This window comes from Styela clava, chromosome 2 (assembly GCF_964204865.1).
Source record: "Styela clava chromosome 2, kaStyClav1.hap1.2, whole genome shotgun sequence".
In the NCBI taxonomy this organism is placed as follows: Eukaryota; Metazoa; Chordata; class Ascidiacea; order Stolidobranchia; family Styelidae; genus Styela; species Styela clava.
In genome coordinates this window covers 9,958,976-10,031,064 of record NC_135251.1, presented here as the reverse complement: position 1 = coordinate 10,031,064, position 72,089 = coordinate 9,958,976, and the positions used below count along the sequence as shown (strand labels likewise).

The window sequence follows — 72,089 nt, the reverse complement described above, 5'->3', positions numbered from 1 at the left end:
ATATAATAAAATACTCCACATCAGTAATCGTTGATGGCTTTGTACGGTTTGCATTCTGGTCATGCTAGAGGTTTCAGGCAAACTTGAAACAGCAATATCATTTTTATACAACCAAATGATCTTGTGTATTGTCTAATAACTTTCAATCATCTAACTATATACCACGAACGCGTCGTTTGCAGTTTATTTAAATACAACTTCAGAATATTCAGAGATTCATGTAGCACTTAATATATCCGACCCAAAATAATTGTGACTTTGAAACCGATTGATGACACTGGTATTTTTTAACGACTCTGGCTCTCAATCATTTTGCTTGAAACAAGCCCCTAACCAAGCACTAACGCATGCAGACTACATTTTACATATTTGTTCCAGACAATGCTATAAAAAGCAATTACTTTACTTCATTTTTTTAAACTAAACAAACAGAATAGATTTTGTTTACGATTACGATAACCAATCCCAATCACCGCCGAGAATGGTTGCATATCCCTTCTCCCAATCAGAAATTATCGATAATAATTTTAGAGTTATATGAAAATGATTTACCAACAGTTATTTAATCTGCGCTAATGATTTGAGTTCTGCCAAACTAACTAATTATTATTCTTCTATGCTTTTGCAAGGATGCTGTAGCAAGAGTAAAGATAACAATCCTAATTAATTCAAGAGTCTTTCTGCAAACAAACATGAATATATTTGTGTCACGTTTCGTCTGACCACGGTTAGATTTCATAATTGAACTATGTATGTCTGAAGAAATCTGACCTTGGTCAGACGAAATGTTTCAGAAATACATTTGTGTTAATGTGCAGCAAGACTCATGAATCGCTAATGATAGTTATTTTATTAGCTGGGTTTAATAAAAAAAGATAGCAAACAAAAGCAACGAAATTCCTGCATTGCAAACAAGGCATTGAATAAAACTGAGTATATTTATCCTAAATTAATTCTTTGTCCGTTAATAATATCTAGTAAAGGTCCTTAGGGTTCGAATGCATTGTTTGCTAGCGCAAGTTGATAATCTCTGTGTTAGGTTATCGTCTGCACCTTCTTAGTATATCCCAACTTGCGTACATCTTTTAAAGTAATCTGAAGCAAAATAACATGCAATGTTATTCAAGCTTTTGGTTAGGTGTTTTCACACTGACACTGCTGATGAGTCTATGTGGACGATTAAAAACATTTAATTATAAAGCATATGATTGATATTGCTACAGTTACCATCGAACCCAAGACTTCGGGGAAATTTCGAGCCTATTGACAATTCTCTATAAATCATTACATTTTCAAAAATTGTTTGTGGGATAATTGGACAAAAAAGCTGGTTGCTCATATGACCTTGATCAGGAGACAAAAGATAAATTGCGATTTTTACAAATGAATAACTGAAAACAATATTTTGAAAATTGTTGGGGGTTTTTGCGATAAACTGGTCATGAGCATAGATTTTAGACAAAAACTAGATTTCTTTTTAGTTCATAGCAACCGAAATAAACTTATTCTGGGTTCCTAAAAGTCATAACTTGTACGACGAGCTATAACTCAAATCTTTATACAACCTGAATGTAGCATCTAATAATTCTGTGAAAACACATGCCTCTAATAAGTTCTGATAAATTTGCAATAATTCGAAAATTACATTTTTATAAATTATGAGTAATTTGTATTAAAAATCTTTACTTTATTGCACTTTATACGGGTTACAGCACCAACAAAATATTATCTTGAAAAACAACATAGAATCGCGATGGATGTCTGCGTGAATTTCGATGAAAAAATTATTTATATTTCAATACTAAATTAATGCATGACTTTACGTCAAAAGAATATTTTATTATCTGTTTGTTTGATCCTATACAAAAAAATATTTTTGATTTGGTTGTATACTATAAAGTCATTATTTCGAATTCTTGATTTTATTGACAGCTTTATTAGCAACAGCATTCGAATCATTATAGTGGTAACTAAATAAAATTACAATCCTCTACTTTTTTTTGCACAGATATATGTTACCATATTCAAGACGTTTCACACTTCACTGTGTTTATATGATCTTTTGAATAAATTGAGATATTATATGATTATCTCGACAATAAACGATTTGTAACTGCTGACTCGACTGTAAACACAGTATTCGGTAAAAAATTCAAAAATACCAAACAAAGAAATTCATTTAGTGCTATTTTATTAATCCATTCTTAAAGTCTAATATTTCATTTATCAGCATCAAACTCCGATAAATGAGGTTAATTATGTCTTAATTAGCCATTATGAAACCATAGTTTTGAAATTAAAAGTATAAAATTCAACCAACGTATTATAGGTAATTAAATCTGAACATAGATTTTGAGAATAAATTCGATTTTACACCACTATTCATGCAAAACTCGAAATAAATGAAATTAAAATGTTTTTGCAAAAAAACTATTCTTTGTTTTATTTGACGTTAACATTCGAGTTTAACTTTGGCGCGGAATGAATATTTTGGAATATTTTTATCGTCAAACAAATAAACATTTTGGCACAAATTAATTTTTTACACGAAAAGAATAGATTGTATAAACTCCTGAATAAACTATTATACATCTTAAATCAATATTAAATTGAAGTATCTAACACCGGAAAGTATCTATTTTTCTCCAACAAAGGCACGCATGTAACCGTGAAGGCAAGTTTGGACTGTCATTTTACTGTCATTATTTTTTACACAGAATGTGAATGTCTCTGTCAAGGCTGTATGCAGATTCGACAATACAATGGAACATTGTGAATGATGTAAAAACTATAGCTGTCCACACATTCCTATGTTTGTGAATTTAATATTAATGAGGACATGTAAATGTACATTATTTTCCTATTTGCGTCATATACTTCAGGAAATGATATATAGGAAACTTATGGTAATTCACGTCAGCAATGCGCGTTAGGGATGTAGAATAAATAAACAACGTAACCACGAGTCGACTCACATTGTGCTAGCTTTGGTTTCGACATGTTGATATATGTATTTGTTTATTGTATAATTCAAGGATGTTTTGGCAAACAGATCACTGTTGAAAAAGGAGGTTTGTTATATTGTTCTTGGGGAAATAACAAAAAACATATAAAGAAGTAGTGTGTACATTTTTTCAAAGTAGTATTTGTACAATTATCTATGAAGAAATAATATATATATATGGCGGCGGCAATTCCAATTTCAAAATATTGTTGAAAAAGTCGCGAGGAAATTTATTACTCGTAATAATTCCCAAACTGATACTATAATTTGCTTAGATAATGAAGATGCTCTTGAAGCTGCAGAAATGGAACTTCTGCTTTTTCTCGTTGTTCCAGGTAAATGTATAAACTATTTGTAAATGAAATATTGATGCTGAGTGATGTATAAACGGACAAACATCGTATGTCAGCCTGTTAAAAGGAAATAAAGTACAGTTGTTATCAATTCTTATTCGTCAATTTGATTTTGTATATTTCAGTAGTAGCTTGCAAGAATATCGAATTTCATTATTTTTATTCAAGTTGATGCAAACTTAAATAAACATTTATTAAACTTTGCGTTAATATTCCCTTCAATATATTAATTTCAGAAACAAAGGAGACGTTTGCTGAAAGAGTATCTATTCTGTTCAAAGGTAAGCACTAATCTAAACTACGTTAACTTACGTCAGATGACGTTAATTATTACACGCAATGATCAAATGAATGTTTCAATTGAAATGAGCACCAATGTATTCTATTAGTGATGTGTGAACTTTTAAATGTAAATAAAAATACCAAGTTTGTTACTATTTGTAAATATATTGTTTACATTTCAGTTCTTCAACGAAACCGTATGAAGCATAGATTTCCTCAAGTGAGACACAAAAATCGGAGTAAATTTAAGAAGAAAAGGAAGCGGAAACCTCTGCGAAAAAGAATTAATCGACGGATATAGATTCCAAATAAATTATTCACAGTTATTGTTTCTTTGGATACAGATTGTTCACAAAACATCCTCACTGTCCTAATGTGTATCATTATTATTCAGAGTATCAGAAAATGTATTCTTTTATGATTTTCAATTTCGTTGGTTTGAATCTAGCATGAAAACAATTAATTGTGAATGAAAATAAAGTATAATAGATAAATATGATCATTCTGAAATAATGTATTGTTAAATCATATAATTCGTGTTGATTTTGAATTAAAGTGAAGGATGTGTTTGAATTATTGTAGATCGATCGGTTTTTATTAACATCGAACTTAAATAAATAAATATATATGTTGTAATATTGAAGTATGATGAGACGAAATTGAGACAGGCAACGATGCCCTGGCACTGTGACCGTCTACGAATATCAAAACTCATAGTTGCTCTGTTAGAAAAAGATTGACGAAGGTACATTTTATTATCAGACAAATTGAACACGCAGACGAATTGAACATGCGAACAACAGGTCAAATCGTCGGTGGATATGAGCATTTGATATCTGCAATATTGTATACAATTTTAAAGTTAAGAGTGCCTTTTGCAAGTATTCATTCACAATTATACAAACGCCATAACTGGTCTAGTGATAAACATTTGAATATCATGAGACGGTTGTTCCATTATAAGTTATCAACAGTGTGCGTTTCTATATGAAATATATTCAACACTAAGGAAACAATACGCCTAATCTTCGGTGAAGATTTGTTTAAAATTCTGGTACTTTTGAATACGAGTCCATATCCATTATTTCAAAAACTGATATTTCCCTAAATTAACATGTCTATGCGTAATATAGTTTATTGGTCACCTTTACGTAACTAGTATTTGATATTATCTCCAAATAACAAAATTGTTAAAACTATGAGACAGAATTAATTACGTTCCATCTCTATATCAAATATTGCAACTGTAAAAAATTCTAGCTCAAAGACCACATATTTAGATTTATTGTAGAACGAAATATTACATGAAGACGAACAGAAAATACCGTAAAATTGGTGTATGTTTTGGTAACAACCACTGAGAAAACCTAACCGTGTGATAATTTTCAAATAGGATGTTAATACAAGTCCAGCAATGAATTATAAAAATATTTAAAATATTGCAGATTGTTCAGAACTTATAATTATTAGAGACTATGTTGTACATCCAGTCTGAAAATAGCTTCAAACTTTAGCTCGTCGTTCATGTTTCCACTTTACACGGCTTGTAACCTTACTTCGATATCTAAAAACATTGAGCAGTAATTGACGTGCCACACGTTTTGTACAATGAATCATGCAAATACATACAATTTACTGCTGAACCCTAAATAATTAATTAAGTTAAATATTTAAATGCTAATTAAAGTAGTAACAATTTCGGTATTGACTTTTTTAAATATCATTTTTGCGAAACAGATGAATTATGATGTTATTTTGAAGCTTCTATTGATCGTTGAAGAATATATATTGACTATGTATTACCGTATTTTACAAGGAACCGTGAAATACAATCTTCAAACTACTGGTCGTTATTTCATCCAATGTGGAATATTTTACTTTAGTCATTTAATGTTTACAATGAAATCTTCGCAATTTGATTTATTTGTTTGCAACTCTTTTTCAAGTTTAACCTAATGCTCTAATAGTGCAAATACGCCTTAGCTCTTCACTACGTTGGTTGTGGTTTATGAGTTTGTTTGGTCCTCTCTTGTATTTATTTTACTTCCGGTGCGGTTGTGACTAGGAGGTAAAACAATGATTTTCTGATAGCTACTTCACCTACAGAGTTTTCAGATGATAAGATATTCTGAAATTCAGGATTTTTCAAACATTCACTTTTACTTAAATTAAGTTGATGACGTAGATGCAGTTAAGGATTGATATTTGTACAAGTTCTGAGTGTGCCAGACTCTAGCGACTAAACAAACAATTTGAGACATTCCTTTAGTTTAAAAAGAGTTATTTTTTATTCGATCTCCACTGTGGTAAGAATTTTATAGATTTCCAAACAAATTCCAAACAAAAGACATTTTTTGAGAATAGTGCCCGCAACGAATGTATAGTTTTAATAGATGTTGAAACGGACAATAAATTCCACAAATGATATATTGAATAATTTCGAGAGGCAAAGGGGCATCAATGCTTTGTCGTGTAGGCCACATTAAACTTAAGTCATGCTCAAGTCATTTCTGTAATTCAACCTACATGGCTAAAAAAGAGTAGAATATTTATGATTTCTACCCTTTCATGATTTAAAGTAGTAGAAAATAGGCCGAGTTAACCTTGTTATGTAAGTTTATGCATATTTATACGCATTCTTTATATTTTCTGAACCTCTACGTTCCTTCGCCTACCTTCATCCTGAAGTACCATTTTTTTGTATCGTTTATTCACAATGTGTACTTTGGTATGATTGAAATAAATTACTGTATATGTAGTGTAGCACTAACTCAACCGAAAATCAGCTGATTCTTCAAATAGCGCAATTTCGACTCGATAGTTCGTAATTGAAAGTGACTTTTATACAAATTTCAAAATAATTCTTTTGTGGTATATCTAAATTTGTTTTAAAAAATAATATTTAAAAGTATTTAAATCATTGATTTAGTGAAAATGACATTGATTTCCACTCAAACATAGAATATGAAAATCAAAATCGTCAATGTTCACAGGAATTGAAATGTGTTGAGCCCTGTTTAGGGCTGTCAACCTTCATATCTATATTTTGCTTCTATTGACCTTGATAAAACTTGCTAGTAAGAGATTAAAACTTGTTGCCCCGGTTTTATTATTTTGACAAATCTCATCTTACATTGCAATGAATCCAATAATACTTGTTCAAAACCAGAATATGATGAGTCAATGAAAATTTCTACTATTTAAAAAAGAAAAAAATATAGATCAGTTTTATTAGTTTCAGATAAATAAATGAAGCGCAATAACCGCATAATATGAGTTTTCGTAGCATAATAATTTTCAACCACAATTCATTTATGGATGTATCATTTAGCGTTCACAGTATTTACATTTGGCAGAAACCTAGAAAAATCAAAGCGGAGTTGTGGAATCTCCAACAACAAAAGAAGAATGTTCCTCTAGGACCCATTGTTCCTGGGAGTTTTATTTCCCAACTGATTTACGCCATACCATGTTTTGAATGACTTTCACAACCAATTTCGTTCAATCAGAGACGGGTCTTTCACGGATGGGTGCCGACTGTAAGTACTAGTTATTATAGAATTGATGATTTAAAATTTAGAATTGATGAAGTAATATATACGTAACTACTCTGATTGATGATATACGTTTAAATACATTACGTCATTGTTGTGTGCCGTAATTAAAAGGTGTATATCTTCAGCTACCACGCTCTAATAATAAAAACCTGTGAACATGCCAGGCAGTAAACGCCGTGATCTGATGGGTTTTAATTCAATCTTAAATATTTGTGATAGATCTGTAATATTTGTACGTGGTTTTCATCGTATTAAGGTTGTTGGAGAGATTCCATCAATTTTAAATCTATCGACGACGAAATATGTGGGGTAACGTACAACTCTGATATTTGCTTGGACAGAATCAAGCAATCAAGATGCGAGACCAGAGATTGGGGGTTCAGCGTCACAGAAACGTCAGTTTTGTACAAATGCGAACCATCAAAAGCATAATTTAATTTGAGTTACGAATATATCGATTGTATAACAGGTATATTTTTTAATGAAATTATTTATATCTCGTTATTTAATTTGACATCTGTGATATAAAATATTTATCGATATATTAAACGGTTTATTTTTGTGTTTTTGTTGGTGTATTAATTTTGCAGCAAGTTATACAAATAACCTCGAAATATCTTGTTGGTAAAAATAGAAGTATCTTCCTGAACGTTTTCTCTCACTTTATTTCATACATTTAATAAATTCGCCGACATGACAGAGATCGTTTATTCATCACAAATTCAATAAACTATTACATCCTTATATATCATACATGGGCAAAGTACGGCTTGGGGCCAAATCCGGCCCGTTGGGTAATTCAATCTGGCGCGTCTGATGCTACCACAACCAAACTGAAATAAAAATTTTATGCGTCATCTAAAAATAGCTCAAAAACTTTTTTTAGATTTCTGTCAAACTTAGTTTTGGCACGAGGCATATTGTTTCCACCTTTGCTTTGTAACACTATAAATATTGTTCATAAAATGTAACATTTTACGTCACACTTACATGGCCCCCCAGTTTAGGTGGTCCAAATATTTGACCCCTGGTTCAAAAACCTTGCCCACCCTTGTTATACATTATGGATTTTAATCAATATAGAAAAGATCTACTTGGTGGTGTTTGGATTTATATAATATGTATGTATTAACTAATTTAAATCAAGCTTTAATTAAATAAAGATAATAATAAAAGTGGTGGCCTGTAAGGATATATTCCAATGCGTATAAAAGTGACGCTTATTCAGTATCGGGTTAAATCTATTTTTTAATTCAAAATGTTTTGCTTTCGATCAAGAAAATCCATGACGTTTCATTGAAACTCGTTGTAAATCATCTTTTAGTATTGAAAAGATATTGCATAATGAAATGATATAATGAAATTTGAGAAAATGTGTCAGCCGGGTTTTGCACCCACCAACAACAACAATTGCGAGAAAACTTATAACACCATTCAGTCAATACAGCAGAACAATCACAATCACCGAGCTTGAAATATTTTCACAAGCAATAGATGATTCGATTCCCAAGACGATCCCATGATGATTTTTCCTCAAACAAATGGATTAATCGGCAGCATGGTTGTTCTGGCATTCATTCTACAAATTATAGCATACAAAGCGTATTTCTATAGGAAAAATAGAGTCCAACATTAAAAAACATATTTCTTCCCATCTTCTGATGTTGCCATAAATAATTGTTTACCTTTTTTTATCCTGGTGCTCAATTTATTCATCTAATTTGTTATTGGACACGAAGTGGACATAACGATAGTCTCAATATTATGTTGGTCTTGTTGTTGTTGTTGTTGTTCTTTGACACTTTTTGAAAACCTAGTGGAAATATTAAAAACCGCTTTTCTCTTTGATCACTGGACCAATTGCTTTGAAATTTGTAGTGGTTGAAGATGAAATTTTTTTCCAGAAGGCTATTACTTTTATTTATTTCAAATATTCCTGTTAACTTTGTGAGATTTGTTCTTGTTTGCTATGACGTCACTGAACGTTCTTCGGACGCATATGCAGGCACTCCTCTTTTTGATTTTGATCACGTGACATCGAACGTTGGCGTGACGGTGGATTATGAAAGTCGTTACTCAAAAATCGCAAGTTTTTCGAGGTTACCGTACCGGTACTGTACTGCTTCGCTTGGTGTCAATATATTTATAGACTGTGGTCGAAATGCTTCGCTTGGTGTGAATATATTTGTAGACTTGGTATCCCCTGTTATAACACTATGATAAAATCGAATAAGTTGGTTTTGCAAAGAAGAAGCGTCCGGCATTACAGGTAGGAGGGGGAATAAGGGGGTGCGCATTTCCAATACGTCGATATTATCTTTGTCAACCAATTTGCGACCATCGTGTTTTTGTCTGTTTGATTGCTGTGATGTGGTGCTAACCATTTTGCGACCATCGTGTTTTTGTCTGCTCGTAGCTGCTTGCTTTATTTATACAGGTACTTAAAAGTCACCGCATTTGATTTTTGAAGAATTGTTCTGCGTGTTCATATATTTGAGCATTGCTCTCTTGTTGGACACGTTTAGTGGCCATAACGATTGTTTCAAAATTTTGTTGTTATTGTTATTGTTATTTGTCTCCGTCTCCATTTTTAAAAAGATTTGTTGTCTCTTGTTTTAAATAGATTTGTTTTAAAACCAGGATTAAACGTTTCTGATATTTAATGAGATGTATGAGCAAAAAGAAGAGTCGTTCTAAGCAGACGTACAAATTGTTAAATATATTTCAATCTTTAGATTCAAATTGAAAAAAAAAATAACTTGTTTATTTCAGGTGAACACACTCAAATGCATTTTGTTAGCACAAGAAGGACAACGTCAAATCAGTCCTCGCGATCAGGACTTGTACTCAGATCACTACTCACAACCCTTTATTTCCGCTGGTGCGAAGCGACTTTTCATACCCTTTTTTAATATATATGTAATAACTAGTTAACCAAAAGTGTCACAAACTTTTCCTATGCACCAATGGAAGGCTAGCTTTCGCGGCATTTCGTTGCCCGTTGTAAGAGAGAATTTTCAAAATTTTTTGAGAGAAAGTTTTCTTACTCTCCCCGCTGTGGTAAACACATGATAGATAGAAGAGATAGAAAATACTCTAGTGAACGAGCAACACGTCATCTTCCAGACTTGTATTCCTACGCAAAACCAAACTAGATATAATAAAAATTATATGAGAGCTTGTCAATAGCGCAGCTGACCTATCATTGCGTATATTGTCTGAAAATCTTACGCTTGCTTTGCTTTACAAAGATCGATCGCTTGCTCGTTCAAAGTTATTTCCTTGTCAAGTAAACACAAATTCCTTGTATATTTGAAAACCTTATCACACACACATATAAAACACAACGACTAAAAACGAACAAAATGATTTACCGCTGGCGCCAATACACTACTTTCATATGATAATCTTCGAAACATGTTCATTCATGACCCATACACAAATGGACTTTGCATTCAATGCACATTGTTGTTGTTCTCCGGGGGCGCACTTTACATTCGCTTGGGGCCACTTAGTTACGCTTGCTACAGACGGCACAATCCATTGGTGAACCAACATATCTAGGCAAATGATGCCCGACCTGCAACCATGTGGTCGCCGCGGATCGATCTGACCTACGGGAAGGTCTTTTACTTCCCCGGAAACTGCCAACCAGCTCATCCACAAGTTGTTCACAAGTCTAAATTTCACCCCGTTCCATCTTCCACTCAGACTCGGATCGAGCATGGATCATGTCTGGGCATTCAAAATGATAATATGTTAGTGCCGACAAAATTGAATTACTTTAGACATAGCATAAGCCTGAAAAAAAAACAATTAATATTGAATAAATTTTTTCAGAAATTGTCAAGCACCAGAGGAAAAGAATCAGATCAACAATCCTGCTGCAAATCGCCCGTTACCAGTTCCACCTTCAATTCACTTGTACGAAAAAGTGAATAACCAACTAATGAAGTTGAAGCAACATCGCCAATAATGATACCAACGGATAACGCGGGATATACGGCGACCATTAAAATGTTAATACGTCACGTACAAAGAATAACTAGGCATCGCCCAACCTGCCATGACATCATCGAGTCAGGGTGCATATGAAGTCGCGTACGTGAATGCTCCCGAACCTGATTACATTGCAATGAAAAAAATGACTCAAAATAAGATTCTATTCTCTTGCTTAACCAGTACGACAGAAAATATTTGAATCAGAAATATGATAAGTTGACGTTTTATACCTTATACTGTCCATACTGACATGGGGCATCGGACTTTAACGATATTAAGTCAAAGGTTAAATAACAAATGTCAGCTTACGCTATTTAATATTGACTTTTTTGGACATTCAAACGTGATAACTTATAGTGTCTACCTATCAAAATCAACTACGATATTAAATTTCACTTATTGTTTTCTCTTTATAATGTACGTATTTGTTTTGGTTCCATTACATATGAACCCACGTAAATTTGAACCCACGACAACTGCTCCTGCATACTAACTGCACCTATAAAATTTTTTTTTTCACGGATATTAGAACCCATACTAACCCTAACCCATGGGTTTTAGCACCCGCATATAGATTGAACCCGCGGATATACACATGGGTTCAAATGTACGTGTCAACATTTGTTCAAATTTTCGGTTTCCATTCTATTTTCTTTCATGCCCCTCGAAGTAGTCACTAAAGCATGGGGACACCCAAGACCTTTCTTCTAATTATCTGATACGAGTGCGCATTTACACCGCTTTAAAAAGGCATGAGATGAGATTTGCGACTTTTAATATTATTTTATCATTTATGTTTATTTCATTTATTTAGTTTTGTTATTATTAATATTTCAAATCTTGCTATTCCATGTATATATCGCTTTCAATTGCTTATACCTATTATAATTTAGTAAGATAGGGTGGCGGCAATTTTTATGTGATCAAGTTATCAGTTGAGTTTTCTAAAATGTAAATAAGATGTGTAAAGTTGGAACGTGAATTCTAATCCACTCAACGTTGTTGTAGTGGAGTCCTATTTGCACCCGCACCCGCCTTAAAGAATAATGCGCAATCCCCCTGGTTCTAGTAAGTGCACAACCTAAGTAAAGAGGCAACGAGATCCTTAGAAAACGAACTGTATGCATCAATCTCCACATATGAGTAAAATGTTGCTACAGCACAGAACCTTGAAGACCAACGATAAAACTAATTTATAACGACACTGATGCACTATAAACAAGCAATAAAAAGAATGACAAAATAACATTCACAATTACAAGCAATAATAACCTAACCAATACTAAATAGGTCTTAACTGCGCTAAATTAATATAACAGATTTCACGAAACACGCACTCCTAATGTAAACTAAGTCCAAGACAAATCTCAATACTAAACGACACTTTTGCAATCCCACAGTGCCGTATAGAACAAAGAATCAGAAAGCGTTATCTCAAAACTCGGGGAAACGTTTCACCCCCTATTTTTTCACTATGTCGCAATAATGAGTCACCGTCAACAGGAAATCAAGATAATAAAGATAGAACATAATTCGTCTGGGATTGTTAATATAATAGAAAAATATAAATGGACAAAAGTGTGAGGCGGGCGAGGTCAAATCTAACAAGATGCATACAAGAGTAAGGAGGTTATTAAATTTCAAATTTTTCATCGGCATAACAATTCGACTAGCAATGCGACCGTGCTCGCATACTTTGTAAATACAAATGTAAAATCCAACTAGTTTTTATTCAACTCTGCTAATACCATAAAGTAAGATTGATGGATAAGATATTGTACTGGTTACGGTCTGTCGTTAAAATTTTGTGAAAATGTTAGTAACAGCATGTATAAATTTATACTACGACAATCGGCAAAGTTATTTATTCACATGCAAGATACGGGAAAGATATGGAAAAAAGAACAAACATTTGTGCAACCTTCAAATACCCATTCGGAAGCTCCATTTAGAAGGCTTTTAACAATGTTTCATTCGAATTTTATAAAGAGTTGAACTCTAGTTAAACAACGAGGCAACAACAACAAGGGATGCGTATTAAATATTTTTGATATTTTATCAAATTTTAAATCTCAACTTACTTGCTAGTTAAAATAATTCTTTTACTATTATGCATACGTCATACCGTCTAGGGCTCTAGGCTGTGGAGTTATGGTGATAAAGTAAGTTCCACGTTTGAATCTCATGATACGTTTGCTCCATTAAATAAGTTATTAACATTAATATATTGTCGAAAATTTTGAAACAGTTAGCGAACAACAAGTCTCATCTTCAGAAAAGATTTGTTTTGAATTGATGGAGCGATAGAGACACCATTGAGAAGCTTGTGCAGTTCTTCGTCGTTCCTAATAGCCAATCGCAGATGGCGGGTAATAATCCTGCTTTCCTTGTTGTGACTGGCAGCATTGCCTACCAACTCGTCAGAAATCAAATATTTCAAAACCGCTGCGAGGTACGTGGGTGCCCATCGTGGGTGCCCATGCTCCAACACAATGCGCGAGTTTTTCTCTCCAGCGAAGTCGGCGTACTCTGTCGACTGGAAATTGCAGCCCCGTGCGAACAAGAACAATTTGTGCCGGAACTTATATAGTATATAAATATGAATTCCAAAAAGTAAAAAGCTTCAATAAAATAAATTTTGACAAATTCAATTTTCAATCTGCGATACATTTAGCGGTAAGCGAACAACAAGCTTATTCTTCGGTGCGAATATAACAAAGTTAAGTTTGAATGTGTTTGAAGGTTATAAAAATTCACCACTAATGTCCTACTGACCAGTCAACGGACTTTCACTTTAAATTAGAACAATGGGACTGCGAAATAGACGTTCAATGTCTTTACCACACGAGCGTAAATCGTGTCATTTGCAAAATGAATATTTCCCAACTTTAATATTAGATGGTAATACCCATTGTCTTAATCATTCGGAAATATTGATATGTCTTGTCAGTTAACTTTTCATTTTTGTATTCATATTATTTATTGTCTTTTTTTATCTAGTACACACACTACTTTTCTGGAAACTAATTTAAATTTGCAATCTTTTATTTTAAAGTTTGAAAATTTTGTTTGATCTTCTGTAACCATTTTTCATTTTTATCAATTGTTGTTGTAATGGTCATTGATTTACAAAAGTACATTATTTCTACACGTACCCGTGGGTTTATTTCCAGTAGGTGTTGCAAGAGATTAGTCACCTCTGACTTTGGGTTAGAACCACGTGCTCTCACTTGCGTAATGCGTTCTTCACGTATTGTCGCGTTAGGCTAATTGCCCTGCCTGTAGTTCTTAGTTACTTTTGGTTCTCCCAACAGGGACTTGTATTTGTAATTGACTCGTATTCCTTTAGGTGTAACAAATATATATTTTCTTACTGTTTAGAAATCCATTGGTACTGCATTTGTTTATACCAAAGTGACACTAAAATTAACCACCGAATTTTTCGTACCTCACCAACTGTTTGGCGGGTGTTATTCTGTTCGACCTGATTTTGCAACCCTTGAGCTACTGTTAAACGTTTTCCAAATTATAATACATTTGTTTGTATCCAGTAAAGGAGACTGCTGTTTATGAGGATTTGGGAAACACAGACTGTAATATTCGTTCCTGAAAGAGCCATCCCGTCAGAGTATAATAAGATAAAGAACGCGTTCACAAGGTATTTTTTAGTATCAACATCTGTGGCACACTGTGATCCAAGTGAACGCTGTTTTAGAGTTAGCACAGCGTAATCACCCTAAAATTATCGTTCGCTGTTCTGATAATAGAGTCAAACTAAATTCATACTTTAAGAATCATGCCAATTTATCTTTTCGAATTTAATATATCTCGAGTAAGGTCATATAAGCTACCAGCATTTTTTTGTGATAAGGCACTTTCAATCAAGTGTCAAGTTCTCCTACCAACCTATGATGGAAATGTAATCTTCCATAGAGATCGAATATACATGAAATCGAGGTGTGGGTGGTAACTGGGGCAATATCATATGCTAGGTAGGGTATTTAAATGCCAACATAGCCTTACTAGAAATGAAGAGATGAAAACACCCTATAAAATGCTTGCATAACATCACATGCGTTTGTGCTTCTGATAACTATACGAGGGTTCGTAGGTTCGGAATGTTTAGAAATGAGAAAGTGGTAAAATATATATGGACTCCGAACGCCGAAAGAGTGATTCCTGTAACAGTCGGCGCCTTTCTATATTTAAACGAACAAATCGTTATAGTTGGCTACATTCCCAAGATTGATTGGTAACCGCATTGGGGGTAGTAATTCGTCATTTGATAGATTCTTCCTAAGAATATCATTCCCCTTCAAACAATATTCGAATCCCTATTCTTAGGTCGCGGGCAAGACCTGGAGGAATATAGAAAATCCTAATAATTGACCACAAGTAATAACCTTGACGCGGATTACATTCATTTATGATTAACATAGTGTGCTTTGTTTATTTTATATCGTGTTTCTCTATTTTGTCAAATAGATTCTGAGGCGGTTACAGCTCGTTTGAGTGAAACAAAAGTGCTGAGAATCGCATAAGTAAAGCCAAAATTTCAATAAGGACCACGCCACTTATTTGTGTCCATCACGCCTTGTTCACGTTCCATATTAAAACCTTGAAACCTACGCCGAAAAATTGAAGTTTGGGTTTTTTACTTTATGAATTGTTTTACAAACGTACCAGTACCATCAATCGAATTCAAAAATTTCAATTATTCCGCGTCGGATATACAAAGGGCTGCTACACAAATCTCCAAACTTTCTGTAATTGTATTTAAAAACACTGTAGATGACGCGTTTGTGGTATACATAGTTGGATCTTTGAAAGTTATCATACAATACAGAAGTTCGTATGACTGTTTCATGTTTGCCGAAAATATCTAGTATACTGGAATGCAAAGCTTACAAAGCCATCACAGATTATTGATTATTGAGGATATTATATTATTTACTATTTTGCAAATTATGAGAAAATTCTTTTTGTTGATCGCTTTAATTTTTTCTCTGTATATTTATCTCTCTTCTATTACTTTCCCTTACAACAGGTCTTTTTTATGAGGTATGCTCAACATTTCACTCGTAGTTTCTACTATCTTAGTAATAGGAATATTCCTCATCGTCTGTGCAAATTCATAAAACAATTTAAAATCATTAGAAAACATTTAGGATCAATTTAGATGCTATGTCTCTCAAATACAAATGACTAAATTATATATACTGTATTAAAGCAGGTATTATTCTAAAGAAACTATTAAGTGGGACCCACATATTGGTCATGTTAAAAATTAGTGATCGAAAGAGTCAAATATGATTGGTATTATTCTGAATGTGGAACTTGAAAAGTTTTAATTTAAACGAGAGTATAATGTTTAGTTACTTATTATGTTCAAACAAATCTCTTTTAACCGTATGATATGATAAAATTCAGTTATCAACTTTGAACAGATTTGAAATTTTGTATAAGACTGGACGGACATGTGGTCACATATAAATCATTTCTCATAGGGAAAAAAAAGTTCGACCACGAGGTCGCGTTGAGTTTTCCTTTAAAAAATTTGCAAAATCGGGGTATGAGTCAAAACACTGTCAAAACCTGCCAAACACATTTCAAAATTAGAGTCAAAATTATAAACAACAATTTATGAAGTAATTCAGTTGAATTTGTAAAACTATGCTGATCTGGGACTTGTTTGAAAAATACTGACTTTCCAAACCCTGCTGTTGCATGCTGATCTGCATGCTGCTATGGATACTTCTTATGAACTTCAAATAAACGGAGTAAATATAGGAATTGATAGTTTTGTTGCTTAACATCAGTATTCACCTGCATGATAACACATCCAGAGATGATCATCGCAATAATCCCCATGGCCAGGACATTCACTATGTTGTTCGCATTCTGTGTAAAATACAATTTAGAATTACATTTCAACTGTATAGTGCTTAATATGGAAATAAAGGATATTTCACTAAAATAGGAGTGAAATTAATAATAACTCTTTGTTTTCAGATAAATGATTTTTGTTGTATAATATAATTTAAATCATGCCACGACAACTTGAGAACAAATATGATTCTTCCGTAAAGACCGATCGAAGTTAAGTATTCAAATATGAGTTTTGTTAGAAAAACACTGCCAAAACATATGCAAAAATTTGAAAGATGAGAGTAAACAACAAGTTATAACTAATTCAATTGTATACAAGTGATCCGCGTTGCGGTAAACTCGAAGGGTGTATGTTTGTTAGGACAAGTTGAGAGACGTTGGCAATTGTGGAGATTAAATATTTTGCTAAATAATAATATAAATTTATTTCTTTTTTAAAATCATTTCAATATAATGATCACAATAATGGTAATAAAACCGTTCTTCTTCTCCAATACAGCCTGTGTAGAATTAAAATCAGAGATATGCCGTAACTGAGACATTTGCAACAATCAGGTAAGATAAATATAGGCCCTGCAGAAAATGGATGATCGATAGTTTCAATTACCGGTATGTACAAATGATAATATACTGAATATACAATTACTGGTTCTTTAATTTAATTGAGATTATAATCTTTAGTAAATTCCTATTTTCAGACATATTGTCGCGATTGCATGATATGATATAAATTGAAGCCCATACAAATCGAAAACGTATTTGAAAATTTAAGAAAACAATGATCTACGGAAAATTGTCAAATATAGGTTTGAGACGTGTTTCGTCATAAATGATTGATTTCGGGAGAGAAATTTTGAAACTGAGTTCGAGTTTGGTTTTGCTTAAGAACAAAAAACTTGAATCCTTGCTTGGCTTCAGACTATGCCTCTAACAAAATCTGGGAGACAACAGTAAACTCGTTGATAGTTGATTTTTGAACCAAATTATGCAAAAAAGTTATTTGCATACTGCTATTAATACTTTCTATGTACTATAAAATTTACGTGATTGTTTGTACCAGACAAGAGCCGACTTTGAATGTAAAAATTGAAGTTTTGTTGCATTATACTACTATTTTACCTTTAACCAGACACATCCACGATTTCGTATTGCATAATTTGCCAGTAGAACATTCATCGTCTTTTGTACATTCTATGTGAACGACAAATTATAAATACATTGTAACTGAGACTTTTGCACCAATTTGGTAATACAAATAATGTTAATGCATCTAAGTAGGTGATCGATAGTTTCATTCATATCTGATTCATATTGTGCAATGACTGGGTCATAATTTTAAATTGAAGTTCAGTATACAATAACTTTAACAAATACTTTTTGTGTAATAATAGGATAAAATTTACGAGAACAAATTTGAAATTTTCTTTCAAGACTAAACAAAGTGAAGTTGTCAAATATGACGCAGTTTGACACGTGTTCCATCACACATGAGTGATTTCTGGCAATAACACAGTTTGGAACCGCAGTTTGGGTTGGGTGTTGAGTTCAATAAAATCAGCCTAACTGTTTGATTTCCTCGAATTAAAAACGAAATTTAGTCACAGCTTTGAATTCGTTGAAATTTGAGTTTATGTACCTATTCTGTGGCATAAAATGATCCGCATGCTGCTATAGATGCTATTAACATGCTGCTAACTTTATTGTATTATCATAGAAATTTACTTATTTTTAGACAAGATGCAGACCCTCCATCGCAATACTTTAAATTTTCACATTCCTTGTCTTCAGTACAGTCTGTGCAAAAAATGAATTAAAACTATATTGCAACTTGGACGTTTACAGCAATTTGGTAAGACAAATACGGCTTACGCAGAAAATCTATAATATACAGCTTAAGATATATCTGAAAGATATTATACCAATATTTAAAGTAAAATGGGGGTATAATGTTCAATAATTTCGTATTTTTAAGCAAATGCTTTTTGTTGTGTGATATGATGCAATTTAGGTCACGACAACGAGAGTACATCTTTAAAATTCACTGCAGGAGCGAAGAGGAGTTGTCAAATACGCATTTGACGAATTATAAATGCTTCCTTTTAACTTTAAATAACTTTTACTTTGAAGATCTAACTGAGCTGACTTTAAATTTTTTGAATTTAAAGTTCTGTTGCACAATACTAATTATGTTGCATGAAAATGATCCGCATGCTGTTATAAATACTTTCTTGCAATTTAAACGACTGACATATAATTAAAGAAAAATAAAATTTTGCTTCATAATATTAAACATTTACCATTATCCTCACACGTCCATGATTTTCTTTTGCAAACTTTGAAATAACTATTGCAGTCATCGTCTTTTTCACACTCTACGTCTAATACAGATTAGAAATATACCGTGACTAAAGAAGAATATTCACAACAAACAGATAAGACAGATATCGGCCACACAGACACAATAGTAATCGATATTCTCAGTTATATCTGAATTGTTGTAAAGATGAACATAAAACTTCAGGATATTATCTTAAAATGGGTGTATAAAATTTAATAACTTCATATTTCTCGTGGTACTTCACAACTGAATGATTTTGGCATAACAACACACAGTTTCATCGCAGAGTACGGTTTGAATGTTGAATTTGCAAATTTGTTTTGATCTTGGCCTGAGTTTGAAAAATTCTTATGAAAAAAAACAGAACAAAATTTGAGAGCAATAAAAAACTTGATTTTTAAAGCAGTGCTGTTGCATAAAAATGATTTGGATGCTGCTATAGATACTTTCTATGTATCTTGAATGAATATAGTAAATGTATGAATTGAAGGTGTTGTTGCATAACATTGGTATTTACCTTTATCCTCACACGTCCAAGAACTCGTATCGCAAAATAGCCCAGAATCACACTCATTGTCTTCTAAGCATTCTGCGTAAAATACAAAGAAGAAATACATTGTTACTGTACTGTGCCTAATAAAGAATATAGGATATTTCATTTACCGGGGTATTGAAAATTTAATTTTTTTTTATTTTCAGACAAATGCTTTTTGTTGTATGATATAATTTAATTTATGTCACGACAACATGAGAAAAAAATTGAAATTTTCCGCGAAGATAGATAATAAAACACAATGTCTCAAAAGTAAGTTTGCACTTTTAATTTTGATTTGCTTTCTAGGTACTCATCATAAAGCGTTCTTTTTTTCAAGAAACATAGAATGGATAAGTAGTAAAATTTAGGTATTTTGGTATTTTTCAACAATCTACAGATTTACAACTAGATTAACCCAAGCAATGAGGTGCAAAATTGCTGTTTGACAAGAAGCATATAAATCAGTAAGGCAAACTCAGCGCCTTTTTAACAGAGAAAGTGGAATTAATTCGGCTCTAAATGTTTTCCTCAGAGTGTCCGCTTCTTGGTCTTCCTGATCTTTGTCCAGAGCCAGTTTCCTTAAATTTACAATGGATTTCATAAATTGTTCGCCGTGTAGGAGCCGATATAATTCCAAATTCTCTGTTAAAGAGGCACTGGGCTTGCCTTATTTATATGCTTCTAGCCAAACAGAAATATTTGGATCTCATTTCATGAGTTAATCTCCTTGTCATTCTGTGGGTTGTTGCAAAATGCAAACAATGCCTAAATTTTACTTGTTAGCCATACTGGGTTTCCTGAAGAAATAAACGCTCTATCATGAATACCTGAAATGCAATTCAAAATTAAAAGTGTGTTCATCCTTTTGAGACACCCTGTATATATGGATAACTTCACTGCACTTTAAATCATAGGTTCTCAAAGTGCTCCGTACGAACCCCCAGGGCTCCGCGAGAGAAACCCAGGGGCTCCGCGAGCTATTCGATACCTCCTCAAAATACTGACTTGGCTAATTTGTAACTGTTCAAAGAAGCAATAACAGCTTTGAAAAAATCTGACAAAGAATATAGCCTCGAAATATGGTAAAGAGGCGAAATTGAAAAATGACATTATTTTTAAGCAGGAGCGCAGCCAGGATTCTTAAGAGGGAGGTGGTTCAAAATTGAAATCGGAAATTTCCGCTTAACATTCTTCGCGAGTAAAAATACGGATAACGAGATTTCTGTTGCGGAAATATTCAATCCATGACCGATGCGAGCATTTAACGTGTCTCCAACGAGTCTATTATAATCGTGCTCATCGTTACTCACGTTAGATTCGAGATTACTATTAGGATTACTATAATTAAAGCTTACTATTCTAAAATAACATAGAATATGTTATAAACTGCCAACTATAGATAAATTGGTAAAAAAAATCGTATTTTTGCGATCTCGGGATTTGTCAAATTTGATTTGTTCTTTCGAACATGAGATTAATTTTAAGTAAGATATCGCCGTTTACAAAATCACATTTTCTTGGCAAAATACAAACAATAGAAATTTATTTTATTGCATTCGGCTCCGTCGGTAGTTTCAGAATGAAAAAAAGGTACATCGGGAATCGCGCGCACAATTGATTACGTGCGACTCCGTCGGTAGTATCAGAATGGGAAAAAAAGGTACATCGCGCGCACAATTGACTGTGTTTTGATTTCGGAGTTACTACTTTGAAAACCTAACATAACACCAAACTTTTGTGATTTTACAATTTTATAAAAGCGTTTTTAATCTGAGGTGAGTATGCTGAAACCAAACGTGTGATCTTCCATTCAAAGTTTCAGTTTTAATATTTTAGAATGCCGTTTTTCAATCAAGAAATTTGAGTTGCGGATTTACCTCTTTATTAATTAACATTTTAGCCTTTCGTCGTCGATGACTATAATATGGTAACATGTTTTTCACATTGAACTCATAATTCCCCACGAAAAAAAAAAGCAATTAACGTCGTCATTGTGTAACAATACATGTATATGCCAAAGGCAATGTTTGATTTAGGTAGAATAAACACCGACGTATAGATGTTTAAAACACGCCACGCTGACGAAAAAAAACGGCGATTGTAACAAAATGAAATCTCGCACGTTATTAGCGGCCTTTTATGTCTTCCGAAAATGTCAAAAGGGAAAAGATTCGACCCCTATTTTATTAGTATGTTAGTCAAGTGTCAAATTTACAGCTTTAGTATAAAATTTAGATTTAATTATGACTTGTGTTAACTCTATTAAAAAGGTTCAGCATTTAAAATAAGTAAAGTACTTTCAACTTGCCCAGAAATATCAGTCTGAAAGTAACAATTTTAACATTTATTTTGGGGCTCCGCGAATAATATTCAACCTTTCAAGGGCTCCACAACACCGAGAGTTTGAGAACCCCTGCTTTAAAGGACTGACGGTAAATGTAGAAATATGAAGTTTTGTTTCAAAATGTTAAACATGCACCTTTATCTTCACACATCCATGCATCTTTATTGCAAAGTTCCACAGACAAACAGTCATTGTCATCCTCACACTCTGCGTGAAATAAAAATAATTAGAAATATACCGTGACCATACAGAATCATTCACACCAATTCGATAAGACAAATATCGGTCACTGAGACATATTAGTGATCGATAGTTTCAGCTATATCTAAATTGTATTAGTATGAATGTGGAAATAGAGGACATTTTACTCACATGAATGTATAATGATTAATAATAGCCTTCTTTGTTGTATAATATATAGCAATTTAGGTCACGATAACTCGAGGAAAAATTCGAAAATTTCATGAGAGACCGAACGAATTGCTGTTAATAAATACGCCAGTTTTACTCGTTCTTCACAATTGAACGATTTCCGACATATCAGAATAGTCGGAGTTCACAGTTTCGTAGCAGAGTACTGTTTGGGTGTTGAAATTGTGAAAATGTATTCATCTGGGCCTGACTTTAAGAAATACTTTAAAAAAAAAGGAGAGATAATAAACTTATTGAAAGTTGATCTTTGAACCAATACCGTTGCATAAAAGGGATTCTAATGCTGCTATGGATACTTTCTATGGACCTAAAATGAATGTAGTATATGTAGAAACTGAAAGTGTTGTTGCATAACATTGGTACTCGCCTTTGTCATCACACGCCCACGCATTCGTATTGCAAAATTGCCCAGAATCACATTCATTGTCTTTTTCGCAATCTGCGTCAAATAAAAATTAAAAATACATTGTGACTGTATACATTGTAAATACAGGATATTTTATTTAAATGAATGTAAAAAGCTCAATACCTATTTTTTTATTTTTAGAGAATTGTTTTTTGTTGTATGATATAATTTAATTTATTTCACTACAACCTGAGACGAAAATTTAAAATTTACGTTAAAGACCAAACAAAGTGAAGTTGTCAAATAGGACGGTTTGACACGTGATTTGTCATACATGTTTGATTTCTGGCCAAAAAATACTTTTTGACTCTGAGTTCGGGTTTGTTGTTGAATTTGCTAAAAATAGGCGGAATACGAGCCTAAATATTTTTGATTTCTGGCGGAAAAAAACTTTTTGACCCTGAGTTCGGGTTTTTTGTTGAATTTGCTAAAAATAGGCGGAATACGAGCTTAAGTTAGCAAGTCTCCAAACGAGGTTTCTAAAATAAATAACAAAGCTTAAGATACAACAGTAATTTTGATAGTAGTTGAGTTATTGAACCAATTCTGTTGCCTAATAGTGATCATCATGCTGCTATGTGAATATATGCAATGAAGTCGGAACTAAGTTTGGGTATTTGGGCCGACTGATGGTAATTGCAGAAATTAAGATTTTGTTGCATAATATCAGAAATTAACCTTTATCGACACACGTCTTCGAGTGTTGATAGCAGTATTGATGATGATCACAATCTTCGTCTCGTATACAGCCTGTGTAAAAGCAAGCGTAGAAATACACTGTAACTGAGAAATTTACAAGAGTGTGGTATTACAAATATCGGTCAATAAAATATTGGGGATCAATAATTTGAGAGATATCACATTGGTTTAATGCTGAATATTCAATTATTGTATTATTAATTTTAATGATGTTTAGAAGCTTCTTACATTTCAGGCTACAAAACTCGACAGCAATTCAATATTTTCATGCAAGACAATGAAAATAAAATTCCCCAGTGAGAAATTTTGACACGGGATTCCTCAATCGTCATAAGGTGTGTCATTTCCGGCAATAAAACACACCTGAGTTCGGGTTGGGTGTTGAACTTGATAAAATTAGGTTTATTCCGGGATTATGCTTGAAAGAAGTTTTGAAATAAAGATGTAAAATCGAGAGACAACAGTAAATTTGTTGATATTCAAGTTTATCTTCCTGTTTTGTTGCGTAAAAGTGATCCGAATGCTGTATAGATATATGTGATAAACTCGGAATGGAGTTTCAGTATTTGGACCAAATGAGGGCCGGTGGTAAATTGTAGCAATTAAATGATTTGTTGCATAATCATAGACATTTACACATTTGTTGACAGGATCTAGACCAGTGGTTCTCAAACTTTTTTAGTCCCAGAGCCGCATTTCAAACTTAAAGTTATGAAGATCCGCACGCAAACAACGCAAAGTAAAGTAGCAACAACCCTTGGGCGCGTATTTAAAATAGCAAGTCATCGTAACAACAACACACGTAACAACTAGAGCTGGGCATAATATTCGAATGACATTTTACTATTCGAATATCCGGTACCACGTGACCTGTGCCGCTCTGCTTGGACACCGAACTCGTGCGTCTCCAACTCAATCTTGAATTGTACAAGATTTCCCAACGGCGATCGCTATCAGAAAAAACGACAAATTTGAAAAGATGTTGTCTTTGCGTTATGGTGTTATATGCTTATCTTTGCACATAGCGTATCGTTTCAATTCCATATTTTGCAAAATAACGTACCGACCGTTCCGTAAATTTAGAAACGTCAAACCAGATTTCGTATTTAAAATAAATTTCTCTAATTTTAAACTCTGCATGCTTGGTGACATGTCATCAGTCACTTCTTGACTTCTAAACGAAAATAAAGTTGATTAAAAATATATGTTAAAATAACTTTTCGGCATTTATTGTAAAAAAGGCAATTTTAGGTCATTGGAAAACTCTAGTTATATAAATATCATGGATTTAAAAATGACCAAAAGTTTTTCCAAACGTTAGTATGAGTTACTTGTATGAAAAACACTCATTAAGTTGTAACCAGATGAGAAATGTCACATCCTACTTCCTTTAAAGCACTTTGTATTAGCTTTTTAGCGATCCTTTTCATCCTTGGTCGAGTAATGTTTCGAATATGAAAACATTTTACTCGACCGTGCATGGCCGTTGAGCCAAGAGTAGCACGTAAAATCAATCGTGAATTTTGTTGTAACAATGCACACGGACTCGTTCACGAATTGTTGCGTCTATTATCATCGAAAATGATTACAATTGTTAAATTTTGTAGCATTTGGGCAGTAATAATTGAGCCTTAAGGCATGAAATCTTTAAAATCATTAAGTGAATTGCTAAATTTGCAAATTCCGTAAAGAAAATTGAGCATTACTCAGTAAGTACTTCATCTATATTAACCATCGAGGTGTTATTTTGTTAAAAAAACGTTAAAACTTGAAGGAATCAGTTATATTTGGCGTCTGGACCCTCTATTGGGAACAAAGATCTAGAAGTGCCTTTATTTTCAATTCATTTATTCACCATTTTAAATCAACATTCAGGATTTACGCAATCGTAAATTTGCTGGGTTTAACTATCTAATATTAAAATAACATGAACACCATAGAAAAGCATGAGAAACTCAATTATCTTTTCATCAAATATCTGCATCTCGGTTACCGGCAGAGGATAAAACTCAGTATAAAATTATTTGGTTAGAAAATCAGCCCTTAATGTATTCAACAGCTGTCGCTGATGTGAACGCAAGGGTATACTAGGAATATGCAACTTCAATATCCGGTGACCCATTATTCTTGCAAAAATCGAGAAAGGGCGGGAATATAGAATATCAACTTTAGGATATCGCCGCCGAAACGATCGCGGTGGCAAAGACAATCAGCGATTATGATGAAATTTATCATAAACCAGTAAAAAATGCTTTAATGACGACTTTTCAATGTTTCTATGGGTTATCGACCTCCGACGTTCTGGATCCCTGTTATTATAAAAAGTATTCGTTATTCGACTATTCGGTATTCGTTAAAAATATGCAAATTATTTGATTGAATAAAAGATTCGATTTTGCCCACCCTAGACTAATAGGCTTTAAATTGGCTTTAATTCCTAATAAGTTCGTCAACACGGGTCGTAATCGTGGAGGATGCAAGGTGCAGCAGCTGCTTGAGATGATCGCCAGATATTCGGGACTATTTTCGATTACTGCAACAAAATTAAAATGCTCTAGAAATTAAAATAATCATTGAGTTCTTTGATTTATACATAATATATGAAACTGTGACAAAAACTGAAAATCTACGAACGCAAGCCAATGATTACAGCCATGTCTAAAATCTTTCCAAGTGAAAAGTGTTCGAGTGGCCGCGAAAACGCTTACTGTTGCGTCACTATTGCATCTTGTACATTAGTCAACGCTACGCAAATAAAAACGGGGGAATCCATTCGACTAACTAATAGACTTCCGCATTTCAATTTCAAGTCAATGATTAGTTTTCAATGAAATTTTTTTTTTGAAAGTAATTAATTTTTAAATCATCAACAAGAGCCGCAGGGAAGGTTGTTGAGAGCCGGATGGGCTCTCAAACCTTAGTTTGGGAATCACTGTTCCAGACGATTCATCACAATATTGTAAATGATCACACTCTTCGTTTACATTACAGGCTGTGCAAATGACAAGTTAGGAATATATGAAACTGAGACATTTACGGTTATCTGGTGTCTAAGGAAAATACGACTCATGCAGAAAATTTATAATCGATAGTTTATTAAAGGATCCCAAATTATAACGGGATTTAATAGTTTTCTATTTTTAAACAAATGCTTTTGTTGTATTATATGATGAACTAAGCTCACGACAACATGAGATCAAACTTGAAAATTCACTACAAGGCTTACCTCAGAGAAGTTGTCAAATACGAATTCCTGCATTCTAAATGCTTCCTTTTAAAATTTAAATGACTTATATTTGTTAGGGCCGGAAGAGAGCTTACGGTAAATAGGAAATTTTTGTTGCAATAAACTAATTCTGTTACATGAAAATTATCCGCAAGCTGTTATTGTTACTTTTTTCACTTGGATTTTGATTCTTAGGCACGCACAAGGGCTGGCGATAAATGTATAAATATAAACTTTTGTTTTATAATATTAAAAACTTACCGTTACCCTAACATTTCCATGAATTTGTATTGCAAGATTGGCCATCATAACAGTGAACGTCTTCTTCGCACTCTGTATGGAATACAAATAAGATATATTTCGTGACTAAATAGAGACATTCACCACAATCGGGTGGGACAAATATCGGGCACACAGACGATTTGGTTTGTCTGGTGCTTTGTTTCAGTTATATATGAATTTTATTATGCTGAATATGGAAACATAGGGTATTTTTTCATTAGATGTATGATGTTCAATACTCATATTTTAATAGAAATGTTTCTTTATTATTTTTTTATCTTGCAATTTGGGTTATTGGCCGAGAATAAAGTTTCATGCAAGACCGAACGAAGTCAAGTTCTTGAATACGATAGTTCTACTCATGATTCTTCACACATGGATGGTATTCAGTTTTGCCGCAGAGTATGGTTTGGGTATTCATTATGTGAAATTGCTTTGATCTTGGTCTGAGTTTTGAAATATACTTATAACAAAAAATAGAACAAAAATTGTGAGAAAATAATAAACTTTTTTTTGGGTGTTGACTTCTGAACCAATGCTTTTGCATAAAAGTTATCCGCATGTTTTCATAGATAATTGGATCTTGGCTACAGGCGTCCCTTATTATCGTTTTTTTCTGTTTGTCTGTCTTTCTATCTGTTTTGACGTAGCGTCTAAACGACTGGGTCAATCTGGATGAAAGTGTTTACGTGGGTTATGCAGTATTGTGCCCTAGTATTGTGCGTTTTATGGACAGTCCGAATGGATGTTTCCTTTTCATGTAAATAACGAAAAACGCGCCGATTGTTATGAAATTTTCCATTTTTTTCACAATTTATTGCTATTTTCTCGTCAATCAAGTCAAAAATTTAAATTCCATTATCTCTACCTTCCGCATAGCAAAGTACTCTTTCCAATAAGTCATCTTTGGTCTCGATACTCCATAAACTGAAGAAGCCTTAGGGATTTTAGTGAACATTATTTTTTGATTTTTAGCCACAGTATTTCAGTCACGCGAGTAAGACTACGATACGCTGGAAGACCGTAAACTCAAACCCGTGTTGAGTTGATGACGTCTCTCGTCTCGAAACGTATTATTCTCTCGAAATGCTAAAATGTGTTTAGTATGTCTCCTATATGGTGGCTCATCGTTGTCACGCGTGAAATTGGAAAAAAAATTAAAGAAAATACTTAAAATAAAAAAATATTTGTGAAAAACATAAAAACCTTTGCATTGAATATTGCTCAAGAAAATCAGTAGTGAGTTAGAAACCTTGGGAACACCGTTTGTACGCGTATGATTATGCATGACAACGTTGGTCTCAAGCAGAAGCAAATTTTCTCAAGACAAATATTTGGGAAATAATAATAAACTTGTTGAAAATTGACGTTTGAACAAAAGCTGTTGCTTAAACGTGATCTGCATGATGCTATGAATAATAACTATGAACTTAAATTTAAAGTAGTGAATGAAGAAATTGAAGGTTTTGAGGCATAACATTAGTATTTACCTTTAAACCGACACTTTCCCAAACTCGAATCGCAAAATTCCCAATAATAACAGTCATCGTCTTCTCCGCATTCTGCATAAAATACAAATTAGAAATACATTGTAACTGAAATGTGTGATAAATATAGAATATTTCAAATAGTTTAAAATGGGAGAAATTTTTAATAACATCATATTTTCATAGAAATGCTCGTTGTTGTATGATATAATTTCAACTATGTCAGAACAACTTTAGAACAGATCGAAGTGAGTAAGTTTGAGTCTGAGAGTGTCTATGCATGAGTTTATTTTTCATTCTGAGTTTCAATTCAACCTCATGAAAAATGTACTACTTGAAGTTTTTAAGGTCTTTGTCGCGATCGTGTTGCATTCAAAGCAATCATAAACATAATAACTTTTGCTCGAATTCGGTTAGAAACTTCAGTGTTTTGACATCATAGCCCCAAAAGCTTATGTTCAAATATCACGTCGCCCAGGGCGTGAAGAATTGGGAAACAAATTCCGGTCTATTCAAAGTATAACAGCTCATTTTCTAGCAGTGAAATCTTGATCACAGCCTTATTCTAAGGATATCGTCTGCGAAGCGCCGTATATGTACTGATAATTAGTTGGATATGAAGAAAGAAATAACTTGGATAAATGAAAACAAAAATAGAAAAATAAATATAAAGAAAAATGTTTCTGTATTTAACCCGATAAAATGCTCAAAAAACAGGCTTCAAATAGCCTATTTCGGTTCTTACGCAAGGAACCAACTGATTTTCCATGGTTGACGCATCGAACATTTATAATCTTCCTTACTAGTTTGTTAAATAAATTGGACTCTCTGACTAATTAGCAAACGATAAGTTAGCGAAAACAAATGTCAGGAAAATTCGCAGAACATTGTTTACAAATATTGCTAAATTCTTCGCAAAGAGGTTATATATAGCAGCGTGATTGTTAATTGTTGAAAATTTTTGAAAAACTTTGGTCGATTGCGTTGGTTGCTAGCTGGAATGATATTTGAGGAAATATGAGAACGTTTTGGAAAGTAATTCGAAAATATAATTTAACGCAGTTTTTGCAAAACTTTAGTTTATGTTACCAAGTATAAAATGGCTATGACTGTCTTTGACAATTTTTTTGCAGCTGGATTTTGTTTGATATTTCGAAATACTCCACCAGGACGGCATGTATTTGAGGTCTTTGTAAATTGTTGCCCTTCATTGTATATATTGCAATAGCAAAACGCTATTGGCTACTCAGCATAGTTTTCAAAATTAATGCGTTGAATTTCGACTTTACACTGGTTGACGTGCGAGCTCATTTACTATTATGGTTAATACCGTTGATTTTGTAAAACGTTATATCTTCCGGTATCGTCTGAAAAATTATGAAGAGGAAATAGAAAAACAACATCTTGTGTGAAAGATGCAAAATGTTTAATTTACTAAAATCAGACATGAACCCAAAATATCGCGTGTCTTTGAAAAAACATTCGTGACTTGTTCCCTAACACGAAAAAATTCAAGTTTCAAGCATGCTGAAATTCCACAGTTACATTTTCACACCGCAATATTTGTCCAATAAATATTTTACAATCACATTACTGTGAATCCAAGCCTACATTCCACATATTGCTGTCCATGTATGAGACATATGCTAACGAGAGATCGATATGCACTCGGTGCTTCTTAAAAGTTGTTTTCCATTGTACCAGATGGGCCGGCAAAACGCTATTGGCTATCCGATGTAGGCATCTGTATTCAGATTTATTTTAGGCTCCCCACCGGTTGACGTGTTGGGGGTCATTGATTACTGTGGATATATTTGAAGACAAAAAAACGTAGTATTCCTAAAACGTTTTATTAGCATATATATTCAATAGGAATGATAAATTTCAATTATGAGCTTTCATTTGTGAACTTGATAAGAAATATAAAGCATCATTTTTTTTATTTTTTTATTATCTAAAACATTTGTGCAGTGAAATTCAAAAGCAAAATCGTGCAACAAAATATATGTATGGCCATATTTCCGCGTTACAGAATTCGAGCATCGATCATATATAATCTTCCTTACTTGTTTGTTAAATTAAATGAACTCTCTGACTAAATATGAGACGGCAAGTTAGCGAAAACACTTGTCAGGGAAATTCGCAGAACATTTTCTACAAATATTGCTGAATTCTTCGCGAAGAGGTTATTTATAGCAGCGGTGTTTGTTTGAATTTGAAATTTTTTTTGGAAAACTTTGCTCGATTTTGCTGGTAGCTAAATGAAATAATATTTATTGAAATATGAGAACGTTTTAAAAAGTAATCCAAACGTAATTTCCCAAAACAAATATACTTTTACGCAGTTTTTGCAAAACATTAGTTTATGTTACAAAATATGAAATGAATATAATTGTCTTCAGCAATTTTCTTTTGTAGATGGATTTTATAAATATTCTTAAATACTCCACCAGGACGGCATGTATTTCAGGTCTTTGTAAATTGTCCTCATTCATTGTATCTATTGCAACAGCAAAACGCTATTGGTTACTCGGCATAGTCTTTCAAAATTGTTACGTTGTTTGTCTACTTTACACTTTTTGACGTGCGCGAGCTCATTGAATATTATAGTTAATACAGTTGATCTTTTAAAACGTTATTTACTTATTAAACGTTAGTAACTTATTTCTCAGATATCGCTAAAAAATATGAAGTCGATATAGAAAACAACATTTTGTGACAAAATCAAAAGATGCAAAATGTTTGATCTACTCAAATCAAACATTAACGCAAAATATCGGGTGCCTTTTGAAACACGTAAGCGACTTGTTTCCTAACACAAAAACATTCAAGTTTCAATCTTGATTTAATTTTAGTTACAATTTCACGCCGCAATATTTGTCTAATAAACATTTTATATTCACCCTAATTTGAATCCAAGAATCACATACGACATATTACTGTCCATGTATGAGGCACATGCTCACGAGAGAGCGACATTCACACGATGCTTCTGAATAGCTTTTCTTCATTGTATCTAAGGTAACGACAAAATGCTATTGACTCCCTGTGTAGCCATCTCAATACAGATGTTACTTTAGGACCGTCCACGGTATCACATGGAAGTGATTGACCATTGTGGATATATTTAAAGACAACCAAACGTAGATTTCTTAAAACGTTTTATTAGCATAAATTCAATAGAAAAAAAGCAACATTCATTTATGCACTTTCATTTTCATATTTGATAAGAAATACAAAACATCAAATTATTTTCTTTATCGTCTGAAACATTTATGAAGTAAAAAAAGAAGAGCAAAATCTTGTGACAAAATCTACGTATGGCCGTGTTGAAACGTTACAGTCCGGATCTGAAATTGGCCGATCTATAGTTCAGAGTTAGACGTTAGGTTTTTGTAAAACACCTTATGCTTTAGGAAAATACGGAAAAAGCATGTTTTGTAACACAAAGAATTTGAAGATTTTGCCGAAATATAAATGTTTTTATTTTGCGCAGCAATATTTCTTCAATATACCCATTGTTATTGACTCAATGTGTTTACCTGCCCTACATAAGACATATTACTTTCTGTGTATATGGGACACATGCTCACGAGAAATCGCTTCAGATATATTTTAGAATGAAAAATATTTTTTAACAAAAAGAGTTAGAGAAAATAAACGAGCTGATGGTTTTGGGAATAGATCACTGCAGAAAACATTTAAAAAATATGTAACACCTAATTTATATGCCAAAGCAATAGTAGTTTGATGCTGTTTATGCAAAACTTTGGATAATTGTTGAAACTGTGAGAATTTGCAAGTAACAGGTATATAAGTTTTATAGTTTCTGGGCGGTTTCCAAAAATATTCAACACCTAATTTATTTTTCAAATATATTAAATTTATAAATGTTTCAGGAAAACTCTGGCGTGCGGCTTGTGGTGAGAACCATATACTTGTAGAAATATAAATTAAGTGTAAATTACTTAACGAAACGTTCTCATATTTCATTCTCTACTACCATTGTACCCAGCAAGCTTAACTGCAAAATTACCCTATGTTCCAAAAACATCTTCAACCATTAACAAACACCGCTACATTTCTGATAAAAATTCATACACAACGTCCTCCAAGCGTATTTAGCAATATTTTCGGAAAGCGTTCTGCGTATTCCTATATCCATGACATTTGCTCACGCTAGATTTCCCTATTCCAAAGAACACAGAGTGTTGCGAAACAGCTTAAAATTATTATATTTCTATGTAATTAAAATTAAGTGTAGAGAATTTGCTAAACTTCAACTATTGTTCCCTCGAGGTAGCCGCACGACAAGGTTTTGCAAAAATTGCTTCAAATTACGATTGTTTCGGCAAATACATCTTTTGTTAAATATTTTTCAAAATCTATATTTGGTGATCTAGCCACTACTTCGCAATGATCTTTAAGATTCAATGAATACATATTAAAAAAGTTACAGAATGTTATATGGCAAGGGTATTCAAATAGAAGATTATTTGAATGTTGAATAATGTTATAATAATGATATAATTTTTATAAATAGGGTTTCCTAAGTTGTGAGTCCGCTGACAATTCTGACTAAAATTATACCCAAGTTTATTAGTAATCTTATTTGAACATCGCTTCGTACGTGACATAAAAATTTCAAAAGAAATTCAGATTGATATTGAATTAAGCAATAACTCTGAAATTCCATTATAATATATATATTTTATGTTATTATGGTATTACTTCCATGAAACCTAATACAATGACTCAACTTCCTAGAATATAGGTTTGCCTCTCGCAATCCCATATATATCAGGGAAGCCTGACTCACAAGGAAATGCTTCGCAAATAATCTCAAATATCACTCTGTGCAGAGATTCAGTATGTTAATCACACAGCAATATCGATAATAGAGATTTGATTGTCGCCCAATTTTGGTGTCCAGATCGGCAAGAAGTAGGAATATAATGTGAAAAAATCTATAAACAGAGATTGTTATTTTGTGTACGATAATAGATGTCAAAAATATTCAAATGGAGGTTATTTGAATGTTGCATAATATCATGATAATGATATAATTAAAAAAAATAGGATTTGAGTTCGTACCTGAGGTTTGAGTGCGAACACAATTCTGAATGAAATTGTACCCGAATTCATAAGTAATCTAATTTAGACATCGCTTCGTACATAACATAAAATTTCGAAATAAATTTAGATTGAAATTTGAGTTAAGCAATACCTCTGAAACGCCATTTAAAATGATCTTAATGCTATGTCATTATGCTTGTAATAACCTCCATGAGAACGAACACAATGACTCAACTTCCTGGAATATAGGTGCGCTTCTCGCAGTCCCATATATATCGAGGAAGCCTGACTCACAAGGAAATGCTTTGCAATTAACCTCAAATATCTCTCTGTGCAGAGATCCAGTATGTTATTAAACACACAGTAATATCGATACAAGAGATTTGATTGAAACGTAGAGGTAGAAGATAGAAGATGCCTTCTAGATGGGGTGCCGCGCCATTTTAGTATCCAGATCAGAATAGTAGAATTCTTTTGTGAAGAAATCTTCGGGCAGAAATGGTTATATTTTTATTGTGGTCACGAGGAAAAGTGTGATAACATGATTTATCCAATTATCATGTGGGGCCATGGGTCATCGGAAGACATGACGTTATTGTTTGTGCATGTACTATATTTTCATCCATGATGTGAATTGGAATCGTAAATTCTAGAGGCTTAGAAATAACGCATATTTGTCAAGTGAAAGTAAAATATTGACTATACTTGTAGAAGATGGAGTTAGCGTAATGCTATATGTTCTAACTGATCTAATCATATTTTTGTAGCTTCAATTATTTAACCGGAAGGTCAATTTGAACCGAATTTATTGAAACAAATATTAACAAAATCTTCAATTTCCAATTCATCACAATGGTGCAATGGTGAGTGTTTCACATTCCATATTTGTTTACATATCATAATTTTCTTATAAATATTTAAATCATATAATATGTGCTGCCGGTGATATTTATCCAACTCTACTTCTTCATAGAATTGAATATGGAGAAAAATACCGGAGCGAGTGTTGTGGAGTTCCAGACCAACTTTACTGATTCTATTGTAGAAAATTTAAACGTTGAAAATGCAGAAAAAATCGCCGTGTCATCGGAACATTCCGAAATACAACATGTTGACGTAGCCGTTGTAATAGCTGAACATGCAGCTGTAACCGTGGAAGATGCTTCCATTTCATGTGAACAATGCAACTTCGGTAAGAAATCGGTCAATTACATGTATGGTGCAAACATTCAATTTATTTATATTTTGAAATTCACCAGTTTGGCCTATCATTCCATGAATACTCAATGATCCATGAATGTTTACATTATTTTCATGTATATAGGCCATTACATTTTTGCACACTTTATGAAAACCATCAAACTAATCTGATCTTAATTAATATAACTTGTTGTTTAATAAATGTATAATTGGAACGCCAGTTTTTATACCGAGATTCTAATGCAGAAAAAATATCCGCGGGCACGAAAAAAATAATGGAAATCTCACGGTTGCCTTTTGTTTGGGCCGACATGTTGAGTTGTAGTCCTGTACTCACCACAAATACGTAATGTGATGTAATCTATCATGTATTTAACAGAGTAAAGTGGGCTTTTTTGTAGCGCATTGAATCAAATGTTTGTTCATGATATTTTCTTGAATTACTTGAATAATATTAAGTATAATCAATCAACCTCTCATCAATTTTCTTTTCTTCAGAAACTAGCATAATTGGTTCTACAGTGCAAGATCTGGACATCAGATCTGCTGAGAATGTTTCGGTGATTGCAGAACGTACGACAATCGCGAGTAACCAGGCAACCGTACAAGCAGACGAGGTTTCTATCTCAGCTGAGCAAGCAAGCTTCACGGCGCAGGAAGCTACTATCTCAGCAAACGTCCTTCAACAAACCAGCGTTAACGGTAAAGCATTTTAAATATATACTTTAATATCTCACCTTCTCCTCTCTTCATATTTTTATTCTTCTTAATGGGAACAACTTGTATTCAGCAGATAATGATTCATTTCCGATTTAACATGACCACCTTTAGTGAGGTATTAAATATATATTTGTTGATAGCTGAATCGAAGAAGATTGGATCTGAGATATCGTGTTCATAGTATGCCATTGCTAAATAAAAGATTTATTTAGAAAAATTTTCTAAATAAATTATATAGGTAACCAATAGTCCATATTAAATAAATGAAATACTGTACTAGTAATAATAGTTATTTTGCGTGAATTATTGGTGAAATAGGTCAACCTACTATGCAGTAACAGTCCTAAACTAAAACTTATTTTTCAGAAACCAACATAACTGAATCTTTTATTGGGGAGATAAAAACCGACAATTACCACGCTGAAAATATTGTGATATATAATACTTACGGTATGTTAGTTTTACATAATAAATTTCAGTTTATATGTTGAGTCGTAAATGGTTGTTTTTGAACCAACGACCTTTACAGATTAAGTACAGAAATATCATACATTTATCAATACAAGATTGTTGATCATACGGACTGAGTATTTGATTTATATACCGCCAAAATGGTGGCGCATTCGCCAACCCTTGCGATAATTCATGCTCATCAGTACACCCCGGATGTAATAATTTGGGAATGCGATATACCGAACGAAAAGGTTCCGGATTTCCAAAAATAGTAGCATTACATATCATTAGATATCAATGACTGCTTCACATGTCCTTGTTCAAAGTGAAAAATGTGAATGATGCGTGGTATAAAAAATTTCTCGCACAGTTATGAAACATTAAAGTTTTCTGACCTAGTAACCTCAGCAATAAATTCCGACGCAGTGAAACAGGAAAGTTTATCAATCCCCATGAAATATTTCAAAAGTTCGCTACAAATAATGTAAATTGTTTGCTCAATAAAATTGATCATTTGATCTATTTGAATCGATTGCAATGGCTTAAACTAAAAATAATTCAATGTGGTCAGAAAATTCGAATATGAAAATATAATGCTTCTTGCCTAACTTTCTTATGCATCAGTGTCTAGCTTTCAGATGCCGTGTCGCATTTCGTTGCCACACGCGGATCAATCGCTTTAACTGGTTAATCAAAGTTTGATACACTGGAAAATGTTTGTGATCATGCTAAAAATGAGAATTGAAAATGTCGTAAATATTTTTGCAGCTGGGGAGGAGGCCAACTTTTTCATAAAGAAACTCATGGCTGGAGCAAATAGTCCGTCGCTGACAGAAATATCATCAGTGCAGAAAAGTAAGAATACCAAAATATTATCTAAAAAATGAAATTTTATTTCAATTAGAAATAATCATTTCATTTAGGATATTTCGGGTCAACAAAAAAGTTTTGGCGCTGGCATAATATAGCTTTGTCGAATATATATATGAATACCAAAGATGGAAACATAGTCAAAATAAAATATGTTAATTCGATTGTGTGATGGCTTAGGTGTAAAGCGTTAGACTAAACAGCATCTCAGGTCGAGTTTGAACCTCATGCCCACCATCTCACCAAGAGTATGATGAATTTCATATTCAACTTTTCACAAAAATATCGTAGTAGGCTCAGTAGTACTGCTATATTACTCGAAAATCATCTTTCGTATTACTATTATTATCGGGTGTGATATCAAATCCCATCGTCGCCGCATGTCAATAAAACCTCCAAAAAAGTTTTAATTTGCCCTTTCAGACACATTTGGCTTATAAAAAAAGTTACAGTTAATACGAAAGTGCCTTTAAAGTTAAATTATTAGAGTAACCCATATAGGCCTGAACAGATTTTGGCTTCATCTGAATTGATTGCCGTCATAATAAAACTGTGATGTTTCGATAATAGTTGTGACGTCATCATTTTCTGAATTACTTGGATAATAACATTTTTATCACCATCGTAGGAGTATAGAAGTCCCTATATGAAGCAAACTGAAAATTACAAAAAAATTTCAGAAAAGTACGTGGCAAATTTCAAGAGAGACATCAATCGTCATTCATACCACAAATCGAAGGGTTCTGTTATTGATATGTACAAAGATCAAAGACTGGTCGAACCGGAGTTTGAAGTAAACCCTCGCGTTCAAGAACTTACTCATTTCTTCAGTGGTGAGATGACACCAAAGGTAAAAGAATATCGAAAGGAAACTGGATTCAGCGTATTGAATGAGAATAGCAGTGGAGGCAACTTTGTGACGATGAAAGATATATTTCAAAGTTTATATTTGGAGAAATTTCGACACATTGCGATCGTGGGCCAGGTAGGTAGCGGGAAAACGACCTCTGTAAAACGGTTAGTTAGTGATGTCATAGAAGAGAATAATCTCCGTAACAATCGAGCTTCCATCGATCAACTCAACACTCGTTACGCAATCATTTACTTCGTCAGCATTCGTGACCTTCTAGACTCGGATTCAATTAGTGCAATGGAATTGCTGTTTGAAAAAGTCATCTCTGATTTGAGTGATGAAAGTGTAAAATATGGTTATCAGTGGATCATTGAAAATCAGGAAAAAGTTGTATTTTTCTTCGATGGAATGGATCAGGCGACGTGGACTCTTAATGAATATCATCGCAAAATAAGTCACAAAGAAAAGGCCAGTACAGCAACGGTGATGTATAACATTGTCACTGGTCATCTTTTTTCCAGGGTTCAAATCGTTACCTCCTCTCGTGAGCATTGCGTAGCTTCTCTCACTGGGGAACTTCGACCTCAGCTAACCTACGCACTGGTAGGTTTGAGTCCAGGCGACGTCAAAAAATTATTCATTGCACTCTTGGATGATATCGGTCAACAACAATGGGATAGGATGTGCTCAACTTCTCCCTCAATTATTTCGTTGTCATCAGTTCCAGTATTTTTAATATACAACGTCATTGTTCAGAAGTTCAACCCTGAAAGTCCTCCAGATTCTATGACAGGAGTCATGTTGAACATCCTTTATATTCTTCTGCAATCTCAGCATGTCCGAGATGACCAGGTTTTGAACAAGTTGAAAGAAATAGCTTTCCGAGCAATGAGTGAAGGTCGAGTCGTTTTTACGAAAAAAGAATTAAAAAGGTTTGGTATAGACACAAATTCGATTCGGGATCTGGTTATTAAAGTTCCAGGCCGCACACTAGCAAGTCATTGCCTGCTCGACGGAACGCAAGAAATATATTTCTCACACCAAGTAATTCAAGAAATCCTTGCCGCCATGTTTGTGTCAGAAATGGAAATCGGCGAATTTGAGGAATTCATGAACAAGTTTCATCAAGACCACTGGTCTGTTGTTCTGAAATTCATATGCGGAATCCTTCTCAACCCAACTTTGGCAATAGACTGGCCTCCACAAATGCTTCAAAGTAAGATATCGTAACATTTAATACTGCTTTGCAAAATGTATCATGATGTACATCAGGGGTGGCCAACCTGCTTTCGATCGCGATCGACTAAAATCTTTAAAATCGATCGATCGACTGACCGGTAATAAGGTCATACACAGAAAAAAAAAAAGAGTACTAAATATGCAGATAACTGCACACACGCATACAATAAATTCAACCGATGCAAATGAGCTCGGCTCTATGGCCGCGCTTTCTTGAAGGAATCGCACACTTGATGCGTTTGTCCCTGGCGTCCCCGAACTGATACCGTTGCGAATAAAATTTATCACTCTACTCTTGAAGTGAAACAATAACTTTCGCAAAACTTCAATGTGTATGACGTATTTCGCACACGTACACAAATGTATTCTTTCTGTTTTAAAATACATAACAGGCGCTGTATAAAATTGGTTTAAAGTACTTGTTGGGGGCATGTTATTAAATTCACTCCACATTAGACGCGATCGACTAATTCAGACGTGGCGATCGACTGGTCGATCGCGATCGTCGTGTTGGCCACCCCAGATGTACATGAGAGAGCTGCGCTAAATTAATTGCGCAACGAAGCAATCTGCTTAACTTGATTCATTTTTATGTTGTAAACTGCACCTTCGTCGATAAAAACTTTGTTTCCTCTGTCCTATAATTACACTATTAAGTATATGTAATATATTTAAACGAGGTCAACTACATAGGCTATCAAAATATATGTTCACAAAAGCTTCGAAATTTTGTAAGAAAATTGAAAGTATTATTTACTTTTTCTGCCAAGTTAAACATTATTGCAGAAGAACCGTGACACCGCTCACCTTTTGAAATTTTCAGAAATCCTCTTCTATATATATAACGGTTATTCACAATATTCCAAACAAAAAAAAGATTAGCCATAATCTTAGAATTCCGAACTATTTCAATTTAGATATATTCAGATAGATAACTTGAATTCCTTAAGAAAGCATTTTTATCAAATTGTAATCAACTTGTGTTTCAGTTGGAGACAAGAAAAAAAGGAAGAAATATTGAGATGTACTATGGATGAACGACTTAGACGCACATCCGATTCTAACGACTTGATTGAATTGTTTGGGGCTTTGTACGAATCGAGTGATACGTACTTGATTCAATCCCACGTTCACGACATCAATTTCAAGAATGTAACAATCAAACCTAGTGAAATGTTGACAATATCGTCGGTTATGCGCAGGAAAAGAAACCTACACCTCCTGAGTTTTGTTGATTGCTATCTCACCGCAGAATTATTTGATATCATGATGTTAAATTTGAAGGATTCGCAGCTCAAGGTTTTTAAAACAGTTAATCAAATCTGTACAATCTTTAAAACAGCTTTAACCGCTTGACTAAGTCCGCAAAATTTGACTATGTCAAATAGAATTATGCTATCACCCTTCATACCTTATTTCATAGACATAGAAATAGTAACCACATGGTGAATTTCGATTTTTGAAAAAGGTAATGAAAACTTTCTAACGAAGGAAACCAACAAAAACTATATAATTTTATTATATAAATTATATAATATAATATCGTATTAATGTATAATTTAAAATTTAATTGACAATATTTCGAGCAAAATTTTTACCATCAATGAAGCAATTATAATATATCATTATATAAAATCTGTCACCACAACAGGCCAGAAAAAAGTTTAAATACATTACTTATTATCATATTTCAATATATTTTATTACTTTAAATGGACTGGTTTAAAATGTTGAAATAGATAGATATTTGTCATATTATCCCGACATAAGTAAAATTTATAGGCCGTTACATGGCGCCTTTGCATTTTTTAAAAACTTGGTGTCTTCAAAATTACTCGGAGTTGAGAATCGAAATCGATTTGTCGCCTAAACATTTATAAAACTAGATATTTCATTATATAATAGACGGTAAACTTATTTGAATAATGCGTGTTATATTTTTTAGATTGAAAAGTTTGTCTTGAACAACAGATTCAATGCTGAATTATGTGCCTCTTTTTCGCAATTCGTCAAATCCCATGTCACGGAAATGGTGTTTGAGCATTGCAGAGGAAAGAATGAAATTGGAATCATCAGTAAAATCGTCATACCGGAAAAATTAGATTGAAGTTACCCTCAATAAAAAATATTTTATATAAAGAATTCAATACTAGACTATTGTCTGAATAGAATTCGATGTACCTGGCAAAACCTATCAGTTTCTAACTGAAAATGGGGTAGAGAGTGCAATATCGCCGACCAGACCTATTGAGACACGGTATATTAATTAAAACACGCACAAAACGGAAACAAGCAAACAATACCGCTTAGCTAAACTATGACTAAACTAAGATTGAACTATTCACCTTATAACGGTATTTACTACAAACTGTTTTTCCAAATCTAAATCAAAAAAATTCCAATCTTTTTTTACATAATTTTAGAACATATTATTAAGTTATTTCGGTTGATGATCGAATAAATTTGATTTATTTTTATTCAGGTTTTTATTAACTTGGTCCATCTGTCAAATATCAAGATGTCAATACAACTTAGCATTGAATGTGGGATCGTTTGTTCCAAATACAATGTTTGTGTTCTGCGACTGAGAGATGTTGAATTGAGAACGATTCATCTGCTTAATTTTTTGAAACATGTTAAAAATGGAAAAGTAAGTATTTTGTAAGTAGTATTTTTGTAAATATTGTTGGTACCAAAAGCAGGATATGGAGAAAAAAATTAATCGAATTTAATTGTTTAAATGCAATAAAGTTTATTTTTTCATATATATAAGTGCTTCATACAAGCTAAACTAATGCAATACCGATTTTTAAAATATAGCATAGATCTTCCATTTCATGAATATGGTATTAAATGCATTTAATATTGAATCTATTAATGAATATAAAAAATACAAAAGCATCATTGATAATGCACAATTATTCATCCCAGTAGGTACTTATAAAAATTTGTAACTGGTGTAGTAGTACCTGTAGTTTGTTTCGTTACATGGAAGCTATTGTTAATTAACCTAATCTTATAATCAGTATCTTTATATTCATTAACATTTGCCTACGCATGCGTCATGTAAATCTTCTAATGTATTTCCATCTACCGGTAGTTCCGTTTCGCGTGTCTTGTATGTTCGTTCTCCATTATACTATACGCAGTTCAAATTATGTTGGAGCTTTATTTTGACATTCTGATGCACTCAGATATATTTCATAATATTATTATTCCTTCAGCTGAGGGAACTTGATGTTAGCTCCAATGTAAATCTTGGAGTTGAGGGTGTTGGTGTTCTTGGTGCTATTGTTTCACATTGTGAGGTACAAAAGGTCGGGATGCAGGAATGCAATCTGACAGCGGAGGGTATTATGGCATTCAAAGATAAAGTTGGAAATGCAAAGGTACAAATATTTCACAAGAATTTTTCTTAGATTGTAAAATGTATAGGCGTGTAAAATTTAACAATATATAACGGGTTGCCCATCATTAAATGTTAGAAATTTTGAGTTCGATATTTGAAAAACTAATAATTTATTCAAATATGTATTAATTTAATGGTAATATTAAAAAGAGAGGAATTTTTCAATCCTAACATGGTATCTGATTATTTATTAAAAAGCTTTAAATCAAAATTATAAATAAAATCACAACGCATAGAAATTCCTATTGGTATCGTAAAACTGAGACTGTGAGCAATAAGGACCATTTATAAAAAGTCGCCGGGTTCTAACATAGTGCCACGTTTTACGCAATAGTTGTGTGCATAGCAAAATATTGAGTGAAATATCGAGTTCCGAAAAACTCATAGAATATTATAAAAATGTAATAGCCATATACAGCCGTTTGTACCTTGAAAATAATCGTCGATTCGCTTTGAAAGAAGCTATTTTAGACAACAATAAATGTCATCCCAACTCAAAAATTTCGAATTTTTTTTCATATTGCTAATATATGATCCATGTTTAAATATAACTAATATACATATAACTTGCCGTTTATTTATAGTAATTCTCCGCCGATATGACGCGATTATGTCACATGTATATGCTTTGTTCTACTTTAATCCTGAATTTATTTCTCTATTCAGATCAAGAAAATCGACGTTAGCTACAATGGAAACCTTGGCATTGTAGGTGTTGGTGTACTTGGTTCAACTGTGTTGCAATGTGAAGTAAAAAAAATTGCAATGTTGAACTGCAATCTGACGGCGGAAGCACTCGAAGCATTCAGAAAAAATGTTGGGAATTCAAAGGTACAAATATTTCAATATTCAATTATGTTCCGTTTTCAAGATTACTTTGTTGAATCAAGCTTTAGGAGATATAACATTTTATTCTATTCTAAGAACTCATGGCCGTGGTTTTCCTAAATTATGGTTGAATTTGAGGATTAGTTTTTATTTATGATGTATTTATTATGGCTGGTTAGAATCACTGCAACGGCGGACGAAACCGATCAAATTATAAAGCTATGACACCCAATGTTGCATTTTTGCTTCGAGCAGCATTGGCTATAGAAATAAAAACATTTCAGTGTTATATTAGCAATAAAACAAATATTTCCTGTTCATCTTCATCAATTGTACATTTTAAAAAATGAGTTGCGACTGGTTAACAAATTTTTAAATTTGTTTCAGATTGAGTTATTGAATATAAGATTCAACAAAGTCGGCGAACTCGGAGATGAAGGATTATCTACAATCAGTGAAATTCTTCATCACTGTCAGCTTACAAAATTATGGATGGAAGGTTGCGAACTCAACTGTGATAAGTTGCAAAAATTTAAAGAACTAATCGCTGGTACTGGAGTGGAGTTCTTGTATTAATTAATGCAGAACTTTACGGGGAATGTTATTCTTATTCAATCAAATTTTTCGATTCCGAATTCAAAAAGTTTAAAAATACAACGTCGGCAACAAAACCAGCAAAAAAACTCCCAACTTCCGACTTTACAGCACCTTAGAGTGCAATAAGCCTTTGATCTTGACGGTACGTTGTATGCACCTTATCATATATTTTATTGAAATTATTTCATTGTAAGAAAGTATAAGTTGTTTACGATAGGACTATTTTATTCTTTATATATATATATATATGGGGCTTTTTTTTGTGGCTTTAGTAATTTGTTGAATACTGGCGACAATAGTTGCACTAACATTTAACAGGAACTTGAGTGTAACTTAAATGTAAAAGCCAACAAAACTGATCATCGATCCTTATATTATATACCAAAAAAGATGTAAAATTCCGATAGATTAATACGACCTTGAGGAAGAAAACTTCATCGCTGTGCAAATATATATGTCAATAATATTGGCGCATTTCCTGATTTGCTCAAGCACATAAGTATTTCATTATATGCTCAGAAAATAGCTTCAAAATAAACGATTCTTTTTAAGTTGAATAATATATTATGTAGAAATATACTGCTCTTTAATGTCTTGATGCAGGCTTCTTTATGACCGTTGTTCGATTTCGTTTTGCTAGCATTTGGCATTTGGCATCTTTTACGTTTTGTTCAGATTTTATTTTTATTACGCAGAATATAAGGTATGTATGATAAAAGGTTTGCCTATGCGTGCCCCCTATTTTTTTAATGAATAACCTAATTGTTGTATCATTTACAAGCATTTCTACATTCAAAAATTTCCAGAGTTTTCTGTAACTATAATAATGACATCACACCAGTCTCCAATAAATTTTAAATCGGTTTTTAGATATTTTATTCGTTACTCCATGTAAATTTATTTATCAAATTGGACATAGTATTGTAATTTTTGCACCTGCTTATCTCAGCACCATCAGTTTATTGTCTGGAAAACATAATATAAAATAGTAAAAAACAGTAAAATTGGCCATCAAAATGTTTTAAGGACTTTGTCTGATCATTTTAGTTTCGAAAATCGCGCGTTCTGCTGCACGTATTCTTCGCCAATATGAAGAAAAATGGGAACACAAGGATTATGAAATAAGTAATATCTATTGATTTACGCGAACTGTCTTCCCTCTTTGTGTTTTACGCTGAGAATAGTTTTATTCAGACATTAAAGAACATATCATCAGCATGATACTGATCAGTTTGCCCTAATCTATGTAATGAGGTTGGGTATATTGAAAGTCTCTTAGTAATCAGTAATTTCACCATAGTGAATTCACACTGGATATACCAAAAAATTACAATAAATGCATTTCAGGGCGAGGGAAACCGCGAAAAACCAATATAGGTTTTCGAGCAGCGGCACCCTTAAAAGAGGCTAACAGATAATAATAATAACAAAGATTCGAACCATAAATGTTATTTGAAGAAATCAATAAATACGTCAAAGCAAACCTGGTGTTCTCAGGATTCGCCCGTTTAACAACTATACAAAACAATACTCCGTGCACTAAGATTCTGGGGAACTATGACAATAGCGTCTTGAGGCAAAGTCACAATTGTACCATTTTGAGGCGACTATGGTACAATATAGATTTATAGAACATTGTACTTTCAATTTGATATGGCACGAGGTTACAGTGGTGAACTGAATGCCATAATCACAAGTCCTGCCGGTTGTAAAGTAATAACGAAGTGCGGTAGTATTAACGAACTGTACCTTCCATGGATGGAAGATATCGATACGGTACTTAAATCTGTGCTGGGGTCAGTTTACCACACTGAAAATGTAAAATCAGAATGGACATGGAATACAGTATTCAAAAATTAAAGGTAGGATGAAATATCATGTGATACTTGATTAAGTGACGAGATGCCACTTCATATAAAACATAGAAAAAAAAGTTGTGAAATTGTAATGTTGAGTCAATTTATGAAGCAACATGCAAAACATACAAGAAGACAATTTTCAGAAGAATATGGTTAACCTTATATTAATTTTATTAAGTAAATCAATTTTATATCTTCGAAGTATACCAGGCATCAAATTTTATTAGTTTTCATCGGCAATTAAGTTTAATGAAACTAAACATCAAATTAGAAACTAATTACTCTGTAAATACAATTAGCGCATTCCTTACCAATATCCTCTGCAATGTATGCGAATGAAACACCTGTTTTTTGCACTGACAAAAGTTGCTACACCTGTGTTTAGTGTGAACATAAGACCACTGCAAAACGAAGCGATTCAAATTTGTGAAGACAGATAAATTTTCAAATGAACCTGTTTTTTATGAACCTAATATTTATCATCAGTGTCAATTCACAAATATTATTAATCTATAGCTGATATGTTTCTTCGTATTCAACCTAACTTACTTTTAAGCAACTCACCTCCGACAGCTAATTCTGCATTGTCATATGCTCAAAATCAACACAATTTTCAGCATATTGCCAGCCTCAAACGAATACACGGCTTCATAACTATGTACTTTGAACCAACTAAAATTTCTTACAATATTTTGATTACTCACATGAGCGTATATATAACTGATTATTTTTTCAAATATTTATTAAAAACTTACCATTCCAATGTATGCTGCTTTATACCAAATATTTTCCTTCTGTGGCGAAAAATTATATTCCAGTTTCGCCATGAATGCCTATTAAATAACATGTGATACACCATGAATAACAGTTTTAATTTTGTGAAATATAACAAATGTGGTGAGTGAATGATAGTTTAAGCACTGATGAGATGTGGACAGCATACAAGTTTATTTCTCCCGTTAGTGCACCTTTGGTACTGCGCAGAGTAATTAATTGAACACTTTAGTGGACATAACGATCGTTTCAATATTATGTTGTTGTTATTGTTATTTTTCTTCGTCACCATCATTATAAAAAAATTGCTTTTCTCTTCGAATACTGTAGCAATTGCTTCGAAATTTTCAGTGGTTAAAGTTTGATCTTTTTTAGAAGGCTATTACTTTTATTTAATCCTAAATTTTCTATGAATCCTATGAGATCTGATATTTCATTCAAAATTTTTCTGTTTTAAATTTACTTAGTGGAACACTGTTTTGAAACCTATTTCGGTTAAAGCGGTTGCGTGATCAAGCCTGCAGGTACGGTACTGCAAACAAATTTTAGGTACTGACAAACACGTACTTTTTGTCGAGATTACAACTACCTCAAATCCGCAATTTTCTGGAGTTCATTCGGTTCAGTTTCTACATATTCCTGTAGACGAACAAATTCGTCCGTCCGGCCACACGCTGCATTTCATTTTATACCTCCAAATTCAATTATCGCCAATAAATGAAACAGCGTATTCTGAAATTTAAAACGTATAGCTTACAAAACCATATTGTTTTAGCTCTAGGGATTTAATAAAAGTGAAGCCCATATGGAGTTATCAAACTACCTAAGAACCAACTCGACAAATTAACCAGAAAATACTAAAATATAATATTACTACTAATATTTCCTCTCGTCTAAGCCGAAATAAAAGACGAAATAACATTTTAACCGGGGGTAAAATAATTGTAATGTTTTAAGTTCTAGACACGCATTGTATAAGTGAATAATCTTATGTTCATACCACGTTTTGTGTGGTGTAACACAGCAGTTGAAACATTAGTCTGCGACGTCACAAACTTAAATAGGATTTTCGTTTAGTGACTCAATGTTTTTCATTCTGTTTAAATCATTTCTCATACAACCAGTTGCAATATGCTGTTACAAATTCACTAGATTAGTTATTATACCACGTAATGATATTAGTATGTGTTGTAAGCAACAGTTATATAAAGTATATTTATTCAGCAATTTATATATCAATGATGAACTAAACTAGTCTCAAATACCCATGCAATTTGAGCCTATTGCTATGAAAGATATCGCCAAACTCGTGTTTTTGTTTTTTGTTGCTACATTCATCGAAAGAGGAGATTTAAGAGGTGAACAATGAATTAATTTGAATTTGAAAATGTTTATTACGTATTTGCATCTTGTAGGGTTGTTTCTGGTTACCAATAGAATATTGTGGCATTTCAGGATAATTATTCTATTCCATTATGACAATAAGCTGTTACATAAGCATAGTACAAAAACATTGACAATTTTGAAACCGGACCTCATTTTTTTAACGTTTTATCATCTGGTAGCTTATCGATTTTATTTAATTGGTTTATCACCCCTAGATCGCTGCGGGCAATATATGTAGTTTTATTGAAGCTCATCTGATATTTTTAACATATTAAAATGCCACAACTGACTTTCTAGGGAAATTTTATTGTATTATTGTTAAATACTTATATTTAGGTTGTACTCCGCACGTAATTGAGAATATATCAACAGACATATGCTCCTCTAAAATATCAATAAAATGGAAGCCACATACTGCTGGAATTCCCTACACGTAAGTTTTCACAGTAATCATCATATCACAATTTTTTAAACAATGAGTGTGTTGGCTTGATAAGATATTTTTAAAGACGGTATTCATTCATGGAGATGCTGTCATTCTTGTTGGATCTCGCTGCTTTACCTCCCTAGTTGCAAATTTTTTAAAATCTGCGTTACCATGTGCGTTTGTTAATTTGGTTTCGGCAAACTCGAGATCAATTAGAGCTTAGTGGAAAAATGTTTAGCAGTAACAAAAATTTTGTCATTATGATAGATATTGTTTTGTACAGTAATAGGCATCCATTTAGTCGCCAGAATAATATTTCCGCATTGGTTTCGTTTTTTCTAAGTCAAAGTCGCACTTGGCACTCCCCGACTTTGTACAACTTTGAAAATAATAAGAATTTCTTTGCAGAATTACCATCCGTCCAATCAATAATAGTTTATCATTGAAATATGAAGACACAACTGTTCCAAAAAGCACAACGTTACAAGTATTGCGTCTTCAGTTAAGCGAAAGTACTGAATATGAAATGGACGTGCGTTCGATAGTACAGTATAAAGAAAACATGGATAATGTGATAACTATCTTATTAGTTCTTATAAGATTGATATGTTTAATTCAGCATATCTTCGCAGTCAATAACAATTCGTAAAAGTGGAAACATTGCCAGATAAGAGTAGTTTATTATTTTTTATCAAACTAATAATATGCCTATATTTATCTATAAAACTGAATTCATGAACTATGGCTATTATGAATTAAGAGAGCCGTCAGAAATGTTACTTGTTGCTGAAATCGAACAGACGATCCGAGCTGGACCTATTCATACCTTGACTAACGATGAAATATAAATAGAATAATATTTGTACTCTTGTGTTATTTAGATTACAGGTTGTCCGACACGGAGTTTTGTGACAGGAAAAGATATAAATCCACCCTCTGGAATTCTATATCCGCAGTTCCAAAATATTGGACTTGGAAATTTGTGCAATGTACAAACTGTTACCTTAACAAATGACTTTGATAGCCTACGAGTGAGTGTGCTAATTTATTAATTATTTGGACTGTCTACTCATATTTTGGCAGAATAATTAAAAAAAAACGGAACTTCTATTTTATTTTGAATACAATTTCTCATTATGATGTGCTATATTATCATGACTACTTTGATGATATTCAAACACCGGGGATATCAAAAATTAGGAGAGATATCTAAACAAACTCCCTTGTAGTTTCATTTCAAAATTCGTATATTCTGATTTTAACACAAAACTACTTCAAAGTTAAACACAGGTTGAACAATTCTGTGTAATACCCGCCACGTAACCACAAATAGATTTATACTGTATACAACGTCCATATGCTGACATATTACTTCCGTATTGCAACTTATGTTATGCTGTTAGAAAAGTAAAAAATATCTTGTTCACGCAGTAGTAGCAGTAAACATGACAACAGTGGTAAATCTAAGCAGAAAATGTCAAGATTTTTTTCTCGACTTCAAAAAATTGAATGATTGAATTGAAAGATTGGAAGTGTTGAATTTGAAATTGGTACACGTTTTCGCAAATATCATATACTACTTTGTTTTTATAAGACACGAAATAGATCTATGAATAATTTTGTTATTATGTTGTTGTTGTTGTTACTATCTTTTTTTTTCTGTGTAATTGTTATTAGAAAAAAATCACTAATTACCGTACCAATTGTATTGAAATTTGGTTAAACATTGCGTGGTCGGTAGAAGACTATTACTTTCATATATTATTTCCAAAATTACTCTGACTTATATGTAACTTATTTTCACTCTAAATTGATGTCTGTTGACGTCTTCAAAATTAAAATTGTGCACCATGCCGGGGTTCTTTTATCGCATCTCATGCGATCTGATGGTCGGCCTATCGGTACTGTGAAAGGTTTGATACGACTTCGTGTCCATATATTTGGGCAATGCTCTCTTGTTATATATAAGATTTGTAGTTATTGAAAACACTAGATATTTATTCCAAATGTATTTGAAGAATTGAAGAATTTCAACAAAATGATTTATGTATTATAAATACATTATAAAAAGATTTAACTTGAGAGGGATAACCGACTGAACCTTTCGCATGGAATTGCTATATTTTTTAGGGTAATTCGTGAATTCTGAAATACTTTTTGGTCTGATTTACGAGTAAGTTTGGTGGAACTATTTATGAAATGTTATCAGATTTTAGGTTAACGTTTGCTTTGATATAATTCAACGTTTGTTATACTGAATACGCATGGTCGATTTTCACTACATAAATAAGGAGTAGTTGCTTGTATGGATCCTTTTTTGTAGCGAAAAGTGTATGAAACAATGAAACGTCGTATAAAAAACAAATAATTAAATATTTATTAAATAGTAAATTTAAATCAGAATTGTGTACCTTCAGATTACGGTAACATCCAGTACTCGTCGTATGTCATTACGTCAAAATGTTCCAGCACCTAAAGATCAGATAAAAGTATTCAATGCTTCAAGTGGCGATAAGAGCTTTCTTTTTACAACCGATCCCAATAGGATTTACAAAGCTTTTGTACGAGCAATCAATTGTGGTGGACCGGGTCTGTCCTACAAAGCGGAAGGATTTTGCACAACTGATAGCGATGGTAAGCTGACAATGAGAATAATTGACCTATTAGTGAATCTACATTCAAAAACACTTCTTTATAAAAGTTCAAGTCTTATTATTGAATTCCAGCAACAGTAAATTATCTTAATTATTCCGTTACACAATGTCAACGTTTTATATGAGTTATAATCTTATATTTATTTTTGTTGTCTAGTTCCAGAGGCTGTTTCAACTCCTGTGCTGATATACGGCAGCAGCGCAAACGAACTGTATAAAATTAAATTGTATCCGGCAAATGAAACTAACGGCCCAGTAAGGTAATTCCTATCATTTTACAAAAATATCACACCAGTTGGTAAATTTTTATATTTATAGCTTACATCGGAAAATGCAAAACACGCTTGTTATCGTTTAATGCATAAGTTATCTCGTGTTGACGACTAAACATTGATTTTCGTTTATAATAAGTGTAGGGGTATTATTAATATAAATGAGGTATTGTTATAGATATCGCACAGATAGAAACACATAATCGTCTGATTTTTTAAGTGTGATATCGCCACAGCAGGTTAATTTCTTATGATGGCCGTAGATCACAACCTAATTACGAACTACGGATGCTAACAAGATTCATTCTATATATAGTTGTTACTTCATTCTTGTACACGGTCATCAAAATTCAGAGACAGAGACAAGCAGCTTGCCAGGTGTTTTTGACACTGAAAGCCCATTTTCTAGCAATTCTAATATTGCAAAATCAAGGAAGGAATTCCCTAACGATGTCACGTACATTGCGGCTGCAATACCGAGGTAAGCATGTCAAAGCATTGCAAATTGCAATACTTTTGGGAAAATGAAATGAACGAGACCAAATTTTGTCCATGTTAGACTTGTTTTTCTGAAAACTGTTACTGCACAGGCCCTACGATTGTACTATATGTACTATGTCCACCTTCATCAGATGGGTATTGACGATTGGTGTTGTTTGTATTTTAGTATCCCTTTTAAATTAGCCCAGTCCCAACTTTAGCAAAAAGGAGTCATAAAGTGATACTATTATATTAATTTCAGCCAAAAAATGAAGACACCTTATATAGAAGTTAATCTTGGAGATAATTCATCCACTGCTTGCGACGCAATGAGTGTTCTCAGACCAGATCCATTAAAAATACCTGACACAGAAAATATAAAACAACATATCTTTGAAGGACAGAATTTTGCGTTACCGAAAAATATGAATTTTAGGTAAGTATTCTGAAAAATATTGATTCCTATTACAATGATATATATTTGTGTAATTTCACTGTGTGACTATATTAAAGTGAAGTGGTCCACACCAGTAAAAATTTTCACTAGCTAAATAGTATAACAGACTTGTTATATTGATATTATACAAGAGCTAGTTTTGTTAATGACTGACGGTGAATCAAATTTTAAGAAAATTCTAGATTTTATTGCTAAAGCAATGTGACTTAGAGGAAATAAGTAATGCATTCTAACCCTCATATTAATTAACAGGTTTGCTGTTGTTTTATCGACGCCCATATCATTGCCAGATGGAGTAGCGTACAAAGCAAGCCCTGTTGTCTTGTTTCAGACCGCTGCAACCAAACACACGATGGTTGTTAAAAATACACTACAATCCGAAAGGAATACGACGACTGTGGTTATCACTACATCCCCATCTACATGTAAGCTTATTTTCATTGGATTTATTACACTCAGGTTCTACGTGATATACAGCTATAAACGTTCTCAGTCATTTTTATTGCAAAATTAAAGAAAAGTATGGCACCGTAGCCCCTTCCAGACTATGCCCGTAGAATTGCCCCTTAACCGACATTATCTTGTAAAAAACGACACCAACATTTGACGAAAATATATGTTTTATTTAAATAAAAACTGACTTTTTATTGCAAAATATCATCAGCAGAATTGTTTGATTAGCAAATTACAAAAACTTTGCACTATTAAAACCTTGGACCTAAGTCTTCCGCATTTACATATAGCTAGCTGTTGGTATACTTATGAATTGTATGTAAATATAATGAAATAATTTAATGCGGATTCCAATACTTTTAAACTAATTCCTATTATTCAAATGTTTCAGTCACTACTGGATTAGTTGTGGGGATCTTAGTGTTTGTTATCGCTGCGTTCGTAATAAGTATCATAATAACGAAAAAGAGAAAACGTGCACGAGGAAGACAGCAAAAAAGCAAACCCAATACGATATATAATGCACCGTCAACAGTAAGAAAAACAGACGACTGTTTCCGGCCCGAATTGCCAAATCTACCAGGTAAAAAAAATAAACATCAAGATTTATGAATTTATAATAGGAATAAATTACAAAATATAACAAAATGGTATTCTTTATATGTTTGTCTCATGTTCTATGCAGACCGGTGGTTTGGAAAACAGATTCTATTATAAAAAAAAATAAATGTTTCTGAAAAACTTAAATATATTTCATTTTTTGATTTGTTTCACAATTTTGATAACTGAAAGCAGATTATTTATGTAATGCAGATTTACGACAAAATAATCTACCATGTTAGGAATTTCGAGACAGATATTAGATTTGTGAAGTTCAATTTTGGTGGTTGTATGAAATATTTCCAATTAAAAAAACATATAATTATTTTCAGTTGCTCTGGAACAACCACGTTCTACTGAAGATAATATGACGGTGGAAATGAATTCATTCAGACCCACAGAAAAACATCTTTACGCAAGCATGAAACCAGTTCCATCTCACTCGTATGAAAATTTAGGTAAAGCATGTTCCAGTCATTATGAAATACCACTATCTCCGCAAGAACGCTTGAAACACAATTCGGGATTTCCCTTAACTGTACATTGCTATGATACTGTTTACGAATCTCATCAAGACGAGGATTGCGAGTACTTCACCATTGATGCATGATTATGAGAACTTTGCCATTGACCCATGACCATAAATTATCTTGGTAGTTTTAAAACAGTTTGAAAAAAATATTCATACAAAATGAAGATTATGAACAGAGCAAATGAAGAATTGATTAAAATTTATCGTATTGATTAGTGAAATTTTTTATTTTTTTATCATGCATGTTCTCTAGGGTTACCAACAAGATTATGCAGCAATATTAAATCATTGCGGGGTTTTATGATCTTTTCAATTTCATCCAATTATATCACCACCATCTTGAAATTATTGAAGAATTGTGCTAACGCGAATGCATATTGCCAATCTGCTCACCAAGCTAAATTTTATATTAATGACCATATACCCTCATGCAATGGCCATATTAATATCATGAAACTTTGCACATTTAAATAAAACAGGACACCCGGTCATACACGTAATGACCCGCCAATTATAATACATACGGGAAATAATTTTATACAACGCCACATTGTGGGTAATTTCTATTTGGTATGATATCTATTCGCCGCTTATTTGAGAAAAATTGAACTGTCGTTAATAGGAAAGTAACCATTAACACATACCATTCGCACTATCCGTTTACGTTTTTCCTTTTGCGTATTTTCCCTTTGAAACGTTTGTGCTGCAAGTAATGAAACACACATCTGCCTAATAGTTTTCTGCCGACCTAACAGTGTTTTTAAAACGATAGAATGCAGAATTTGATGCTTCTTGCCAAGTTGGTTGTGATTTCATATATTACAATTTAGACATTTAAATTGTTACAAACCTCAGTTGAAGAAGATTCAGTTAAAATAAATTTATATGTATGATAAGAGTTTTATGTTTTTAACGTGTTGTGCAGAAAAAATAAATGCTTATAGAGAAGTTTAATAGAGGATTGTATATTATACTGATTAACACGTGAATTGTTTGAAAATTAATACATAACAGGAAATTATTTTTCGAATTAATCGATGAAATGAAAGTAGTCTTTTCTGTAATTCGTGAAATTATTGAATTTACATTGAACACATTTCGCATCATACCAAACAAAAGGCTAAACATTTTAGAAATGTTGGATGATTAGAATAAACAAATGAACCCATGCACATGATTGGGTGCCGTGTCATATCAAAAGTAACAATAATATTGTTTTATCTTTAAAGAAAATTATGGATTTGATTAATTCTTATTTTTATGTAAATTATTTGAAATTTTACTAGCATATTATAGAAGAAATATAATTTAAATGTGAGTTCAATAAATAATGTTGGTCACAGCAATTGCTCTGTCGTTAATTGTACTAATACCTCCCAACATGGAGGTTTCAGGAGCATCGAATGTTGTGTCGGGTGTAATGGACTTAGTTAACAGTTTGACTGACTTGCAAATTAACCATGAAAAGCTAAGCCAGAAAGCTGATAAGTTGGTAGAAGAAAATGCAAAGCTAGAAGAAAAACTAACTCAGTTACATTTAAACCACGAGAAACTTTTAGGCGACTACGATGATCTAAAGGAGATGTATTTGGCATTATTGAAGAAATATAATGATTTGAGCACTGAGGTGAGTCTGACAAAGACACGGGAGATTTCCTCACATATAGGGCCTAATTTTAAAACCTTACAAAATCTACTTTGGTACTACTCTTAATAGTAATTTATTTGTAGTGCTATTATTGTTTGCATTCAAAAATATTTTTTTTAGAAATAATCAAAAATCAAATAAATTTGTTAGGAACAATATCTTTACTGAAAACTATTTTGATGCAGTAACTATTAAAGTAATATTTGATAATATTTAACATTGAATCAGACAACAGATTTTGATCAGTATAAACTTAAAATATCGTGACTCCAATTCTAAGATCAGAGGTCTTTACACCTAATGATGTACTGATGACGTCTAATTTTCTACAAAATTGCATGTGCAAAATTAATCATATTATTCGAAGTCAAAATACTTTTATTTTCCTACATTTCATTTTCCTGAAATCTTATCCAGGAACATAAAAACCTAATTCTAAGAAGCTTATGCAAACAAAATACATTTTTTTTTGTTTTTCATCTATCTCCACGAAAAATGAAAACTGACATAAGTATGCTCGTATTTTGTACTTTAATTTTGATAAAATGTGAAATGCCATTTTTCTTTATTTTTCAATATTTGCGTTTGGCACTGTTTTATCTATTGTAATAATTCATAAATTATCAAATTATTTGTTTAAAAAGAATGAGGATAATGCGAAGGAAAATGCAAAAATTAAAAGGGAGTGCGCAGAGGCTGTAGCTGACAAAAATACGGAAATTCAATCCTTTGTAAAGCAAGTTAGTATTAAACAAATGCTTGTTCTACCCCAAGTATTCTTCTGATTGGTCAAAGTTAATTAGAGTTTACAGAGATATCCATTAATTATAGACAGGCGTTCAGCGCCAAATTTTATTTTAGTTCACCCTACCCAAATTTTAGTATACCCTTACCGATTGATCTATCAATGTTAATATGTGCAAAAATGTTGTTAGTGTCATTCCTCGTTAATTCAGGTTACTAGTGTAAATTAGACCATTGTTTTTCAAAAATCTCCTAATTTTCTCTCTTGATTTGTTTCCGATTCATTTCCCTATAACTTAAAACACTCAGGTTAGACAACCGTAAGTTTAAATAAACATGCTACAGATTTTAATCATATATCCTAAACTTCAATAAGAGAGAATATAATAATATATATTTTGTATCCCAAGATATTGTTTAATATACTTTTCTTACTATCCAAATTTGTCATAAGTCATAATTCATTTGATTTTAAATTGTGTTGAAGAATGACGATTATAAAAAGATAATTGCAGAAATGAAGACGGAGTACAATGTGGCTACAGATGAAAAAAACTCAATCATTACAGATTTAGAAAATAAAGTAAGTATTCGAATAATTTTTGATTCACGTCACGAAGACTCTTATTTGCAAAAGATAATTTGAGTTTAGAAAATGCAGAACCAATTTAAAAAAAAATGCAAAACCCGCAGTGAAAGATGGGTATTTTAGATAGCAATTCCGCGCTATAGCCACCCCAAAGTTTTAGAATACCATTACTGATTTATATCCAAAAGGTCTAGAAACTTAAGGCTAACATTTCACGAATGTATTCAGTGTCATAGTTTCAAGTTCTTAGGATCATTCATTGTTATTCAGAATGTGAGTGTGAATTAGATCATTTATGTTTTTAAAAAAAAGAACGATAAAAACTATAAAGCTACTATCGTTTAACATCATGGAGTAAACTTTGACGCAACTTACATTATGTACACTTGTGGGCAAGATATTGTTTTTTATTTTTTCCCTTCTGTTCAAATGTAAGTTAACTTTATCAAACTTGCTAATATTTTTTATTGCTTTTCTTTTAATAAAATTTGAATCATTTATATTTTTAAAATGTTATTTTTGTGATCATTGTAATCACTCCTAATTTATTCGATTTGGAATTGTTTCAAAGAATGGAGATTATGAGAAACAAATTGCAGAAATGAAGGCCGAGTGCGATAAAGCTGTGGAGGACAAAAGCACAAGTATTAAAGACTTAAAAAAGGAGGTAAGTTTCCAAAAATTTGTAATCTAATCTAAGTCAATCATACTTTTATTAGCAAAAGTAAATTTAAATACAATTACCAAAAATTTTGTGTAAAGCGTTTTTAATACTAGTGAAACAATTCTATATAGAAATTTGCTATAGGCGCTATAGGCAAATTTCACAAATATCAGAATAACGTTTTAGATTTTTACTCAGAACCAACGACCCGCATCTTACGATTGTAATCTCCGTCAGAGTGCTATATGTTGTTATCATTCATCGTTTATTTAGAGTACTAGTGAAATTTAGGCTGTGTCTGATTTCAAAAGAAGAACCTTTCCAATGGTGACTAATCTTGAAATTTGTCTCCTGTCGACTTCTATTTTGGAACACCATGAAACTCGAATTAACGTACTATTGTAATTTGTGATAGTGTTAACTTTGATTGCGGCAACTACTATTATGTACATCTCGAGGAGAACGTTTTTTTCTTCATCCATATATAAGTCAATTCTTGCAACCTCGGGCTAATATTTTGTCCTACTTCAATTTTCAAATAAATGCAAAAATGATTTCTTCTCATTACTAACTCATTTGACTTGATATTGTCCTAAAGACTGACAATTACGTGAAACAAATTGAAAAAATACAAAAAGAGTGCGATGAGATGGTAGCTGACAGAAATGCAATGATTGCAAAATCACAAAATGAAGTAAGTATCCAGCTGAAATTTTAGCTCTTTCACACATACTTTAATTTGACAAAATGTATTCTCTTACATTACACAGGGCTTACGAGGATTTAAACTTACAAAGTTTAAAACCAACAAACAAAAATTGTGAAAATCATTTTTCTTCATTTCTTAGCTTCTTTTATAGATAAAATTTAGCGCTGTAACAACAAATTCTAGAATATCAATTTAAGATTTCCATCCGAAGTGTTTAGCGTTTGCGACTTACGTCAGACGATTTTAATCCTTGCCACTATTAAAAAAGTTAAAAAAAAGTAACATTAAATTTTTATTATTTTGTTAAGTTCTAAAAATAGTTTTTAAATCAACATTTATTTCAGGCATTAGAATTTAAAGGTGCATTGGATAAATGTTCATCAGATTATACCGAACTAAAAACTACCAATGCAGATTTGGAACAAACCCTCGCTGTTTCCACAACGTCATTATCAGCCAAAGGACATGAATTCGATGCAATAGTTGCCCAGGTAAAATATTTGTAGTCTGTCCGCTTAATCTCGCTACATTGTACCGAATACATTCATGAAATTTGCATGAAAATTGAAAAGCTAAAATTAAAACTATTTTAAAATTGAATATCTATCATCTCGCACGAGTTACTTTATTATTATACGCAAATTCTGTGGAAAATATGATGAAGTTGGAAACGTCGAGTGCTGTTTATAAGTCATTAAATTAAAATTTAAATGAATATAGGAATTTTTATTCCCCTTTACAATATAATTCATCGACGTATATCATAATATATGTCTAAGGGCTAGCTCGCAATGTTCCTAAATTGGAAAAAAAATTTTCAAGTTTTCCACGGGTCGTATAGCTTCTATATCCTATTACACATGTCAAGTTTGTCCAAATAATACTAATATCCAGATGGAAGTATTTAATCTTAGGTAGTTATAATTGAAGAAAAGATTGTAATATTTTGAAGACTTATGAAAATGATATTATGAGGGCGTAATCAAAATCAATTTTCTATCAATATAGGAATATACCTATGGAAAAAGCAGTTGCTGCTGATATAATGACTTGCTGCCGCAACTTTGTTCAGGATTTTTCACCAATAAAAATTTGCGTTGTTCAAATGATAACATGCTGACTTATAATATTAGTTTATTAATAATTAGTATGGGTATGATACTTAAAAAAGAAGTTTGAGGATATAATGAATATCAGAATTTAATTCAGATTAACAATTATAAATGGGAACAATGAAAGAATTTGTTTCCTAAATTGTTGTAATTTATAATATTTGAATATTATGCACAGAAAGCATTGACCGACAGAGAACTTTTGAATTTGAGAGCAGACCTTGTTGATATGCGAACTGCTAAGAAAGCAGCAGATCAACGGGTTGTGACAGCTGAGGCCGCTAGAGCCGAGTTTGAAGAAAGTGTAAGTTTTGCATTGTTCAACTTACAAACGGCTTTGTCGCGTTTCGAGTTTTCTTTATCCACCGTGACTGCATTTCTGAATAGATGTATACAAATGGAACACCTGTGCAAAATTGTACTTATCTAATATTGTCCGAATTGTTAAACTATAAATATATATAAAAGCCAACCTAATAAAGTCAAAAAGAAATGATCTTTAAAATGTATCAAGTTGAATAATACTAATATATTATTATGGAAGATCGAATTTAAATATAAACTGGCGGGGACCCCTGAACTGTAATGGTGTAACTTGGGTGCCACGGTATCCAGTGCTCTACACACATTGAAAGGCGTTTATAATGTAGTTTAACTATAAATAACATATCTGATTTAATGAGTTTTCAAGATCAAAGCATTCTAATCCTGAGTAGGTTTCAAAAACATTTTTTTTATTTATTTAGCATGTTACAGCATTGACTAAAATAAATGAGCGTGTGAGCAATTGCGAAACAACCACTCTTTTGGTGCAACAAAAATATGATTCATGTTCAACTGAATTAACGGAAAAATCGAGCAAAATTCAAGATTTGGTGAGTATAAATAAATAAATCTAATAATTTTCAAAATATTTACATTTTATCTGTGTTGTGAAACAGTTCTATCATTATGGTTTAACTAATTCATATATTTTCCTGCAACTTTTTGCCGGAACGAAGTCAAACTTTCCCAGACGAACATAATTCAACTATGTCAGAAAACGCTATTGTATATGCATATAAAAACAATGTGCTTCAACCATAGAATTTACCATAAAAATTATTTAAATTTACTCGTTATTGTTGTTGGTGATTTGGTTGCATGTTCGTAGAAGAAATTATTTGTTAGTTATTACTTATCGATCTTAAGATCGGTAAGTATGTTGATAGATATTTGTCTGTCTGTGTGTTAGATACACGCGATATCTCACGGAAGCGAGGTTGAATCTGCTCCAAATTTTGCATGTGCATTCATCATAGCTCGGATCAGAAGCCTATTGATTTTGGATGGATTATGTCTCATAATTAGCGAGTTATTAATTAATTAGTGATGGGACACACGGTGTCACTATGGAGTAAGACCACTGTTTTGGGGATCCCTAACCTTCGATCAATAAGTCTTCGGTTTCTTACCGATATTCTAGTTTAGTTAATTGTTATGTTGCGTTTGGTAATTAGAATTTATTACAACATGAAGATTCTATATTTTCTTCAGAAAACTATACAGCATTTGCGGTATTTTTATTTACTTTGTATTTGCTGGTATATAACTATACAGCATTTGCGGTATTTTTATTTACTTTGTATTTGCTGGTATATGCATTGCAAGATTTTGATGATGAATGTTTTCAAATAATGCAAATAAATATTGACAATCGATTAAAAGTTCACGGACTTATAATTGCATTGAACTCCATTATATGCAGAAGATAATTTCTAAAAGTTGTTGGATTAATCATGACTGGAAATTTATTTGCATCGAGTGGTATTTCTTAAACGTTATATAAAGGCGTATTTGGAATAAAGTTATAGTTTTGGTAAATACTACACCGTTTGAAGCAATTTTAAAGCTATTGTCTTATTATGCTCAAAAAAACTATACATTAAGGAAAACGATAAAAAAGCTCTGGACACGAAATACAAGCTATTTAAGGAAGAAGCAGACAAAAAAGTTTCGGACGCTGAATCGGCTGTAAGTAACAAAATAATTGACAATTATGTCAACAGTATAAAGTTAAAACAGTGACATTAAAGTAATAGTATTAGTTGTGAAAAGCAAACTAATGTAAAAGAATATTCAAAAAATCGGGAATGAACAAACATGATATCTTTGTGAATAATATGAATGTAAAAAGGTAGCAATATTTTCTCATTCAGAATATTTAATAATGGATATAGCTTCATTTAGCAAACTTCTTTATACACAGGAAACATCAGTGAACGAAGAATTAGTTGCACTGAGAGAACAATACTTTAAGTTACAGACTGCTAAACAAAATGCTGATTCTCAAATTACAGCGGCGCAGGCATTGCTGGCAGATAGAACGTCCGAATTCAATAAGGAGGTGAATTTTATTTTGACTCTGTAGTACTATGTACATCAGGGTCGTCCAACCCGAGGCCCGCCGAAGCTTTCCGAGTGTCCCGCGCTCAAATCTCAATGTCTTTCACAAATCTAAGCCATTACTGAAACATCTAATAAAAATATTGTCGTTCAAACGAGCAAAAAGCACCACCTAGCTATCGAAAGCTTCTTTTATGTCCATTTGTGGTCGTTATTGCTAGTGAGACATGCTTGAATTTATTTTTATCGTCTGCCATGTATTTCAATCTGTTTTCCTGTCTTTTTTCTGTGAAGCTAGAAGAGGCAGTTTTATGACCCTAATATTTGACAGAATTTACTTCTACGAGCAAGTTTTTTCACGGATGAACTCTTTTAAATTCCTTGTGAGACACTAATTTCTGACAGCCACGTAAAAAATCCGCCCAACATTGCTACATCGTCCATTGCACTTACTATTGACAAACTTTTTCAGATAAGCGTAGTGCTATATTTCCCATTGAAATATCTATGTGTGGTTAAAACTTTTGACTTTACTGTAACTTGGTATTTCCATTGTTCTTAATTTAGGTGATTTTTTTTTTTTTATTGATCTGTAGTCGGTGTAGTAAAAACTAGAACATGACTACCATGTCAAGTGGTCCGCGCAATCATTCGTAAACTAAATGTGGCCCTTCGTCCAAAGAGATTAGACTACCTTGATGTACATTATTAAAGAATAATTTCCCAATCCAATCCCAATTTATTCAATATACAACCAGGATTCAATATACAATGTGATACATTACTATGGAATTCTTCTTGTTTCTGAGACAAACTCTCCAAGAATTATTACTTATTATATTTATTTCATTTGTATTTAAATGTATTTGGAAATATTTCATAGGACGGTATTACATATTATTATTTTTCCTTGTCTAAAATGGCGCAAAAGACTAATGGTGTTATAAGCATCATAACATATGCCAGCAACAACCATGACAAGAAAGAAGAGGAAGCTGTCTAAAATAGATCCAAATTATTTTCGTGTCATAATTTTTAATACTGAAACGATGATTACATTTAAAGTGCAGTTTGTTTTACAATGAGACAAAATCGAGTTACGAAGGACCGATAAAAATTAGTAGTAGAGATATTCGAATTACTATTATGTAGTGAAATTATATAATTTGATAAAGGGAATTTGTCAATTTTTCCCATAATTCAGACTTCCCAACGAGTCCAAATGCTAGATAGGTTAAAGTTTCAAGCATGGTACATTTATTCCCAGTATCATTCTTTTATCTCGTTTCATTTCTAACATAGAGTGGCTCACAATTTCGAAAGTTAATAATCATTTCAACCATGGTTTTAGAAACTCAGAGCCCAAGCTGAATGGGACGAAGCATACGCAAAGCAAGCTGTTGATAATGCAAATTTGAATGAAAGTCTGCAAAATACCAAAGTGTTACTAGCTAACAAAGAAAAAAATTATAAAGATGCAGTTGTTAAAGTAAAACACTTCAGAATTTTTTGGCATTCTTTGCCATTCATTTTCAAACATACTTTTCTTAGTGGCAATTTGTCCATACCCCTGTGGCCTGAAGCGAACGTTATAGCGGAGTTTGATGTAATCCTGATTTTGGGCATTTCGGCTAATGCAGAGCCGAAGTTTCAAAGTAGCAGTACTTTTAGACTGCTTCCGTGGAGCTCTGTCTTGAGTCAATGTTAATTAAGTTATCCTGAAATGATATTAATAATATAGGCTCTCCGGAGTATATGTATCATTATGAAGGTAATCTATTTTTGTTCGCTTACCAAACAAAACAAAAAAGGTAACAAAATATATAACAAATTGGATAATTTGTGATGTTAGAAATCGAGAAAACAAAAAAAAATGTAAAAGTTTTTCCTTCTGGTTTATTTACAGACATTCAAATAGTAAATGATTTTTGAATATTTGGGAAAATATTTCTATCACAAATTCCTGAATCACAGTTTACCATATGTATTGTTTCAATATACTATACATGTAATTTTCCAATTAGATAAGTTTCCAATAAAATACATGCATGCAAGTTGCTATAAATGAATAAGTTTTATCAAAAATACTCTTATTTTTAAAATATTCATATTTCGATAGATTGAACAACAACAATTGCAGATTGACCAAATGGATGCAGAATGTGTGGCGGTGTCTTTCACGCAGCAGCAACACGATCAGTGCTTATCTGAAATAACTGTTTACTCAACACAAATAGACAAGCTCGTAAGATTATTCTAAAGTAAATTTCAAATTAATGTGCATATTTTTCAACTCCTAATGATGTCCGATGTATATTTTTACCAGTAAAATTTCTTTTGCATGATTTAAAATCGCTTGTATTTAGATTGGCCAAGAACGGCAAGACCTGGGCTTTTGGCTTTACGTATGATGTTGTCGAATTTATGTTTATATATTTCAAAAACTAAAAGTAACTTACTGACAAGTTATATATAGCATTAGAAAAGTTATCAGACAATAACATTATCTTATTAAAAAAGACTATCAGTAATGTTTATTTTTGTATGAAATCTTATATTTATCTAAAAATAATGTGGCAAAGCAAAATGACTATAATATTACAATGTGGATTCAGCTATTGAATACTTAAAAACTTACCTGGTGCGCAATCGACAAAATATTTATAGAAACTCTTCTAACAATATTATCATGACAATGTTGCAATATACATTCGCCAATCAATTTCTTGAGCAAAAGTGTTTTATATTTTATCGTGTTGTTTGCTTCGCGGCATTAACCAGGCGCTTACTTTCGCTATTCGCCCTTGTTCACCAGTTTTATTATGTAGGTTGTTTCTTGTTGATCTTGTATAATCTCAGATTTCCATGTCATAGTTTAGTATGTATTTTTATGGCATTATGTCTGGTTAAATAGTTACTCTCTTTTCTTTGAAATATCCCTGCCTATAGATGCTATAAATTTCACGAATTTCAATGTAAAGAATATTTCGAGTTATTTTCATTGTCTTACTAACAGCAGCTGGGAACCGTGAGCCGTTTAACAAAATTTTTATTCACTGGGTTCGTATTGAATTTTTGAATGATTGAACAATGGATTTAAAATTGTAATTAAAAAACTCAGTAAAATTAACACAGCACTGATTATTTTGCAATTCATCATATGAATTCTGAAATATATTATTATAAGTATAACATTTCGAATTTTGATTTTTGGCATTTGGTTTATTCATAAATTTGTTAATATTGTTAAATAATAAATAAGATAACATTTATTTTTATTCAGAATGCTGACCACAGAAACGAACTTGCAAAGACGACTGCAGAGCATGAAGGTGCGATTAACATTCGAGATGTTGAAATAGTAAACTTGCAATTAGCTGTAAGTATAATAAAAAAGACTTACAACCTAACAGTGGAATTAATTGGTTTTATAAAAAAAATGAAAAAGGCCTTCAATCACTTTAGTGATAATCAACTGATCCTAATGCCCAGTTATAAAACTGTAATATTAAAAATATCCACGGTGTTCACTTTAAGTTATAAAGATGCAGCGTTATGTTTTCTGTAACAGAATGGTGATTTGAAAACTCAAATCACAGAATCTGAAAACATCAAGGGAGCTTTGCAAAAGCTAGCGGCGGATTTAACAAAGGAAATCGACGAAAATGTAATCCAGATACAACATCTTGTAGGTTATTTGAGTAACACTAAATTTTGTAGAAGTTTTCAAATATTCTATGATAGAATTGGTTTATAGACTCATTGCGTGAAAAATACGGCCGCTTAAAACTTTGTTGGATATAAAATACATCATTGTAGATTACCACCAACCAATTTAACTAATTAATGTTATTCCTCAATTTTTTGCTTTAAAGTTAAAAAATATATATATACTTCTAATAATACTTTGTCAGCTATATTTGTTTCACTTTTTCTTGTTGGTATATTGTTACAGTAATTAATTTTTCCATTTCTTTTCCAATGTTGGTAATTTGATTAGAAAGGAAAAATTGACGAAATGCAAGATCAAAACGAGAACGGTATTGAAGAGAAGAATGCAGAAATCCAACGACTCACAAGTTATGTAAGTATCTGCATATTAAGTTATATTCATAGTTAATATCACACAATTTGAGAAACGTTGTCTGTATAAAAAGATAAGATTCTGCAGTATTCCAATACCACTGATCATCTTTTAAATTTTAAAACAGTGTAGAAATACAATTCACAATGTTTAAATTATCAATCACGCAACATTAATGATATTCAATTTGTCTTAGGATGTTATCGAAGCCTAAACTAATTAAACTAGTAATAATAATAATAATTAAACCAAAATTGAATAAATTGGTTATATGAATGCTTTTATTTGATGGCATATTACTCCCAATGTAAACAGGTGTGTCCGAATAAAATATATAATTCGATGGAAAGAAGTTATATAATCAGACCTCAAACTATCTCTAGGTCATTAAACCTTTTTTAAGGAATGGATAGAAAATTAAATTTTTATTATGATAAAGACGACGGTAGTGCATTGACATTTAATTATTTCAAAATTTACATCATTGAGACACTTGCTGTTGTATCTTTTCCGTAAGTCTTACAATTATTGATCGGTACTGCATAGTTTCATACGCTTTGCATACGCATCACCTTATATCAAAGCGGATACGATTTCTAAAATTTTATATTATACGAAATCCATGTGCGTAAACACGCTTATGAATAACGACAACAAATGTCTGGTAACTACCATAAACGAATCCTATCCTATCATGAACGTTTGTTCTAGTTTGTTTTGATATCCCAGCAAATTACCCAAATTTATAAAAGTTTGTATTCTATTTATTTTTAGAACAAAGAAAAAGAAGCCATTAACGGAAAAATAACTTCCGAATTAAATAAAGTTATAAATGAAAACGCAATATTGTCCGGGAAATTGGATGCAGCAAATCAATTACTTCAAATTCAATCAGATTCGGACAACATAGAATACAAAGAGAAATTTATTCAATTTGTGGAAAGAATTGACGGAGAAAAATTTCAATTGATGTTAGCTAAAGACGATTATGAAACAAAACTGTTGGAGGCACAAAACAATATAAATGCCTTGGAGGATGAATTGGCAGCTATCAGGCAGACTACACAAGATGATACCGATCAATTAAATAATCTTACCAAACTTTACGAAACTATAGAATGCGAATTGCGCAAAACTGAAGTAAGATATATAACATGTCGAAAGGAAGTTGAAAATTGTAAAATGTTACTAAACGAAAACTATGAAACTTCCATTGGAAGGAAAGATGAAGTATCAGATAATGTGCAAAATGCCATTCAACTCTATCAAATGATGGCAGCCACTAAAAATAAAGAAAACTTACTAGAACGAGTTAAAGAACTAGTGAATATCATGGCAGAAGTGAATGTGACGGTAATTTATTCATTTGAACCAAGTGAGTATCTTACATATATATGTTGTCAGATTAGTTGCTCTTGCTTCTTTCATGAACCTTCTTTAACTTCTTTCGTGTCCATGCAACAAAATTGTCTCTCATATTTATGTGCTAATTGGTTCAGAACAAAATGTTCTTCGAAATTGCCGACCGTATAATTTATATTACAATATTAATATAGAAAGCAAGGCAAAAGTTTGAATTTCAATCAGAAATTTAGGAATAATGAAATATCCTAATGTTCAATTGATACAATTCAGTAGATCAAAAAATATTTAGGTACTTCTGTGTTACTATTTCATTCTATGTATTAGCTATATTTGGTAAATTTCAATTTTATTATGATCAGGCTACACTTTGCAACTTCGATCTATTAGTTTTGAGGAGTTCAACATTCAAGTTTCAACGTTTTTGTGCAACTACTTCAATAACACTTGCAAATATGGAAAATATTGCGATCTGGTTCCTTTTGTAACAATGTTCAAAAGCGATCAAATTCAAAACGAGGTTCAAGAAATAGAGAATAAAATTGGTTTCACTATTATCAAAGAAAGTTCATTCATTTTGCCTACTTTTAATCATCCAACAAATTCATATGATGAAAAAACTTGGATTATAATGACTGATGGCAATACTGGTATTGTATCCCCAGGTCCACTACAGCTGTTATTCATGAAGAAAATATCACAAATAATTAAAGAAAATGAATCTACTTTCATAAATGAATTGTACAACTTAGTTTTTTGTAAATGTCCCGATGGTTTTACTGGTGAATATTGTGCTCCATCAGAAGAGGCTGTGTCAGAATTCACCGAGACATAAAAGGCATTTTCGGAGAAGTGGGCATAGATTTGGCAAGTGCTAAGAGAACCTCATCGGCTGTTAAACTCAGCTTGGTTGGCTCTACATAATAGGCGTATAAAACAAAATAACGATTTTGTTAGGCAGAAGACGTCAAAATTAAAATTTCTCATACTCTGCTACTTATCTTAAAATCAGTGAATTTCGTCTTGGTGTTCTTTCTAAGAAATGTTTGATTTATAAAATAAACGTACAAGAGCTGAAACGAGTTTTGTACGCTCAAATTATCTCCGTTGCAATCACGTCGTCAATAACACTGTAATATTTATTTATCTGAAATTGAATAGATTTGGTGTTTGCCGTGCAAGACTTTAGATTTCACAGTTGCGGCATATTGGGAATATGTTTTGTTAATATTCAACCAGTCATTACATTTTTGCAATTATGACTGAAAATTTGATGCCAAAATATGTTGTATGTTGCAATGTTATTGTTTCATGTTCATGTTTGTTGCTTTGGGTATTTCGTTCGAGGTCTCTGAACTCAAAATGAGGTATTGCCAATCCAAGCGTTTTATTAATCCCGAAACAGCTCCAATTTTTACCGTTGGAATAAATCCTGGAAAAATCATCTAAATACTCTCTGTCATTTAGGGCTCAAAATCAATCAATGGAAGTTGTTTTTGTTATCTTTTTCGTCAATATTGATCCCGTGTCTTCATACTTCCCTTGTGAAAATCATTGATAAGTCCGTAACCATAGTATTGCTCTCATATTAGAAATGTAAAGTCAACAATGACGTAACAAGTGCAATTTCTGCAGCTGCTCCGTAACCATGATTGTAACATTGCTTGGTTTTCGTAGTTTTGCGTGTCAGTTTCAGTTTTCAGTTGTGGTTTCAAATAATAATTGTAAATTAAATACTCTAATTGTCAATATGTATTCCGAGGATCTTTACTATAGTAACAGTAATCAGAAATTAATCTCGCAAACGCAGCGATAGACCACGCTAAAATCAGCTATTACCACGCACGCGTGAGCCGCACGTAGTGGACTAATTTAAATAAAAATGATGGTTTGGAACATAATAAACTCTTCAAACAAAATGGGCATAAAAAAATGTGCAATAGTAAAGTATGTGGAGAATTTTTCTGGAGTCGGAGAAACATCCATAATTTGTTATTATTATTATTACCGAGCGTTAATTTTGTAAATGAACTCTGTGTGAAGAAGTAATAAAATCAAACAACAGAATTTTAACGAAGTGAGTCTGTTATCCACATTTACAATTTTTGAAGGGAACCATAGCGAGGGTGATCATTGAGAACTGCTGCTCTGACAAACTCAAAAGATATTATGCTATCACTGGCGACGATTAGCCGAGGAAAATTATAGGAAGGAATTTGCAGCCAAAATTTCCAAATAAATTCATTCTGATTATTATTTTTTCGTCTCGATTTTGATTGTCCCTATCGCTTTCGTAAAATTAAACAATTAACAATATCTTTATAGCTGGCTCCTAGATTGGATGTCTTTTTTCTGATCGTATTTTTCTATTCAGTCTATGTTATTTTTGCCTCAAACCAAAACCTTTGAAATGTTGTTACTGCCTATAAGTTAAAATTTGATAATAATCATCATGCGACGTTGGGGCAACAATAAGATCATTCAAAGTTTGTGCAATGAATTACAGAAAACAAATAGATAAAAAAAGACAAATGTAACGATCAATTTTACCGTGAACGAAAGGTACGTATAAACTTGTGATTTTGTCAGAAATTTGCAAGTGCGTTGTGCAATCCAATCATTTGATTCAGCGCTACTGACGTGCCCTGTCCAAGTCTCATGTTACCAGGTATTCTAATAGTTTGAAGTTCGAACATTTTAACCATCTCTACTCGGAAATTATTGACCAGATTAATTTTGCGTGAATGAACTTGTCTTTTATGTTTTATGTAATTACTTACGTAAATCGTAACTTTGCCGGTACTTAATTAATTCAGGTAAAAACGTTTTCGCCCAGAAATGAATTTTTTGCGACACTAAAAAGGTTAGTGACCTACATGAATTTCTAAAACGGTATTCAATTCAATTTTATTTTGCTCGTTGAGGACTAATTCAAACGCTCCGCGGACTCATTTGAGACCGCGGACTCGGGTCGGGTAACACCGCTCTAGAACATTTATATAACAAGTTTGAACTTTATTGTTATTGCTTCAAACCTTTAATTGATCTGTCTCATAAATGGAATATATTAAAAATAAACTAGGAGACAAAAATCGGTTGCTAGTTATGCAAAATGAGTTTTTACACAATGACCGATTTTGTATTTCGAATATTTTTACAAATAACCAAATTCTCGATTGCTTGAGTTACGGGGTACATTTCCATTAGCATTTATAATGCACTATTTAGGGTTAACGATGTCGACTGATATATTTAAAAAATTACAGGCATATCAACATGCAAAATACCCATCTGTATTCTTGAATGCTTGCGTAATGCAACCGCGGAAACCGCTTTGAATCAGCAATGACAAGCAATACATGAAAAAAGTACAAAATCAGTAAAGGAATTTTCCGTGGGAAAATAAATCGGCAATAACCCAATTCCAAGTAAGCAGGCAATCGAAACAAAATGATGTGGTTGATCTGCCTTCCTGAAATGCCTTCATTAAATTAGCGGATGTGCCAAAGTCAACGTGCAGTATGGAAAATTCTCAAATGAATTGAAACAACGTGTGATGCCAAAATAAGGAAAACCTTGTAAAATTTCCCATGGAATATGATGTTCTAAAGTGAAGCTTCTTCACAATACAGGGGGATTTCTGTCTACATTTGCAACATTCATTTCTATATTTATTGGTGGATTGGGCTTTTATTCATGTGAACAATGTCAAATTTTTCTATTACGCGTGTCATCCCGCAATAAGACGTCAAGAAACAATATTATTCATATATACGCCGTATGGTAGAACTTGTGGTCTCGCTAAACGATAGAAGAAAATATATATATTGACTCCCGGAGAGTTGCCGTTCATAAGCGCAGAAAGGGTGCTTGGAATCTCATGACATTAATCTAGTGTGAGTGTTTAGTGATCGGCTGTCCAAGATTGTCGACTTCGCGGGCATTATTCTTTGCATTATTCGCGGGCCACAATAGTGCCAAGAATAGGTAAACAGTACAATACAAAACGAACTCTTTTATTTTGCAAACACATTGATCAATATTTGTCATATATCAAGCTAAAACATGAAAATTGCCACATGCAACCCACGGACCATGGTTTGGACCAACTTGATCTAGTGTATAGTTTCTAGTGAAATAATATTTTCTCTTACGCTTTGTTTTATTTCATAATGTGTGACAAGTGTGTTGAAAAGGTAAGAAAATATCAATTAGATATATCTGAGATATTTCAAAATGAAGTTCAAGGGAAATTTGCAAAGTTCACTTCAGTAGAGTATTCCAAAATATACTAGCATTACAAATTAGCAATAAAAATCGTTTGGTCATCATCGAAGAATGGGTGACAATTTCATGTTCACATACATCATTGACAAATTGTTTGAATTTCAAATTCTTTTCCTGTTTACATTACGTTGCGAGTATTTGATAAATAATACTCAATTTTTTTTTTGTTATTGCATTCGGTCGTTGGGTTTTGCCATTGTGTTGCATTTCGAGGTTTGTATGATCAGAGGTAATTTGCGCAAACTCAAATTTTTTGACTTTTGACTCTGATTGTAATATTTATTCTTCGTTATGGTAATTTGATACTTAACATGCTATGTTGAATATTGCTTCCTGCCTTACATTTACATCAGATAGAATTACAGTACTCTACAAGTAAATTATATTGCTTGTTGTCAACACACTTGGTATTGTAAAAGTTTTTGTATACTGCCGATTTAAGAACATTTAATGTAAGTGAATGATTAAGCAATACTTATTATTATGAATTCTCAATTATAGAATGTTAAGTTTTCGCTTTTGAAAATTTG

The 72,089-nt window shown here is 32.5% G+C and overlaps 5 protein-coding genes and 1 long non-coding RNA gene across 6 annotated transcripts in view; all 6 read left to right on the top strand.

Annotated features, from left to right (window-relative positions):
- LOC144419950 (uncharacterized) overlaps window positions 1-152 on the top strand; it is a 5,033-nt gene extending 4,881 nt beyond the window's left edge. The window contains exon 6 of the mRNA XM_078110222.1: window positions 1-152. This exon is cut by the window's left edge and continues 143 nt beyond it. The gene's annotated coding sequence lies outside the window, so the exon portion shown is untranslated.
- Window positions 153-2,997: 2,845 nt separating this feature from the next.
- On the top strand, window positions 2,998-4,211 carry LOC144431404 (uncharacterized). The gene is made up of 4 exons (XR_013479984.1): window positions 2,998-3,071; window positions 3,280-3,339; window positions 3,594-3,638; window positions 3,822-4,211. It is a non-coding gene; the product is annotated as an uncharacterized LOC144431404 (long non-coding RNA).
- Window positions 4,212-34,677: 30,466 nt separating this feature from the next.
- Window positions 34,678-41,333, top strand: LOC144419823 (uncharacterized). Its single transcript, XM_078109890.1, has 8 exons — window positions 34,678-34,775; window positions 34,886-35,104; window positions 35,611-35,814; window positions 36,199-36,282; window positions 37,054-37,140; window positions 37,836-39,224; window positions 40,237-40,546; window positions 41,193-41,333. Exons 2-7 carry the CDS (start codon window positions 34,894-34,896, stop codon window positions 40,266-40,268), a joined length of 2,007 nt encoding a protein of 668 aa, XP_077966016.1. The 5' UTR covers window positions 34,678-34,775; window positions 34,886-34,893; the 3' UTR covers window positions 40,269-40,546; window positions 41,193-41,333.
- Window positions 41,334-41,764: 431 nt separating this feature from the next.
- Window positions 41,765-45,164, top strand: LOC144419824 (ribonuclease inhibitor-like). Its single transcript, XM_078109891.1, has 4 exons — window positions 41,765-41,897; window positions 42,472-42,636; window positions 43,323-43,487; window positions 43,872-45,164. Exons 1-4 carry the CDS (start codon window positions 41,766-41,768, stop codon window positions 44,058-44,060), a joined length of 651 nt encoding a protein of 216 aa, XP_077966017.1. The 5' UTR covers window position 41,765; the 3' UTR covers window positions 44,061-45,164.
- A 2,761-nt stretch (window positions 45,165-47,925) lies between these two features.
- Window positions 47,926-55,169, top strand: LOC120336414 (uncharacterized). The gene is made up of 11 exons (XM_078110177.1): window positions 47,926-48,072; window positions 48,437-48,533; window positions 48,936-49,059; window positions 49,409-49,558; window positions 50,945-51,161; window positions 51,339-51,441; window positions 51,770-51,934; window positions 52,196-52,369; window positions 52,643-52,815; window positions 53,235-53,426; window positions 53,776-55,169. The coding sequence occupies exons 1-11, from the start codon at window positions 47,982-47,984 to the stop codon at window positions 54,051-54,053; spliced, it is 1,764 nt and encodes a 587-aa protein (XP_077966303.1). The 5' UTR covers window positions 47,926-47,981; the 3' UTR covers window positions 54,054-55,169.
- A 16,870-nt stretch (window positions 55,170-72,039) lies between these two features.
- Window positions 72,040-72,089, top strand: part of LOC120336032 (X-linked interleukin-1 receptor accessory protein-like 2) — a 10,200-nt gene continuing 10,150 nt past the window's right edge. Inside the window, exon 1 of the mRNA XM_039403637.2 lies at window positions 72,040-72,089. This exon is cut by the window's right edge and continues 183 nt beyond it. The gene's annotated coding sequence lies outside the window, so the exon portion shown is untranslated.

Coding starts and splice junctions, on each gene's coding strand:
- LOC144419823 (XM_078109890.1), top strand. CDS start 34,894: ATGGAGAAAAATACCGGAGCGAGTGTTGTGGAGTTCCAGACCAACTTT. Junction 35,815..36,198: donor TCAACAAACCAGCGTTAACG/GTAAAGCATTTT, acceptor CTTATTTTTCAG/AAACCAACATAACTGAATCT. Junction 36,283..37,053: donor TGTGATATATAATACTTACG/GTATGTTAGTTT, acceptor ATATTTTTGCAG/CTGGGGAGGAGGCCAACTTT.
- LOC144419824 (XM_078109891.1), top strand. CDS start 41,766: ATGTCAATACAACTTAGCATTGAATGTGGGATCGTTTGTTCCAAATAC. Junction 41,898..42,471: donor AACATGTTAAAAATGGAAAA/GTAAGTATTTTG, acceptor TTATTCCTTCAG/CTGAGGGAACTTGATGTTAG. Junction 42,637..43,322: donor ATAAAGTTGGAAATGCAAAG/GTACAAATATTT, acceptor TTCTCTATTCAG/ATCAAGAAAATCGACGTTAG.
- LOC120336414 (XM_078110177.1), top strand. CDS start 47,982: ATGCAATTTGAGCCTATTGCTATGAAAGATATCGCCAAACTCGTGTTT. Junction 52,370..52,642: donor CCGAAAAATATGAATTTTAG/GTAAGTATTCTG, acceptor ATTAATTAACAG/GTTTGCTGTTGTTTTATCGA. Junction 52,816..53,234: donor CACTACATCCCCATCTACAT/GTAAGCTTATTT, acceptor CAAATGTTTCAG/TCACTACTGGATTAGTTGTG.